General features: G+C 36.5%; 1 protein-coding gene across 1 annotated transcript; it reads left to right on the forward strand.

Annotated features, from left to right (window-relative positions):
- Positions 1-541: 541 nt before the first annotated feature.
- LOC119075887 (calcitonin gene-related peptide type 1 receptor) lies at positions 542-43,979 on the forward strand. The gene is made up of 11 exons (XM_037182456.1): positions 542-723; positions 24,723-24,913; positions 24,988-25,211; positions 25,777-25,868; positions 27,512-27,638; positions 37,209-37,310; positions 37,393-37,511; positions 37,788-37,861; positions 38,856-38,962; positions 39,237-39,344; positions 41,842-43,979. Exons 2-11 carry the CDS (start codon positions 24,760-24,762, stop codon positions 41,998-42,000), a joined length of 1,266 nt encoding a protein of 421 aa, XP_037038351.1. The 5' UTR covers positions 542-723; positions 24,723-24,759; the 3' UTR covers positions 42,001-43,979.
- Positions 43,980-51,429: the final 7,450 nt, after the last annotated feature.

Below are 51,429 nucleotides of genomic sequence, written 5' to 3' on the forward strand. Positions count from 1 at the left end.
TAAATTGACAGTTCGTGTATGAAATGCTATAAGAACTGTCAAGTTACGAATTCCTAAAGTTACGAACGTATGAGAATTGAGGCCCAGACTGGCCCTGCTGGGCGATCATTGGGCAAATTCATAACAAAACTTTCTGATTCTATAAGCACATTGCTTGTAGCGTCACACTGTCCCCTGTTTGTTTTGCATTGTAAACAGAGTTTCATTTCTTAGAACTTCTTATATCAATCTTGATGCTCAATTTACCATATCCAATGCTATTCATCACACATTCGTCTTTGAATTAACCTGGTGTGATGTCACCACTAAAGTCATAAAGTCATTCCAACAAATTTTCTAATTTCTCTCTCCTCCCTTTTACTCTTTTATTTCATATCCCATCGGGAGATTAACCGAATTATTCTCATTTTCAGTATGAAAATTGTGTTTTTGATGGCACAATGTAGGTAGCTAGGTATAGTGTATAGAGACATTTCGAATGTGATGCTGGCGGCATATCTTCCAGTAACATACATTTCGTGTTCAGTTTCACTTTGAACGTCGAGCGTGAAGCATTAAATCTGGAATACGGTTTTCAATTGTTTGTCGTTCGACTCACGTGAATGTGAAAACGTAAACGCGGATTTGAATAGAAGAATTCAGTGAAATTCAGCGTGTGAAATTTAATCGGTTCGCATTACTGGACAGTCGTAGAGGTACATTTTGGTACACCTAAAGGAATAGGTCAGTTCATATACTCGTGATACTCGTCCAATATTTTTTTTTGATTTTTATCAATGATTCAGTAAGTGGAAATCAGCGTCCAGGCCAGATTTACTGTTCTCTTTACGGCCTTACAAAAATGGGCAACGATCTGAAATATTCACAAACAAAAAGACGTTGAAATTGCACTCATATATGGTCATGTAGCTTCATTCTTAATTCATCCTCATTTCAACGGTACGTCGACTGTTACAAGCCAAATTTTTATTCAAATCCGGTAGAACGGAATAACCGACAAACTGAAATGTTTTTCGAGATCTGATTGCTCACATGGTAGTTGAATATTTACCTCAGCACGGAAGGTATTCGTATAAGCTCTGTACCACCCTCCAAATGAGAACGGTAGCACTATAAATGTTCTGGTTATTCGGTGTAAGTGAAAATGAAAGTCAGGCCCTTTGTCATTAAAATAAATTAAAAATTTACCATCCGAATTTTGGGCATATAATTTTCCGCCTGTACATATGTGGTGCCAGTGGTATTGCATATTTTGAAAGTCTATTACAGTAATCCACCCAACCATCAGACATTTTGATGAAAAAAGACTTTGTCCTTTCGGCAAAAAATATTTGCTGCAGGCTTTCCAATGTGTTGGATAGAAAGCATTTACGAAATTACCGAATCTCCTACTTCATTAGTTTAAGCTTACATTTTTGCTGTGGAAGGAACCTCATTCAAACTTATTGTTATAGCAAAATTGACTCGATAAGAGTAGAGTAGAGAGACAAGTTTGATTTGAAGATATAGATCACTTCGCGAACTCTTAACTTCTCGGACACTCGGTATATTTATGGGAAAAATCTAAGACTTGATTTCCACTTACCAAAAACGTTCTCCGTGTGAGAGACAAAATTGATTTTTTTCAATTTTTGCTTTGTTTACTTGACAGTTTGCTCTCACACGGAGGACTTTTTGTTGAGTGGAAACCATACTTAACTTGACAAAAACGAAAAACTTTCGTCAAGCTAGACTTTCTTGTAAAAAATCAAGTGTCAGGGATCAGATCAAGGTCGTCAGCGGGGTGTCGGGGAATCTCGCACACGCGATCATAGTATGCGTCCTTTTACGACATGTAACGAAAAGTCATGACTGTGCGAGATTCACCACTTAGAGGTGAATCTCGCACACCATGAATTTGTGTGGTGTGCGAGATTACCCTACCCCGTCAGCGGTCTTCTGATAAAAGTAAATCTCAATTTTCGGGTGAATATGAGCGCAGCGTCACATTTCGTTCAGTTTATCGCTAACGATTTCTATAGATATTCCCCAATTGATGGGGTGTGGTGAATATGGTGGAATGAATGTTGGAAAAGTGCTACAATGAAGTGAACTGCGCTGCACTCGAATTCAACTGAAACTTGACTTTCTTATGTTGAAAACAGAGAATCGGTTTCGATCAAACTTTTCGTTGTTTTAATTTCATTAAGCTTCAAAAGTTTCGTCAAAAGTGACTTTAAAACAATTAAAAATTTGATTGAAACCAACGCACTTCAAGCATTACTGGTACTCTTAATAGAGTACTGAAATGGGACAGTAAATAAATTTGGCAGCGTAAAAAAATCTGAAAACATTTTCCATACAAAATTTGACAGCTGTCACTCGAAGCACTTTTGCTTGAAGTGCGTTGTTGAAACAGATTCCCAATGCTTCGTCTGATTTCTGTTTTTGTGGATTTAGAAACCACTGACTGGCCACGAGTTAGCAAGTTTGATTATGAGTTGCAATGTCATTTTGACCATGATTCGCTAGACTAGTTCGTGCGCAAATCGGTATAGTGTTCTCAGAGCATTATATTGAGTACCACTGTCGACCACTGACTATGGTCTGATGAGAAATGGTATTTTTGAACTGCCTATTAATGCAAAACGTCGAAAGACGAAACAGTGGTCGAATATTTATGTTACATTACCTTCATTGGTTTGTCTGGACTTCGTGTATAGACGTCTTAAGCAGTGAACCGAACGCACCCAAGATTCAATAATTACCAATCATCCAAGTCGATTGGCTGTCAGACTGAACCTGAATTTGGTTTGTTTATAAACATAAATTCGAATGTCTACGGTTCTCATTAAATGTGCAACAGTGCAGCCAATACGTAGCCTTCAAATCATTCCAAAATGCAATTTACTTTCTATGATTTAATTGAACTAATTTTGTGTGACCCTTTTGGTGTGACCTTAATTTGACCTGTTCCTAAATTGTCGGAATCTTAGACATACGTGGAGAGCATGATGATGTTACGCATCAAAACACCCCAAGCTGACATAATAATGGGTTTAGTCGTGTAGTGAAATCGTCAATGTGTTTATGATTGCGTGTATTCAAATGGAATGGAATAAGTTGAATGGATTTGTTGACGCGTTAACTTAAAATTGGGATCGTAAAAATCTCTGAGTCTATGTTTATCGACAGACATAAAGTAATGATGCAACATACCATTAAGCACAAAGTTACACAGTAGAATTAGGACGAAACAAATGAGTCACATACGGCTATTCATCTGTTATCGATAACGACGATAAAAATAATGACAAACTCTGGATAGTGTGGTCCTTTTATATAGTAAAATTCATGTTAAAAAATTGAAGTACAAGATTTGAAATCAACATATTGGTTATACTTTGTTCGATGGAAGTAATAGACCCGATAAGAACACCGGTCATATGTTTGAGGTCTGTAACGGGTTAATCTTACTGAACCCACACATTTTGAAGTGTGAAGTGTGAAATAAAGTTTTCGAGAGCTTTAAGCTTCTTTTGCATTTCAATTTTCTAATGGAATCCCAAAGAAGTTGAAAGCAGCCGAAAGCTCTCTAGAGCACACTCTCTTTTGGCTGACTAACGACTTTGTTGGTATAATTATCATCTCTCTGAAAATTCGAAATAAATTGCCTAATGGATGGAAGAACCCTCAATGACTTTGTAAAACTTCGATACGTCTTTCCTTTTCAATCCCCTCTTTAAAAAGCACAACAACATATATGATACGAACTAGCAGATTGTTTGTGTCTCGGCCGTGCGGTTCACTTCAACATACTTAATAGATGTTATTGGTCAAATGAATAATCAGGTCACACGTATAATCAAGTCACGTTCACAGTGTAATTAAGCCTTACCCCACTTTTACCATCTGACACGTATAACTGAAACTGCAGCAGAGATTTATCTGTACCGGTTGCATTCGCCACTTCCGTTTTCCTGCTGATGAAGACAAACCGCATAACTCATTTCCCTCATTGTTGATTTAACTGTTCTGCAATTTTTGCTTAGTTTTTCGTCTCTACCTCACCACACCGCATCAGCAAAACAGTTTAGCAAATAAATATTTATCCACAATTAGCACATCGAAATGAAACCATGGAAAACTACACAGGACTGCTCCTAGCATGAACATTCGGAGTGGTCACCACATCTATATTGTGAAGATACATCACTCATTTTCGTTGTATGAGTTAAAACAATCCCAAGCGGCAGCTCTTATCACTGAAGCCTCAAAATCTAACAAATGTCAATCGAGTGTTTGTGCTAGGAGCAGTGCTGTGCTAACTGAACATTTATCATGCCCGCACATTAGAAAGCGGGCGTGACGCAAGTCCACTACCAAAAAAGTTTAAACATCCACTAGGTTGGTTCCTAAATTTTCGGATGAGAGATGATTCCTCTGGCACTACCTAACTTCCGTCTGTCTTTTCGATGGATTTAAGTTATTTTCGACATGAGTGAGGTGTTCCAAGGCTGACACTGTTGCTTATAATCTAATCGTAGCACCCGTTCATATGATTCAGTTCTCTACTGATCTAAGCAATTTGTTCATTCGCAATTCTACTATTGTAATAAACGCATCTTTTCTTAAAACCTTTTGCCTAATCTACTTATTCAGTAACTAAGAGGCACTTCCTAACTTCCATCGGATTTTTTGATGGATTTGGGTTATTTTCGATATAAGTGAGGTGTTCCAAGGATGGTTCCTAAATTTTGGGATGACAGATGATTCCTCTGGCACTTTCTAACTTCCGTCGGATTTTTTGATGGATTTGGGTTATTTTCGATATAAGTGAGGTGTTCCAAGGATGGTTCCTAAATTTTGGGATGACAGATGATTCCTCTGGCACTTTCTAACTTCCATCGGATTTTTTGATGGATTTGGGTTATTTTCGATATAAGTGAGGTGTTCCAAGGATGGTTCCTAAATTTTGGGATGACAGATGATTACTCTTGCACTTCCTAACTTCCATCGGATTTTTTGATGGATTTGGGTTATTTTCGATGTAAGTGAGGTGTTCCAAGGATGGTTCCTAAATTTTGGGATGACAGATGATTCCTCTGGCACTTTCTAACTTCCATCGGATTTTTTGATGGATTTGGGTCATTTTCGATATAAGTGAGGTGTTCCAAGGCTGGTTCCTAAATTTTGGGATGACAGATGATTCCTCTGGCACTTTCTAACTTCCATCGGATTTTTTGATGTATTTGGGTTATTTTCGATATAAGTGAGGTGTTCCAAGGATGGTTCCTAAATTTTGGGATGACAGATGATTCCTCTGAATGTTCGGTGTTTCTTGGACTATAGCGGCGTAAGGCAATTAAAACGACGTTTGTTTATAATATTTCGAGCTTTGAATTGGCTCTTCTTCAGGCTGAAGTGGCTGAAGTGGCAGATGTTGAGGAATCTATTGTTAGGAAAATGGTTAAAAAATGTACTGAAAAATTTAATCGGAAGAAAACTGAATCATCTGCCACTTTTGACGCAATTTTTTTTTTGTCAAATTTTCTTTCACAAATTTTTGGCTCAATTTTTTGTTGATAAAACTTTTGCGTATGGCGCACAATGCGTCACCCTCATCGATATCAGTTATTTTGTAAGTAAGGTAAAGAACTTGCGTCACATTTACCTGAGATCATGCTCCTCGCTGTCAGAATTTAATTATTTTTCAGTGAATCTGTCAAACTTACCCTTTCCGTTAACGTTTCCGTTGTCTTCGTTTGGATTTTCTGCTCAGAAAATCTGACGGTTCCTAATATTGCTCCAGTTATCCAGGAAAGGCATTTCATAAAATTCGAAACAAATTCATTTGTTAAGCCGCCGGGATTCAAATGTTGATTCAAAATGCATTTTATGTTCATTCGATTAACGCCTCACCGAATCTATAAACCGTTTATAATGCAGTGGGTGTTGTTACACCTTTCGTATACAAATTGAAGTAGTCGACTGATCGATATATAAATACACTTTACCATGGTTGCTTGCCATTATAGCATAAACACTTGTTGTGTACGGTATGATGGTGAACGAAATGAGTTTTTCCAACTCCTCGAATGTAATAAAGTCTTAGCTGAACGACCGGTTTTTCTCGTCGTTATTATTTATACTCCATTTGATGCATATATAGCATCATGCACCAACCAGTGAGTGTGCAGTAAGCTACACTTTTATATATTAATTCCCGTTGAGCCACTAACTTATTGCTAGCTATACGAGTGGGAGTAAAATGTTTAGTGTGTGTACCCGAACCCACCCAAGCGGTAGATGTTTCTTCTTTTATATTTCTGTGGAAGCTCCATTTATTTCCCAACTTCTGTTTTAATTCAATGAGACAGTGACACGAAAAGAATTTCCCAAATTAAACAACAAAAAATTGATTTAGTTTTGAACAAATACCCAGAGATGCCAGAGCAAAATCCATTTTTTTTTCTCATTTAGGTAATATACAACTTTTGATTGACTAAGCATCAAAATGAAAGATTCATCTGATTAACACTGTCCGTTCTCGCAAATTTAATAAAATCAAGCGATGGTAAAGTGCTTCTATCCATAAAGCTTTGCTAATTGGATTACAACGATGAACGTCAGACTGTTATAACATTCGTGATTACCGGCATTGATTATACGAAGTTTTAGAGGGGTAATCCACTGCGGGAAAATTGTGAACATAATAGCAGATTAATCGCCAATTGTTCGAATATCCTACTTTCCTTCGAGGGTTTTTTCGCTCTTCCAAAAGAGAGGATAGATGAGTGAAGAGAGCCGTCATTGAAACTCAATATTCTCACCTCACGTGTGATGTCAAAACAACAATTTTATCAATGCAATAGTTTGTTCTGCAACTGAACTGCTAGAAGTGACGAAAAGAAGTTATTGGTAACTGGAGGTTACCAATGAATTCCAGTTGCTTTTTGTAACAAAAAGCAGGTTCTTTTTGTAAATAGCAAAGAAATGATTGGTTGGTATGCCTGTTGCGAGACAGAAGGAACATTGGAATGACAGTTGGATTCTATGGGAGAGAATGTGAGAGAGTTACATACAAATTCTCCCACATTCTTAACCATAGAAGCCAACTGTCATTCCAATGTTCCTTCCATCTCGCCACAGACGTACCAACTTATCATTACTCTGGTAACTAGTGACGAAAAGTGCAGCCTCTACTGGAACAGTGAAAAACGATCATTCATACGTCACCCGAATGATGCATCAAAAAGTTCACTTTTCGTGGTTCAGTTGCAGATTAGTTATTTATGACATCGAGTGCGAAGTATTTTATTAGGCCGTGTAATACACATCGTGAGCCTAATCAATTACTTCGCACCGATATTCCTACAATGTTGTATGCAACAGAGCGATCTAAAGTTTCGTAATTTTTGAACATTATGATCTCGAGTTGCATAAACGTCATTTTCTCAACTCAGTGCCGAAAGGTGATTTTTGGTGTCTTTGTTGACAAAACGTTGTGTATTGTCACGCTTGATCTGTGGCTTCGAGTGACAATCTAGACATCTAGTGCCTAAAAAAGCATTTTCTGCAATTATGCGGCGAAAACTGAACTGGATGGCGATCGAATGGTCTTTTTCCTCTGTTTTTCTATATTTTACTTTTTGTAACAAGTGACGAAAAGTAGGAACGTTCGTTGCCTTTATTGCAAAAAAAGTTGTATACAACTCGATGATAAATGATTTTTTAGGCACACGATGTGTATTGTCACACTCAACCTGCGCTAGGTTGTATAAATAACTATTTTGCCACTAGTGGTGGAATGGATTTACTTTTGGCGATGTGGCATCACATCTAGTGACAAAAACTATAGCTTTTCGCAACTAGTTGCATGAATAACTATTTCACTGTGGCGTAAATAACTACTAAAAAGTTGAGTTTTCGAGTGAATTTCGAGGTGAATTTTGTTGATCTGAGACGAAGCCGAGGTAAATAAAAATCGACTCCAGATAAAAGCTGCAGGTACAATGGCTGTGAGGGATGCTACAGCTACACGTTCAATGAAGGCAGTTTACCATTTATTTTAGAAACTGCTTAAATTTAACCTGTATTTCGTAGATCATGAGAACCGTGTTTGTGACGAAGCTCATTCATCTAAAGTAAGTGTAAGATCTATAAAAATCTACATAAAATGCAAACAGATTGACGAGCCATATGTATAACAAGCTAGCTCTGTCAATTTACTTTATTGCCTACGCCACGGAAAAGTTTACCATTACATGACAGTTTGTCCCCTCCGGAAATGAACCATTACACGAAGAAATATTTTCTGTTCATTTTACGGAAATTTCTTTGAGATTTTGTTTATCAACTTTCGCTTGGGACAGGCAACAAAATAGAACATATTGCGTGCGTAGTTCATTAATCCGGAAACAAGTTTGTAATATTCGGTAACTGATAGCTCCGACAAGTATACCTCGCCTTCGCCTCGGATATGTAAACTTGTCGAAAAGACTTGGTGAAAAGACATCCGAATGAGTCTGTTTTTATCACAGCACTGTTATCTCATGTATTGAATTACTTCCGCAGCATCCAACACATAATCGACCATTTTTATATTCACAACAACATCACTTTCGTCCCGTCGTATCTGAGAAAGTGAATTTGCCAGCTACATTAGCTCTACATTATTACGTCGATATAACGATAACGTGCTGGAAATTCAATTATCAAGATAATATAGATGTGAAAGAACCTTGACGTGCTTTCAATTTAATGCCTATACACATTCTGGTTTTAAGAACACAAGCTTCTGCATATTATGTGTACGAGTATGTGATGCAGCATATCCATCTCAAGCATATCTGATAATAATGTCGCCCATTCATTACCACATTTCCTATTTCAATTTTTATTGCGACCGTAAAATTGTTTATTAAATAATGTCTTACGCGCTTCTTTTGCTTGCCGTTTTACATGCCTCATATGGATTATACAGAGAGTAAACGGAGATGCAACAGACATTCGTCAGTTTTATATGAGAATTAATGGTTGGCTATCGTCTACGAATATTGTGCTACACAAAAACTGTCCATACAATTCACAGAAACACATATAATGCAAACCGAGATATTGTCCAAAATAATTCAATCGAAAATGATTAATATGTCGCTGATAAACATGATGTTTAGGCTCGTACGCAGAGAGGTATTACGAGATTTACACAATTTATTTCTCATTTGTACGGTGTGATCAACCGTAATTTTGCTTGATGACAGTTTAGGGGGGGAAATGTCTATTTTCTTGCCTCTACCTTTGACAGGGAAGGAAATAGAAATTTTCTACCCCGAACTGTCACCTTTGTTTTTGTTTTAAAAATTGCGAAATAAACTGATGTTTTCGTGTCTTGGACAAAATGGATAATCACAACTTGCACAATTGAAAAATGTTGTGTTCACGTCTGAACGAAAAACTTCGCTCTTGTTGGAAATTCCCATTTTTTCCCTCGGTAAAAAGCTATCCGAATATTCAAAATATTGACTTGTCAGGGTCGACAGACCTACAAATGATTTTTTTTTTCATTGCATTCGTCATCTAGGTATTACAATAATTCGGCAAAGTGACATGGGACACTGGTCTAGTACTTCATTTAATTAATGTTTCGTATTTGATTCAAAATACTTCGTCTGTGTTAGCATACATTTGGCATCTCATTTTGCGATATAACAAGACACTAGATAGAGTTCATCGTTTATTTCTATCATTGTTGTTCAGAAGAGATGCCTAGTCGTTCATAAAAGTTTTTAGTGAGAGTCAAGCGTGGAGAGCTCAACTACAATTTGCGTGAACGCAAACTCTGCATTGCAGAGTGTTAAAAAACTCATAACTCTCCATTTGGAACACTAATTAGAGGAGGTTATGACTGCTCAGCTCACAAAACTCAAGTGAAAATGTAGAGTGAAAGTGTAAAATGAAAGTGAAAAGCAAAAGTGTAGAGTGAAAGAGTAAAGAGCGCAGGGTGGAAGTGTAGGAGCTCGTTCAGCAACTCTTCGTTAAGTTTCACTGGTGACGATTTTGACACTTCTTTCATATAAAGTATGTCAAAATCTTCACTTTGGGTAACGAATTTTTAGTTCCTGAACGAGCTCTAGAATGAAAGGTGTAGAGTGAAAACTGTGGAGTGGAAGTGTATAGTGAAAGTGTAGAGTGAAAGAGTGAAGAGCGTAGGGTGGGAGTGTAGAATGAAAGGCGTAGAGTGAAAGGTGGAAGTGTAGAATGAAAGTGAAGAGCTAAAGTGAAAGAGTGAAGAGCGTAGGGTCGAAGTGTAGAATGAAAGCTGTATAGTGGAAGTGTATAGAGAAAGTGTGTGTAGAGTTAAAGTGTAGAATGAAAGAGTGTAATGTGGAAGTGCAGAGTGAAAGTGTAGAGTGAAGAGTCAAGAGCGTAGGGTGGGAGTGTAGATAGAAAGGTGTAGAGTGAAAGGTGTGGAGTGGAAGTGTATAGAGAAAGTGTAGAGCCAAAGTGTAGAGTGAAAGAATAGGTAATAAACCTCACGTTGCTGAGTAAATAAGCCACATAATGAAAATGTTTTCATGAAAATTCGAACAAAAACTGGAGAAAATTGACGAAACGATTTTCATGAATTTGCCCGAACATTACGGTTATTGTTATGGGTTACAGGAGTTGGTAGATTCCAGTCTTTGGTTGAGCCGAGTCGTACGAGTCTTCCCGAAATTCCGCTCTGAGGCAATTAACATCGCGAAGATTTTTGTTTTTCTCGAATTCAATGCTGAACCGTTGGGCGTCTACACACAGTTCAATCAAATGTTTTGGAGCTATTTACCCAAATATAGTTCATCATTGAAAATATTTACCCAGATAACATGCGTAAATACGAATATGCCAGTAATAGCGCTTATTATATCTTGTGTTGTTTGTAATTCGAGTCGAGTACTTTCCAAACAAAGAACATATACTCTGACAATGAGGCTGATTTGACCGAATCATTTTTGCTTTTTCTTCTTTATTCACTTGAAATGATTGTGTTTGGAAAAACGAACAGACATAACACAAAATTGACTCTCATTGCCATTCGATCCATTTCGTCCGATATTGGAGTTATTAGCGTTTATACATGACGAGCGAAGACAAAAATTAGTGTAACATATTGGGGGTAGTGCCCGCATTAAATTCGATTTTAAATTTCTAATTTTGACCTTTAGAAGTAGTAGATTGGATGCTGCGACAAGTGTACATTTTGTATGTCAGAACACTATACAGAAACACTTGTCAAACAGACATTTACAGAAGCAAGTTACTCAAAAACACCGAAAATGAGGTTGTGAGCATCTCAAGGTTCTTTGAATTACGAAGCAGCATTCAATGTATTCTGGCTTATTGTCTGCCCCCTATACGAATGTCGATTGTGACAAGGAAATTCACGTAAAAAAATAGTCAAAAATGTCCTTAATGTCAATTTTCGCATGGGACACGCAATAAAATCTTGTACTTCATTTGTTCAACTGTTGTCGTTGCTATATTATGCTTAACTTAAAAGGTTAATTCAAACGGTTTTACATGTAGAGTTATACTAGATACTGGTATGGTATGGTATGACACCTTTAGTGCTGTCGATAAAGGTAAATATGAGAATCAGGTATCGTTTCCATATTTTCACATTTGTCATTTAAGTTGAACATTTATTGAAAATGACAAAAGATCACCACCGCAAAACGATTAGATGACCACCGTGAAATCAGTTTCTATTTCCATCTGACGCATTCGAGATCAATTTTTATTAAAAATGAAAATGTTGTGCCCGTTTTTCACTGTAACGAACGATGTTACTTCATTTCGGTTCAAAATGTGAAACTTTCGTAATAACCGTTGCTGTCACCCCACTTGTCTGTTAACAAGGAGACCAATAAGTTATGGGTAGAGTGAAATTTTTATTTAGACATAGAATGACATAGTTGAACGAACGAACATATATCAATCCAGGTAACTAATAATAGTCGTCGGGGAATATGTTTTAAATACTTCGGTTGTAAGAGATTCCAAACTTGACTCTGTTTTAGTAGTATGAGTGGTAAAAAAACGAGATCTCTCTTTTTTTATTAGTTAGGTAGGGGAATGAATGTGTAGTAAATACCAACCTGATGATTAACCTGGTGCCTATGTCATGTGAGTGATGTTGGTTTTTCAGTTTCGTGATCAAAGTAACATTAATCGAATTTTGATTACGTCTCAGCCTCCTAAGAAAATAGAAGTTCATTCGTATAAAGTCAATCGTAGAATAAAGACGTTTTATTACTCTACATTAAGCTAACAGGTTATGGGCCCACGTGTGGAATATTGAGAAAACCCATAAGGAAATATGCGGAAATGCGGCAGGGATATCGAAGTTGAAGATAATGCATAGAACTAGAATGTGGGGGTGCCACGGCTGCGACATCAAACACGACATCCTTGGAAAATGTTAGGATAATCCTTGAAAATTCTCAGAGGTTTGTCTTTTTGAAAATCCTTTTTCAACGAAACTTACAAATATCTGCCCCTTAATATAGAGTCGATCTTTGCCTGCCAGACACATATGTAAATAATTCAGATCAATAAAAATCACTTCAGTGGCCCTATTTTCAATTATGGGAGATGAATCTACCTGGAAAATGTCGTCACTATCGTACCAAAATAACATTATTTTCCAAGTCAGATTTAACTATGATCACCCATAACTTAAAATGGGGACCATGCAGCAAGATAAATGCAATTTCATTTTTCTTATAATTCGCTAATGCAACACGTTCCGTTTCTGCATTTAACTATTCGTAGAAGGAAGCGTTAAAAATAATTTTTTGATTCATTTGTTCAACCAATCGTTTACTTAAAATTCAAATTCTAAGGCTTGATTTCCACTTACAAAAGAACCACTACGTTAAGTGAAGCCACGCCCCTTTCCTATTGTTTAAAGTGTAGACCGAGTGTAGAGAAAACTGACTGCTTTTTTCATAAGTGGAAATCAAGACTAAGTTGCACTTACAGCATCAACATGTAAACTCATTACAGCTTACTTAATATTCGGACTTGGACTTTCATTCAAACTTAAGTAATCTGAATAGTAGCTTTCAATCCATTCGAATAACACAGACAACCGATGATGGATGACAGCAAATCGTAGACTCATTCACCACATCGTATCCATCAATAATAGTTCTTCAATCTACTGTTAGACACCTTTTTTTTCGGATGTCAGGTGACATTTCGGAGATATTTCCGGTACGATTGTTTTGTGCCCATATATAAGCCCCGCAATTTTTCACGTAATCCGCATAAAAATTCACTTCAAAATCTGAGGGTGGGATGCGATCTCCAATAAATCATGGGGAAAAAAATGTCGGTTTGACGTTGATGAATAAAAGAATATAAAATGAAAATTGGTTCGCATGTACGTATCCATCATACGCACCAAAAAAATTTTTTAGTGAAAAACGTATTGCGATAACATAATTCAAAAAAGGGAAGAAAAAAATTATGAAAATGTCTCCATTGGATGGTAAAATGCAAAATACTAAAATTCTGAACACTTCTTCTTTATACAGATCTATACAGCATACACAGCGTTTCATTGCGTCGATACATTATTCACCTTCGGAATCAATCAAATTATATGTTTACGTATTCATATCGTATATACAGCTGGAACGTGCTTGTACATCATCTAAACAAAATTTTTGTTTTCTTCCATATCTCCTTTCATTAATTTCCATTTTATTTATTTCACATCATTTTCCACTTTACAAGATGACATACTCCGAAATGTGCCTGTTGATTTTCGGAATACATCAAGGCTAACACGGCGAATAAATGTTATAATGTTCTATACTCGAACATGTTCTATAATTACCATCCAGAAAGAAAACTTTCTCGAAAAAAATCTATTTCTTAAAATAGTCTCAGTGAATTTAGATACGTGTCTAAATCACGCATCTGGTAATTAGGTAATTTTCGTTTTCTTTTTTTTTTCACTGATCCACCTCAATTAAGATAATTAATTTGTTTGCACATCACATTGAACACACAAGTCATTATAATCTTTAATCTTCAAAAAGTATGACATTATTTTCGACAAAGAAACGACGACTCGTCGACTTCATTTGTAAATTATTATCAAGCAAGCAAAAAAAAAACAAAACAAAACAAATAGATACGAGGAGAGACCCTTCCGATACCATGTACATAATACATAATACGTCACCGGTCAAATAATGTGTTTCCGTTTTAATAACGTCGATTATAGTGAAAAGTACAGGCTCTCACAACTCTCCCTCTCATCAGAACCGGGGTCATGGTGACACACAGGACATATATTTGTGAAATTTGCAAAATTTATGAAATCTTGTTAAATTTGTCAATATTTAGTTATACTTCTTAATTTCGTTAAATTTCATAAATTTCGTTAAATTTCGTTAAACTTCGTTAAATTCACAAATTTCGTTAAATTTCACTTTTGTCAAAGTCAAAATTGACTTTCCTTCAATTTCACTTTTATTCACAAATTCACAAATTCAACAGATTTAGTCAAATTTCACTTTCGTTCAATTCCACTTTTGTTAAATTTCACGTTCGTCAAATACTCAAATTTCGTTAAATTTTACAAATTTCGTTAAATTTAACTTTCGTTAAAATTAATTTTCGTTAAATTCCACTTTAGTTAAAATTCGCCGAAATTTACTTTAGTTAAAATTCATTTTCGTTAAATTTCACTATAGTCAAAATTTAATGAATTTTTTGTGAATGGAGCCTAACCGATGAATGAAAATATACTTATCAAGAAGAGTAGCGTGAGCGAAGCGAGAGTAAATGTCCAGACGTTTGTTTTCTGTTCCTCTGAAATGAGACTAGTACAGAGGAAAAGTATATTGACTAAAGCTCCTAGTTTAACGTGTCCGGAATGAAGAAAATTGATTACCGATTTTTAAAAGCTGAAACCGCGACCAAAAATCTTCGTTTAATCGTTATTACAGTTTAATGACAAGACGTTTGTCCTATTTCCCTACAAAACATCTCGATTCGCTTCCCGTATACTCATCTAATCATTTTAATTCCTGATCCCTGTTTCTCGCTGATCTAGCTGTTTTTACCAAGGACCCTCTCAATAGGACAAACTGACAAATTAAAATGAAAAATCATATATTTAAATGTTTGTGTGACATCTCCGTGTGCAGACAGTAAAAAGGGACTCTTAATGTCAAAAGTAAAGGGACTCATAACGTCAAAAGCAAAGCAAAGTTGATGTTTTCGTGTTAAAGGTGTGTGTGATATAATTTTTCAATGAACTTCGGGTCGTAATTCCCCTAGGTAGTCTACCTCTATGGTTTTTACGATTTTCTGGTTTTTCTGAGCAATTTTCGAGCTCGATTGCAAGGACCGATTTTATGTTTCTTTCTCGATTTCAGTAAACGTACAATTGTTAAAAGTTTCCTATGTGCAGAATATCATCAGCTGATCTACTAACACACACTTACCGTATGATAAACAATCACAACACATTCTGAACAATTTGTTTACTTCAATCATACGTGTTATGTGCGCGCATAGATGACGTTAACGTAGAAATGCACTATGTGTGGTTGGCTTTGAATTGGTTACAATACAAAGTGTTTTTGTTTGAACACCAGCTGGTGATATTCAGCTGGAGCTTATTCTGCACATACGAAACTTTTAACAATTGTATTTCACAGATTTCGTTAAATTTAACTTTCGTTCTTGCTTTCGTTTAAATTCACGTTCGTTAAACTAGCAAATTTCGTTAAATTTCACTTTCATTGAAATTTACAATTTTTTTTAACTTCCACAGATTCGTCAAATTTCACTTTTGTTAAATTTCACATATTTCGTTAAATTTTACAAATTTCGTTAAATTTTACAAATTTCGTTAAATTTTACAAATTTCGTTAAATTTTACAAATTTCGTTAAATTTTACAAATTTCGTTAAATTTTACAAATTTCGTTAAATTTTACAAATTTCGTTAAATTTTACAAATTTCGTTAAATTTTACAAATTTCGTTAAATTTTACAAATTTCGTTAAATTTTACAAATTTCGTTAAATTTTACAAATTTCGTTAAATTTTACAAATTTCGTTAAATTTTACAAATTTCGTTAAATTTTACAAATTTCGTTAAATTTTACAAATTTCGTTAAATTTTACAAATTTCGTTAAATTTTACAGATTTCGTTAAAGTCCACTTTAGTTAAAATTCGCCAAAATTTACTTTAGTTAAATTTCACTTATGTTCAATTTCACTTTCATTAAAATACACAAATTCTGTTAAATTCCACAGATTTCGTCAAATTTCACTTTCGTTAAATTCCACTTATGTCAAATTTTACTTTCGTTGAAATTCCCTTTCGTTATATAGTGAACGACATCTCAAATTTGTGAATTTGCAATGACACAAAAAAATTCTCAGAAAAATTTGACATAAAGACATTTGAGATGTCGTTCACCGTATTTCACAAAAGTTACGAAAGTTTAATGTCACAAATAATAGACCATTAGTGACAGTGATGGAAAAAGGACGACAAACGTAGAAAGGTTGTCATACTTAACTGATCAACCGCTTAACTGATCAATTCAATCGTCCAGAGTTGACATTTTTGAAAATGTACAAAAACTATCATTTCCGCTAATGATTCGTGTACATGCAAAAATGGTATGACAACCTCGTACTGGTGGGTTCACAGTCGAAATTCAATTGTGAAAATTTAGCTTGTGTTGTCGACTGTTATGATTAGAGCGAAGACAATACCGACGACCAGTTAATTATAACTTTCCTTGAGGTCCTTGAATATTTTTAAAAAAATTTTGACGAATTTTTCATAATAATTGGTCGGATTGATCACTTAGCAGTTGATAGTTATCAACTTCTAGGACTCTCGGTATTTCAGTGATAGAACTGACTTGACGAAAACACAAAATTTTCGTCAAGTTGGATTTTCTTGTAAAAAATAAACCAACTGCCCCAGAAGTTGACGGTTCCGCGAAGTGTGCCCTATAATCCATTTATTTAACATTGTTCAATAATTGATTCATTCTCAACAAAAATGGAAAAAGTATAAAAGCCGGAAACGAAATTAATTCAGATTTTTTCATCCGCTCACAGTGGACTAATAGAGTGGAATTGTGACGGGATGAAATATCGATTACTTGTTACCTCTGGATGGATTTTAAGCTTTACGTTTGGAAATTAAAATATTTTGCTGTGACGCACTCCAAGTTGATTGGTTCTGGGTATTTGTTTTTCCCAATTTAATAATTTCCAAAAAACGTTCGGCTTTGTATTATAATTTTGAGGATTAATAATGAGAAACAAATATCGAGTTCATGTCCAGTATCGTAATGGATGTTTTGTTAGTTTCGTCGCATAAACACTTTTGTTATTAGTATGACATGAAGCGGAAATAATTATTTATTCAATTATCATAGGCAAACATTCTGAGCACACACATTTAAATGAAATTGTAATGGAATTTAAGTGCAAATTGCTACGTTCCACGTATATAATAATCCATAATATTTACTCGATTTTATGCGGTTATAACGCACAGAACGACAGAACCATCACTGGAGAACATTATGTAACAATAATTAACCGATTCAATAATCCTCTTGCCATGATTGATTAGGCTGGAACTAGAATTCAATGAAACGACCAGATTATGAGATCTGTTGTTATGTGGTAGATGAAACATTATTTTCTGTATTTTGAGCGCAGCGAGTGCAACACATATTCAATCGGGTAACAAATTTAAGTGTGGCTCGATAAAATGTTCAGGTAAAGTCAACCAAATTTATGTTGGAATTTGCTTCAGCTGTTTTACCAACTTGTCCACTCAGTCAAGCACCCAGTTTATACGAATGTTATGCATTGCATGTTATTTATAAAACCATTTGCAATGTTAACGGAGAGAAATTTCGGCTCACTTAAATTTAAGTGATCTCGAAAGCAATGTCAAAACTACAGAATTTCGATTTATTTTCATTCTTTTGCTCTTAAAGTTCGAATTTTCGAAGTATGAATTATGTCTCATTTTGGCATTGCTCTCGAAGCCTGTTAGGTTGAACTGAACCGATATCACTTTCTGGTCCGCCTTAAACTGTATACAACCTATGTGATTGAATGAGTGAACTAGCCATAAAAAAAGCTGAAGCAAACGCATTGAGTGTTACAAGATCGTAAAAAGAAAGAAGAAAGACCACTGATTCAACTGGTCTCGATGGGTCATATGTCAAAATTTGTATGTAAAAGTCCAGTTAACTAGGAACAAAGCAGTTATACAACTGATCTCAATGGGTTATGTGTCAAAATTTGTGTGTAAAAGTCCAGTTAACTAGGAACAAAGCAGTTATTTAACTGGTATCGATGGGTCATATGTCAAAATTTGTATGAAAAAGTCCAGTTAACTAGGAACAAAGCAGTTAATTTAACTGGTCTGTGTAGGTGATATGTCAAAATTTGTATGTAAAAGTCCAGTTAACTGGGGACAAAGCAGTTATTTAACTGGTCTCAATGGGTTATGTGTCAAAATTTGTGTGTAAAGGTCCAGTTAACTAGGAACAAACCAGGTAATTCTGAGCTCGATGGATTAATACTCTATTTGACATTCTTTTTTAACAATAAAAGCAAATTCAGTTGATTTTGACTAGATTGTCTTAAATTTTAAAATGATTCGATGCCTCTGAAAGACGATTTTCCGCTGCAAAATTCAATTATTTTCATAAGAAAAAGATGTTACTTCGGTAGAAAAGCGTTGTATACCTACCAGCAATAAATCGAAATTAATTTTCAACATTTCCATGATGGAAAATGGCAAAATATTATGAACGAAAACACATATTGCAGACGTCAAATTCATTTTCTCTTCTCATTTTTTTTTCTTCATTTATTTATTGAATTTTCGACATTTTCATTTTAATGATTTCTGGATCATTAAATGTTATTTTTATTCGACAGAAAAAAGCCGATGAAACGCTTTTTATTGACAACAGATTTATGGATATTGGTTTTATATCAATCACGGCTCTTTTTTCGTTGTTGTGGCATTTTTCATTATAAAATGATATGACTTGATGGTCGTTTAATGTCTCACCTTAAAGAATTATTTAAATAATTGAAGAAGAAGAAGAAATTGAGAAATAATTTTTCATCTTTGAATATTTTGAATACGAAGAGGGCGGGTAATCATCGGGTAGTATTATAACATCGAAATGGGTTGGTTTTCGTTATATTTCGAAGTCCATGATTGTAAACGTTGAAAAGGTCTGAGAGGACACACAGACCACTGATTTATTAGATGCGCGTGAACACACCACAAAGAAATTCACCAAAATCAAATTTGTATGGCGAGGTGAATTTTTAGTAGGGAAAGTGGTGTGACATTCAAAGTATATTAACAACTGAAGGTAATGCAAATCTTCAGAAAATCACAAAAATTAGGGAACCCTTCTATCGGGTGTTTTTGAGCGCAGCGTCAATATTTTGTTTAGTGTAGCACTAACTATTTCTGTAAGACTATTATGATGATGGGGAAGGAAATATAATTCGGACCACTTATTTGAACTTGATTTGCGGTGTGTGTCCAAAAAATAAATGTTAAAATGCAATGAGAAGTACTGCAAGGCGAGTCACATATAATTAACTGGTCTTCGGGCTTCTCGCTCTGGTCATAACACTGTATAAAGTGTTAAAAGAGAATGTCAAAAAGAGTGTTCATCCATCGAGCTCAACTCGTTTAGTTCCTCGTTAACTGGACTTTTACATACAAAATGTCCGATTTTGGATTTTTAAGCAGTTATTCATCACTGCGACACTGATGAAATCGTAAGTGTTTCAATGAAGTGAGCTTGCTCTGCTCTCGAATTCACGTGAAACTTGGGTTCAGTGTATAGATCATTGTCAATGTCGTTTGAGATGTCAAATGAACTGACAGCTACATATAAATTTTTGTAACATTGTGGTTAGCTTTGTGAAATTGACAACTCATTTGACACTATTTTGAGACAAGAAACCGTTATTTGACATTGATCTATTTCTGCGAGGATTTCAGTGGTTTGCATACTTTGGACTTTGGTGTCACCCACGAGTCCAAATCTACTGGAAAATGTTTACTTCCATGTCGACATGCGTAAGTCATTTAACCCGAAAGGCAATGTTCTATCGGAAACCTTGATGTGACCTACCTTTCGAAAGTCGATATGGACGTTGTGTCAATGGCTTAAGAAACTTTACAACCAGCAAAAGTGTATCGTAACAAAATCATTAATTCTCCTACTTCATTTGATCAAAGAATCCCATTCTGTTTGATGCGAATCTATCATTTCAATATTTCTGTCTTACATTCTGCTATAAAAGAGGCAAAAACAAGAGCTCATCGCTTATTCTTGTTATAGTTAGCGATGGTGGTTGACTGACCGTTTATATAAGCTTAACATCCAATTCTTTCTTTCCTCTGGCATGATTCTCCGGCAAGTGAATTATCAGTTGTGTAACTGTAAACGAAAACGTTTCTAATACTAAGACAGATCTGTAATAGTAGATTACATATTAGATGCTGCGAAAGTAATTGATTACGCGAGGTAACCGTTTTGTGACAATGCAACAAGCTAACTAACGGTAACTGTCTATCCGACAAGTGTGGTCTGTATCTTCGAGCCGACGCTGTAATATCTAATAGGTGTAAGCCATAATGGCTCGCAAAGTTCGTAAGCATGGTAATTGCGTGAGCTCTTGGCATTTCTGTCATATGTCAAAAGTCTACGAAATCGCTACAGACCATAATGGCTTACCCCCAATGGATTCTGGTTTCTTGCCTGCCCCACGCCAAAGTTGACACAAAGGAATTTACATAAAATCAACCGAAAATATTCGTCATGCAATGGTCAGCTTTCGAACGGGGCAAATTGCAACGTAATATTCAACGTTCGCATGGGCCAGGCAATTAAATAATTACGCAACCTCGACCCAGTTAAGTTGATCAATTAACATTTTCTCACTTTAGATGTAGTCAATATAACCAATGACAACTGGTATACAACATCGTTCAAACCAGAAATTTCTATATCTGTGTATACCATTAATGAACAGCCCCCGGGGGAAGATCACCGATATGTTGAATTAATTTGTCACCATTATCACCATATTGTCATTCCAATAAACTTGCAAATGCTTTGGGTTTCAGAAAAGGTTACTAAATGCCAAGGGGGGTTTTTCTGTTTACCTTTGACACGTTCGTTCCCGTTCATGCTTAACCTATTTTCCATTACGATTAAACACTATAGATTGCGCTTCAACAAGTTAATTCTGCAGAAAACGAAGAAAATGCGTATCTATATGTGGTGAGGTATGGATGGTGCAGAGCAACAACGGGACGTGTGTTTATGTATTTAATTATATTTCCATACAATAAACAGACGCGTCATCAACACAAAATGATGTTAATTGAAAAAGATTGGAGAAATAATGTTTACGAGAGACGGGACTCAGCAATTTTTCGTACGGTTGGAAGGGGGCAAAACCAATAAAACAGATGTGCCAAGTATGTTTATGTTATCCATATGCCCGTGTTTTGATCGGTTATTTTAATTAGAATTTTATTTAAAACCAGAAACAATAATTGAATGGGAGAGAGATAGAGACTTTGCACTTTTTAATTGGATCTCGGAACAGAGTCGTTAAATGAATTTCTTTTTTGTTTGAATTCAGTGTACACACAAAATGCAATTAATTCGTTGAAATGAATTTGCTGATTTGCATTGATTTCACTTTAAATTTACAAATATAATTCAGTTCAAATAATCCAGAGAAATGATTAACGGCGCCTCTCGGCTGGGATCGAATCAGGTAAATGATAAGTTGGTACGCCTGTCGCCAGATAGAAGGAACATTGGAATGACAATTGGTTCCTATGGGAGACGATGTTAGAGAATTTTTATGTAACTCTCTCACATTATCTCCCATCATGTCCGGAGCGATAGCGGAAAAAAACTTCCAAAAAAAAGAACGAAGAAATTTTTTTGAGACAACTATACCTATATAGGCGAGAATTTAAGTTTCTTTCCTTTGGCCTGTATCACCACAAATCCTATTCTATCTTATTCGCGCTTCAAATACGAGCAAAACGAGCTATCACTCGACTATGTAACTTTAAAATTGCCGGAGATACATCGTTTTGAAGTTGGTCATTTTGATAGAAAATGCACCAAATTAACGTTTTCCAAACAATCAAAATCTTTCAACTTACTCTGTATGTTTCTATCTGTCTGTCTATCTGTCTTTTTCGTCAAATTTTCGAATTTCGTCAATGTTTCGAATTTCGTCAAATTTCGTCAAATTTTCGAATTTCGTCAAATTTTCAAATTTCGTCAAATTTTCGAATTTCGTCAAATTTTCAAATTTCGTCAAATTTTCAAATTTCGTCAAATTTTCGAATTTCGTCAAATTTTCGATTTTTGTCAAATTTTCGATTTTCGTAAAATTTTTGAATTGTAAACTGTTATAAAAAGCAGTGTTGACTACACTTCTAAAACGACTGATATCCCAACAAAAATCTCTTCGAGAAAAGTGTGACGCAGTCTTTGAAATACAATTTCTAAAATGAATGATATCGCTAGAGTTGACGCTTTCAGCTTCGTTACGCAAAAATTAAATGTTACACCCAATTAGTTCAAACAAGCTGGCTTAGTTTTTCTCATCATCTGCCAAATAATTTTTACAAAAAAAAATTTGACTGGAAACAACCAAAATTTTTCCAAAAAAATCTGCGTCGCATGTGGCAGATAAATTTTCTTGCTGGTCTGTTCCTGAACATTTGCCACTTTCCGACGCAGATTTTTTTGGAAAAATTTTGGTTGTTTCAAGTCAAATTTTTTTTTGTAAAAATTATTTGGAAGATGATGAGAAAAACTAAGCCAGCTTGTTTGAACTAATTGGGTGTAACATTTAATTTTTGCGTAACGAAGCTGTCGTATCCTTCATCCTTCGCAGGAATAAAATACGATGGTGTGCGGTTGACAAATTTATTTTATTTAAGATGAACAATTATACTATAAACGGTTCAGTTATACCGGAAATCACTTATTCACTGTTGCAATTTCAACACTTTGTATGGTCACAAAGATTTTACTTTTCAAATTTGAACCTATCCGTTCGGTGGTCAATACAATTCTATTTCTCTTCCACATTTTCAATCGACCGTTCGGTTCAATTGTCATTTCATACTTTTCACGCTTTTGCATGATCATCAAATTGATGCGAGTGCATTTGCACTTCACATCCGTCCAACCTTGACTTTACATCAATTTCGTGGACGACACCTGCATTTCACACATTTTGCATGATCTGCATTTTCGTGATACCGCCGATTCATGCACTCCATGAAATGTATTTTCCACAATTCGGCATGAGGGGTACCACAAAGCTGAAAGCGTCAACTCTAGCGATATCATTCATTTTAGAAATTGTATTTCAAAGACTGCGTCACACTTTTCTCGAAGAGATTTTTGTTGGGATATGAGCTAACTATCATTCACATGATCCTTCTATCTCGCCACAGGCGAGACTTAAGTGTCCATTCCACTCAACAAAAAGTACTCCGTGAGAGAGCCGTGAGAGAGCAAGCTGTCAAATAAACAAAGGAAAAATTGAAAAAAATCAATTTTGTCTCTCACTCCGTGTGTCTTTTTTGGTAAGAGGAAACCAAGCATTAGTATCATGAAGCATAACGCTCTATCCGATGACAGTTCAGATGATAAAATTTTTTTCCTCTCTTTCCAACTGTCACTTTGTTTTGGCTTTAAAAATGCTGAAACAAATTGATGTGTTTGTTTCGTGAATAAACGAATGTTTTACTGAATAGAATCGGTTATTCACGTCACGAAAGTATTTGTTCACCTCGTGGAGAAAATAGGAAATTCCAACTTAAGCTCGAAACGTTTTCCTATTTCCTCCCCTTGGTAAACAAATAACCATTACTAACGTATGCATGTATTGCCGTCACACTTAATCAGGAAATTCATGTGTTCGCTCCATGTGATGTATCATTCCACAGCACACCGCTCCTAGCATGAACACTGAATTGACAAGTGTCACATTAGAAGGATTTAGTGATAAGAGCTACCGCTTAGGATTACTTATATTGTATGTTTTAGCTCATACAATGAAAACAAGCCAGCTGTCTTTGCAACTGCTCATGCTAGGAGCAGTGCTGTGATGATTTACTAGGAAAACCGTTACATGACAGAAGTAACTGATGAAAACCTTTCTAAAATGTTAAATGAGTTTAGCTTCCGCTAGGTTCGGATAGCTTCTGGAAGCTTTAATAAGTTTTTGTAAAGCTTTAAGCTTCTTATGAATTCTTCAGTAAGAGATGCAAAAACTGGGAAGCAATTTACTGATAGCAAAAATCGCTGACCGAGAAAACAATAACGAATAAGATGGAACGCGTGACTTTTATCATCAAATAATATCAACATCAAATGGAACACTCAGACTGTATTATTCCAGCGATTAAACATTCCATCGATTTTGTTCAATATTACCATTCACATCAAAAGATGATTTATGGATTTTTCGGGAAAAGGAATTGCAAACGAAAAAAAAAATTGAAAAGAATTTTCTCGACGTCACATTATTCGAAGCTCATTTCCATTTGCCTGTTGTTAACATTTCATACCATTCCTTGTCCATTCGAATAGAAAATCGCACCGCAGTCAAAGCACTCAGTGTGTGTGGATGGTGGCTGGTTATATTGGCTTAAAACAAACAGAACAAAAAACTCATAACAAAATGAGCGACGACGAGATATCTGCAGATGTAAAGGATCTGATGAGACGACTGTACACAGAGTGTGACGACACACACCGGACTTCACACATCAATGACAAAGGTGACAAATTGACTTGTTTGTTGGATATGAAAAATGAAAATGAAAATCCGAACTTTGACATCACTCAACCGTAGAAAATCAATTGTACTGTCCCCATCGTTTCGATGGATATGTGTGCTGGCCGAGAACAATAGCTGGCACAACAGTATATCAGCAATGTCCAAATTTTGTAACTGGCTTCAACGACCGATTGTTGGCTTATAAGGAATGCCATCAGAATGGTACGTGGTATACGCATCCGAAGACTGGCGCAGAGTGGTCCAACTACACGACATGTGTTGACCTTGGGGATCTCGAGGTAATATTACGAACAGTTTGGCCCGTACGTTGATTGCGAAAGTTTTCTTTTCGTGCGTGCGTTGTGTGTTGCTCTATTTTCTCCCCTCAATAGGCCATGAGAAAATTGTGTTTTCACAACGCAGGCGAGAAAATAGTCATTTTCTTTCCTCCGCTGAATCTTCAGAAGAATTGGTTGCGAAAAGTGTCGTGTTTAACTCTGTAAAAGAGTTGGAAATTGCATTTTCTCGGTCGAATGGCATTTATAGTGAGAAAAGTTCAGCAATTTCTCTCACGTAGGTTGAAATTAGAACTTTTCTCATTCGAACTGTCACCTCGACTGTCATTTTGTTTACGTTTTCGAAAATGGCATGGTTAACCGATGTTTTCGTTTCGTGCAGAAAAACAGCAAAACACAACATTCACGCATGAAAAACGTTGTGTTGCTCTCTGAGAAAAATAGGAAATGCCAACTCGAGCAAAATTACGACACTCGCTTCGCTCTGGCCACAAACATCGCTCTTGTTGGAATTTCCAATTTTCCACCCTCGCTAAACAAAAAACTATTTCTTTTCTTTCGTTTGCAGTTTCGTCAGTTCGTTAACGAATTCTATGTTATCGGATACGCTCTTTCATTGGTTACGCTGGTTGTATCACTGATTGTGTTTTTGAGCTTCAGGTAAATTAACTGTAAATACAGACAGCAACGCGAGTTTGGCATTCTCTTCCTCTCACACCTCTTTCAATTACTTTGCAATGTCACTTTTGCGGAAGCTCATCAAAGTTGCGTAGCTTTCGCAAGTCTGACATTTCAAAACAATTGTAAAAGGCCTGAAAACAAGAGACTTTTGTGGCCAACTCGCGTTGCTTAGTGTGAAGAGTGTGTAACTGCTGAATAGACCGATAAAAAGAGAGTTATTGAAAGAGAGAAATATGTCAGTGTCTTCTGATGAGCTGTCACGTTAAGCCAAAACACCGAATCGCATTTGTGTCTATGCTTTTAAGGAGCTTTCGAGACCTTTAAGCTTATTTTGTATTCCAATGAAATACTTTGCTTTTCCAGTGGAATCCACAAAAAACTTAAAGCTTTCGAGGAGATGTGAGGAGCTAAAAATTCTCTTAGCAAATCCACTACCACATCTCCGCACATATGAGATCTCACTTATTCGTTTTGAACAATGAAAGTGTAAAACAGGTATGGTCTGTTGTCCGCCCGGAGGACATAAAAATTTGATTTTCGTACTTAAACGCACTCATTTTCATATTACTTTGACATAAAATGTGAGTGCGTTCAAGACGAATTCGGCGATCGACCATACCTGTTCTCTACTTTCATTGGTTTTGAAAGGGTACGGAAATGTTAACTAACGTCAAATATTCAGCGGAACTGAGCGAATCCTCTCTTTCAATCGATCTATTACATAATGTGCTTTCCAACACAACTGCTTATAAGATTTGTACCGATTGTCAGATTGGTTCGCTTTGAATCGGCTTAACGCTTACTGTGCCTACACACAACAACGCGAAAGTGACAGATGCGAAATTTTTCTTTTGTCCTAATGTCAAAGAACAAAAGAAAAATTTCGCAGCTGTCACTTTCGCGTCGTTGTGTGTAGGCACAGTTAGTTTTTGACATTTATTATATGACATAACGTTATATTTTGTGCAACTGTCAGTTTGAAAATGTTTACATTTTTGACGCGCTTATGACGTGAATTGAAAGCCTAATGCGGACTGGCTGGCTTTTCATTCAAATTTGGATTTCAAGTTAGGTTTGTCTAAGATTGCCAGATTCCCTTGCAATTTTAGTTCGCGATTAAACAGCCCTGCAAAGGTGTACCGAACGTCTATATGACGAGATAAGCGAATAAATTGCGAAGCAGCGTTTTCGGTTACAATCTCAAGGGAGCAACAAAGTGTTTTCATGTAAGCGGAATTGTTTATGAAAAACAAACGAGGAAGATTACTCAATTTTGTTGCTCATTCAATGAATCTTATTGGTATAATGGACTCAGCTGCTATATTTTATATGAAACAAAGCAATGATACGATACACACACAGCCTGTACTTATGCGATACGATTTTCTGGTGAATCATGCTTCATTTTCCCTTCGCTTATCGCATTTTCAGTTCTTTGCAAATTAACAATAAAATACCGCCAGTAAATTAGATATATGAAACAACAAACCCCTAAGCGTTTTATGTTCAGCTTTTGTTCCACATATACCTTGTTATATATGGAGAAAGATCAACAATTTATGTAAAACGGGGATAGAGGATTCGGTTAAGAAACAGAAAGATATTTAAATAAATATTTACAGAAGCCTCAAATGTACCAGAATTCGCATTCACATCCAATTGTTCACATCGTTGGCACTGAGCTGTATCGCATGGCTTCTGTGGTACAAAGTGGTCATCGAAAGTCCCATTATCGTCCAACAAAATTCGGTAAGTTATTTTCACATTTTTTTTTGCGAAGTGACGTTTATCAAAAAAATGAGGCCTCCACTCATAAGATCTTGTTTCGGACTTGTACCTAAACTTTAATGTTGCGAATACATTATCGCCCAAAACCACTTGTGAACGTCAGTGTCTATTTTCGCGAAAATATTTTCACGAGTTTTCTCAAAATTTCGCGATTTTCACAAATTTTCTTGAATTTTTGCAAAAAGTTTTTTGTGAAAATTTGTGAAAATATTTTCGCTAATATAGGCACTGGTGAACGGACTTGCAATGACGATGTTTATCTAGCTGCGAAAAAGCATCATCCAAGAATGGTGAATTTATTACGGATCATAAACCGTGGATTGAGGGGGATAAAGACGGATCTGAACAAGAATAAAGAGGCCGAAAAAGCAGCACTTTTTGGCAATGATTCGGATATTGGAATAGATGATTTAGAGAAAGGAGGGGAGAAAAATCAGTCGTTCCAACTGTTCGAACATTTGCTAAACTTGTTGCCTCCCGCTTGCGATCACAATGAATTTCTGAAGGCTATGGTAGGTGCTGCAACTGAGTGGAAAAATGGACCGGAGTACAAGAAAAGAAAAGAAGAGATGAATGAAGAAACGAATGAGAAAGAATGAGGCCAATGCTGAAAAGAGGAAGAAAACGAGATGGGATGATTGTCCGGAGAAACTGAAGAAGCCTCGTGATGCTTAAGTAATGGTTTGGCTGTGTCTGAAGCGATTTGAATTAAAAGTCTTGCAGCCATAATGCTCTTCTGTTTGTTTTGATTACCTCTGTAGCTTCTGCCTTTCCCTTGCTTTTGATGTTAATGTAGTTAGTGTAGTTGTGTCGATTTTATTTCAGCTTTGCTTTATAGGTTTTCATTTAGAGCTTTTCGACGAATAGGCATTTCAGAGTTTATGTCGGTGACTAGCAGACGAATTGTGAAGAAACAGAATTTTCTTTAAAAACAGTTTCCAGTTTTTTGTGTTTGTTCCCGCAGAGATTTCGTGTACTTGGAGCTGTTGACGTTATGGAAGTGAACGAGGTAGTTACTTCACAGTTAATAGTTTTGCAGAAATAGTTTTTTCAGCCGTTTTTAAATCTCAGAAGTGGAGCTGATGTAGTTAGACATGTTTTCTTATTTTGCCTGACTGTGATAATTTACTTGTCTTTGGGGCTGTGCTTGAGTGCCATGAATGATTCCAGATGTAGGCCTTTCTTGATTACTCATGAAAGCTTTTTCGAATTAATGAAAATCCTACCACTAGTTCAAGTGTGATGTTTCATTACTGTCTTGTGAAGGGATACTACGAAGCGACTGATGATGGCCGCTGTAGTATCCTGAGGCCGAAACAGTCTCTCCGTTTCGATAGTTTATACTATCATAATTCACTAAACGTGACAAAAAGTGAGGGAAAGGGAAGAGCAACGATTAGCTCTGTTTTTTCGAAATGTAACTTTTGTCAAGAATTTTATTGCTGTTTTCGTTAGGCATTCCAGGTTTTTGTTTTTCTCTGTAATTATTCTTTGGGTAAGCATGATATGTTCGAACAGTCCGTTGCTAAAGCGCAACGTTAAAAAACTCGTCTGATTTAATGATATTGCCAATCTCGGCGTCGCCTCGCATTAACAGTTTTCATAATTATTGCGCAAAAATTCCATTTTAGTAACATTCTTCGAAAATAGCTATTTGAAACTCAACAATCACACGTACCGTTGGTGAATGCCAATTTATCTGTAAATCTATTACTTCTATTGTTTACCAAAAAAAATTTGAATCCTTACGTTTGTGGCACTTCTTTGTTCTAGACACTAGACATTTCTTACGTTTTTGTCCACTAAAAATAAGTGACATTTTCATGGTCTACTGTCGTCCCAATGCTAGAACTATAGAACTGCAGGGAATTCTGACGATTTTTCTGGTTCCTGTCTGAATTCTCTCGATGGTTAAGGTTGGCATAAAGAAAAACCAGTGGGAACCAGATAAATCGTCAGAATTTCCAGCAGTTCTATAGTTGTATGATTGGGAAGACAGTGGCAAGAAGTCACTCAATTTTAGGAAATGACCTCTGGTGCGAGCACACAGTGGACAAAACCAACAAGGTCCTAATTTTACTTCTATATGTCCAATGAAGGACATAACCTGAAGTGAATTGTGAATTCAGGCCGGAGGAATGAAAACCCTAGGACAGTCGTTAATTCGTATTGGTCGCTTAGTCAATATTTCAACGAAAATGTCCCAATCATCAAAAACAAACAAAGCGAAGTTGCTCTTCCCTTACCCATGGGTCGTGTGTAGCGAAAGTGAAGATAAAATGCCGTTTCGACCTCCGGAGCCAGTGGCGGTCAGATGTTAAATATCTTCACTAGAGACTCCCAATTATCACAAGAGAATCCCAATGGAATCTCAATAATCACACTGAACGTACTCATAAACCATTTCCAAGATTCATTCCAAGATTCCAAGATTTTAAAGTGAGATTCCTCTCAGTGAATACCCCCTCGCTCTGGTGACTTCAAACTTGTTAAAAGTCCAAATGTTAGCCGAAAAAAGGGTCAAGAAATTTCTAGTGTCTAAAACAAAGGAGTGATAGGAACGGAAGCATTCGACTTTATTTTGGATGGTTTACTCCGTAAACAGTCACAAAAACAATTTCATCCTGGAACGGGACCAATAAAATAGTGATGTCACACGAAAAAGATTTCTAAAAAATAAATTGAATTCTTTATAGGGAAAATTGTCAATAACATCCCAAATATGGAACCTTTTACAATCCTTGATCTGAAATCAAGGAGAGGGAAAGTAGTGACGAAATGTATGTGCAAGAAACACTGGAATTAGTATCTCAAATTATAGTCTACGTATCTCTTACTGATCTAGCAATAACTTAAAAAAATCCTTAAAGAACCATCCTTAAAAGGCCGGCTGAAATCAGAAGTACTTGAATGTAGCTTTCGAATGACAACACTTTTATGAAAAATAAATTGGAAATGGCCAGGGAAAATGGCCTCAAAGTTGATGAATTTTCCGGGAAACTTTTTGATGAAACCCTTATAACGACTCCATTCCGCAACTTTTTATGGCAAACAAGTTGAGACAAAGAACATTTATTTATAACGTAAATCGCACGGAATTACATATCACCTGCACTAGTAGCAGCCATGCTGCTGAACTATCCAATTTATTTTGACTTTATTGCCTAACCACTGCGAAGGTTGATTATCAAAAAGAAAGTCACGTAAAAGTGACTCGTGTAATGGATCATTTTCGCATGGGGCAAACTGCCATGTAATGATCAACTTTCGTTTGAGGCATGCAATAAAATCTTTTACTTCGTTAGTTTGACGGCAAGTTTTGATATACATAAAAGACAACCTCACTGTCCTTAACGTCCATTTCATATCTTAAACGTCCATTTCATATCTTAAACGTCCATTTCATATCTTAAACGTCCATTTCAGATTCAATGAATTTTTGGCGCTTCTGGAGGGTTAACTATGATGGGCCGTTTCTGGAGGGTTAACTATCGAATCAAATTCCAATCATAAATGCAGCTGTAGGCATAATTCAACTATCGTTTTACTATCATCTAACAACATAAACGACTCGTATTTGAATCGTTTCATATTTACATAATATGTGCGTGTGTACGAGATTAAGTTCGCTCTATATTGACTCACCCTTTCTTTTCTCACCACACGAGAGACTGCTTTACTCATCCCTCTGCATATAAGCAGTAAACGGCAAACATGATCATCTTAACGAAACAAATTAAAACTTTGCTCGGAGATATAACTTATGACTGTGCTTACGCTGTACATTTACAAACGTAAATGAATTTAAATTAAAGTTCGCTTTTTGCATTTGAGACTGGTTTACAGTCGTTTGTGGAACGAATTACTCCCTTCATTTATCATCGGTACATGACGCATATTAATAACATTTTATGTTGAACATCAAATGAAATATCGTGCGAGGTTGATCAGTTGTATACGGACGCGGCCGCACAGGTCGTCACATTGATGTATCAGTTTCTTAAACTACCAACTTTTTGAATTACCTATCGTATACGATACCGATTTACTGTGCTTGTCATGCATGGAACGTGGAAGTTCAGAAAGTTCTTGATTTCTTTTCCAAGGCCTTGACCCTTCTCAAACGGCAGGCGTATTTCCATGCAATGATTTCATCTGTTGCTTGTATTGCTTACATTGTCGCCTCGATTCATTACATCAGGTAACAATTTAGTGATAAGGCCAACTGACAACCGTGTTTCTTGAGTCGGCAACTGTCTTTCCGGCAGTATGGAGCTGTCTGCCGAGTCAAGCTGTTCAAAAACACATTAGTAAGTTTCCGATTTAATGAATTACTTTCGCAGCCATACAATGTAATGGATCATTTTGACAGGGTTTTCACTGCTATGTAATGGTCAACTTTCGCATGGGGTAGGTAGTAAAATCTATTACTGTGTCAGCTGTACCGCAACGTTTTACACAGTCAATTGCGTTAAAAATTACGTAAAATTTTTGGTTCCGACATGAACTACGTAACATTTGACAGTGTGAGTTTACCCCCTCCAAAATTGGTGTGCAAATTAGCGCAAAAAATTTAAATGTGCCTAGAACTCTACGTAAAATTATAAGAAATGTGTATCTTATACGAACTGCTGTCCGAACCACATTTTATCGTACGAAATACCAGTCTATGTATGATTAGTCTAAGGAGTTAACCGATAGCGGATGAGTAGCCGTTTCCAAGTCTAGATTTTTTGTCTCTGTCAACCAATTTCGTGAGGTGACCCACATCTATCAGTGTAACATTGATAAAACAACATACCTGAGCAAAGGTTTGCACATATGTTTGAACGTGCACAAATGAAAGTTTTGTCAAAGCTTCATAAGCCACAAATATGCGACTTGGATTGATTCTTCTATTCTTCTGCAATGTATCTACATTTGTTGAATTCTGAACCACCAGATGACTAAGTCATCAATTTATATGTGGTTGAATCTAATGCTAAGCATTCAGCACATCAGCAACGAATCCGTGCCATTAAACACAATGTCGAATCGAACATAACACATACGTTCAAACATATGTGCAAACCTTTGCTTGGATTCGCTCAAGTGGTGGCTTTTGGTAAAAGAAACCACGGACTGGCCACGAGTTAGCAAATTTGGTGATGAGTTGAAATGACATTTCGACTATGATTCGCTAGACTTGTTCGTGTGCAAATCGGTATAGTGTTGTATCGAGCACTACTGTCGCCATGGCCTGATGAGAAATGGTAATTTTGAACTGCATATTAAAGCAAAACGTCGAAAGCCGTATTTAAACTCTCAGATCGAAACAGTGGTCGAATGTCTTATGTTTAACATACCTGACGTATGTAAAAAATATGCATCTACTGGATTACTTCGGACGCGTATGCTGTTAACGCATGTCATGTACGTCGTACATATCCGACGTATAATCATACGGACTGCTCATAACTATTCGTGTCGCTCGTATGTTTACACGTCGTAAATGTACGACATAAATGCAGTACGTTAGCAGCATACGCGTCCGAAGTAAGACAGAGGTGAAACTGTCTGCCAGCCATTTTATACATACCTGACGCAAGTTGTTTCATCAAGGTAGACTAGTATTTCGTACGATTTAATGTGGTCCCGACACCAGTTCGTATAAGATACACATTTCGTACAATTTTACGTAGAGTTTTTCACCAACACATGTAGCCAGTAGCCTACATGATTTAGGCGTTGAAAATTTCGGTCATTCTACAAGGAACAGTTCAATTTTGTGCGCTAATTTGTCCACCAATTTTGGAGGGGGTCGAGATCAAAATTGTTTTTTTACGTAATTCTGTTCGCAATTTCCTGTCTAGATATGATTAGTCTGAGACATACATTAATCCGGTCGAAAGTATCGTTTGTAGCTTGTTTATTACCTTCATAACGACTATGCACCAAAAAAACCCTTTCGAGATCATATTAAGGGATTCGCTGAAATGTAGCGACATTTAGTGTTTCTGGAAAGTATACATTCCTGTCCGGAACAACCGTTTCTAGCATGTTATATCACAATTATACAAATTTTTGCCTCATCCCTTTTCCTTTTCGTCATATTATAACAAGACAGCAACCGTATTCGACGAAAATGTTATAACTTTTTACGGTATTGCATATACAAGTCCCCCGACACATGTTCCTTGTTTTCGACCTTCAGTTGCTTAGAGACATGAAATTGGAAGAACGACACTGTTCTTCTGACTGCTTTTGTTTCGTATGCAAACAGTACGAGAAATATGTTTGTCAATTTAGCTCGGGCACTGTATTGGTTGATACGGTTCGGATAGATGCGCTCATACAATGCAATGCAATTCAGTGTACAATGTACATGGAATGATTTATTCAAAAGACTTTGTATGCAGTTACGTTACTTATGTACACAATAAATTAAATAACTTTTCTGTCTCTTATCGTTCATTTGAAATTTTAACCAGCAATTGCATTGGAATTGATGTTTATTGAGTTGGATTGACTTGTAAAATCTAAAGAAAAGGAAAAATAAATTCGCTCATTCGATGCACATACCATTTCGTGTACGTTATGCAGGGAATAACATGCATACGGTTTGTTGATCTAACCAATTTCCGATGAAGAAAACATTGAATTTGATAATTGGAAACTTTCTTGATGTTCTTGTTTCCTCTGACGAACAGTCTCTGGTCCAATATGTTCGATAAAATGCATTTGATAAGGAGGCAAATAATTCTGCAGATATCGAAAGAAATAGAGCAGAAAAGTCGTTCGCTTATCGCATCGCACAAGGTTTTTGTTGTTTAGAATAGATGAGAGTAAAAATAACTTTTTGAAAAGACTTGATGGTCTTTTGTTCTTTTAACTGAGAAACTGTGGGATAGAAACGGCAAGCGTGTCACCGTTCAATCATTGAATCTGCTACTTCTTTTGTTCAAGTATCGCCTGGTGTTTACATACGCAATCTTTTACTTCATTTGTTTGAACATACATTTCACTATATTAGTTCATGTTAACCTGAGATTATCGCATCATGCCCGCACGTTAGTAAGCGGGCGTGACGCAGGTCCACTACTAAAAAAGTTTTTTGGGACGGCGGAGCATTTTTATTAGATATTAAATATTAAATATTAAATATTAAATATTAGATATTTGGAATCCTGACATCCATACGAGTTCAAAGAGCTATCGGACGTGACAAGCGGTTACGATTTGGCCGAGAAAATTTCCTATTTTTAGTTAGCTCAAAAATACTACTTTAGTTAGGTGGTTCCTATGGAACAGTGGATCCAGCAACTCCTAAACGTTTCTATAGATTTTCCTGAAATTTTGGCTATAGGTTAATAATGGCCCAAAAATAAGAATTTTCAAACGTTGGATACAACCCATATCTTGGGAGCTGGAGCTCTTCACGTCATACAAATGCTATATAAAGGCCAATTTGTATGTGTGTGTGTGTGTGTGTGTGTATTTTGATGTATGATAATGTGGTGAAAGGTGTGTGTTGTTTTTGGATGTTTTTCTTGTTAGAAATTACTTGGACTATTAAATTTTGGGATGACAGATGATTCCTCTGGCATTTCCTAACTTCCATCGGATTTTTTGATGGATTTGGGTTATTTTCGACATGAGTGAGGTGTTCCAAGGTTGGTTCCTAAATTTTGGGATGAGAGATGATTCCTCTGGCAGTTCCTAACTTCCATCGGATTTTTCGATGGATTTGGGTTATTTTCGACATGAGTAAGGTGTTCAAAGGTTGGTTCCTAAATTTTGGGATGACAGATGATTCCTCTGGCACTTCCTAACTTCCATCGGATTTTTCGATGATTTGGGTTATTTTCGACATGAGTAAGGTGTTCAAAGGTTGGTTCCTAAATTTTGGGATGACAGATGATTCCTCTGGCACTTCCTAACTTCCATCGGATTTTTCGATGGATTTGGGTTATTTTCGACATGAGTGAGGTGTTCCAAGGTTGGTTCCTAAATTTTGGGATGAGAGATGATTCCTCTGGCAGTTCCTAACTTCCATCGGATTTTTGACTGATTTTGGTTATTTTCGACATGAGTGAGGTGTTCGGAGGTTGGTTCCTAAATTTTGGGATAACAGATGATTCCTGTGGCACTTCCTTACTTCCATCGGATTTGTAAAGTTTTCTTTCAAAAATTTTTTGTTGATAAAACTTTTGCGTACGACGCACAATGCGTCATTTTTACTTTCTTAGGACTTGCGTCACGTTTACCATTTAAGGGTTTTTTGACTAATATTATTTCCGTCAATGTTGTAACAGATTTCTGTACATGACATTTCTGCCATGAAACAGACATGTTGTTTTGCGGTACAGCCACTTTTAACAGCCACTTTAACAGAAATGTGTGGCTGTCACCTTTGTTGGGTGACAAGTTGTAAAAATCTGTTTAATATGTAGAAGTACCACTTAGGTGACAGTGACCGTGATGACTTAGGCGGAGGCTCAGACTAAGATCTTAAAATAAATATTTTGTATTTTTGGTTAAACGTCGTATTTCGTCCAGCCTCTAGGAACTGATATCTCACACTTTCTCTTGATCCAGAAAATATCTCAAAAAGATGGAGTACTCGTCATCCTTAGGTTCTGAAACTAAGAAGATAATTGAGCTTTAGAAGTGATTCAATTCTAGCAACTGACCTCTGGACATCTCAATCTTTCACTAAGTCTAGGAGATAGTTAAAAAAAAACGAAGTAAGCCTTTCTCATGTAGTTCTAGCATTGGGAAGAAGATGAACTCTTTGCAGTGACGGAATTCTAGGAACTGACTTCTAGACATCTCAGTTTTTCCCTAAGTCCAGAAAGGAAGTTCAAAAAATACCGAGGGAAGCCTTTCTCATCCTAGAGTTCCAACACTGAGAAGGAGATGGACCAATTGAAGTGACGGAATTCTAGGAACTGACTTCTAGACATCTCACTTTTTCCCTAAGTCCAGAAAGGAAGTTCAAAAAAACCAAAGGAAGCCTTTCTCATCTTAGAGTTCTAGCATTGGGAAGCATTGGACCCTTTGGAGTGACGGAATTCTAGCAACTGACCTATAAATTGATTCAAGTCTTCGCGATATCAGCCTAAACACTCTACCAATATCCAGTACAAATTTTGCACCGCAGGTCAATGTACGTAACATGTGTCTTGTTGTTCTTCATAATGGTAGAGAGAGTGCCATACATTGGCTACATTTCATCTCTACGAAATCAGACCGTAATCCAACTGATGACCATCAAAGCGCTCTGTGCTTGAGGCATCCTCTTTCTATCGATTTTTCCTAAATTTAAGGTCCGCACATGCAACGGATAAAAGATAATACAAGCCAGCAGTAAGGTTTCGGAACGGAAAGCAATTTTGAATTATTGTCTGTGTTGTTTTGCAAAACTGCTCTTTTCGTTTATGTCCCCGAGCTATTTTACAATTTTACCATTCTAAATGACTGCGGACGCAAAAAAAAGGAAAATGGAAAAACATTAATCGAAATAAAACCGAAATTTATTTTCCATTTCAGAACTGGTGTATTCTCTTGCATCTGGTGATACACTATTTGATGTTGGCAAATTATTTCTGGATGTTCTGCGAAGGACTTCATCTGCATCTTGTGTTGGTTGTGGTATGATTTTTATATGCTTTATCCCACCGCAGACCGGCTCTCAAACGTTCGGTTAACGTAATTGTTTGTTCTATGTAATTAGGTGTTCGTTAAGGATTCCGTTGCAATGAAATGGTTTATTTTCATTGGCTGGTTTGCACCGATAATTGTGGTTGCCATTTATGCATTCGCTCGGGAGTATTATTCGTCGCTCACCACACAGTACGTCTATATTCTCAGCTGCAAGCAGGGCCTATTTTCGCGAATTCTCGTTCTTGAAAATTATCGAAATCTCTAAAATTTTTAGAGTTTCTTGAAAATCATAAAATATCTCACGCAAAGCGAAGGATGTAGTTGAAATCGTCATAGAACGAGTTAGAAATAGACGTCATGCGTGACATACTTTATGAACGATGTCTTGTGAAAATACCTGAAAATAGGCCCTTGCTGCACCATACAATTGAGCTGGAGTTAATGGTCCTATTTTTTGTTCAATAGTTGTTGGATGGATGAAGGCAGTTTTATGTGGATATTGAAAGTTCCTGTGCTCATATCACTGTTGGCATCAATCGGTAATTACCTTGACATACATTAATAGCTTGTTTTTCTCCACGACTCTTCATTGTGAGAGACATGGGAGATTACACTGGACGCTGCGAAAGTAGGTCATTACACGAGGTAACAATGTTGTGATAAAAGCGTACTCACTCGTGTGTTTTTTGAACAACAAACTTCGGAAACTGAATTTATGACAGGTGTAGAGTTTGCATGTCCGAGCCGAAGCCGAGTGGTTCAACTACATTTGTCGAAAAACAGCTACCGAAGGAAGTTGCTCGAAAAAACATTAGGGTGGGTTTTCGAGTATCACAAAGTGGTTTTCCAATTAATGACGGGCCTAGCAGACATCAAAAATGTCCATTGGTCAAAGTGACGTTTTAAACGTCAAACCAAAGTTTGTATTTGACAAAATCATTTATTTCTCTTTAACTCTATTTCACTGATGCAATTGAGGAAAAACAAGCGATTTTGTGATTATTTAGCATGAAAATTTTGATTTGACGTTTAAAACGTCACTTTGACAAATGTAATATGCAGACTTTTGATACCAACTGTCACAAATGTATTTTGGTCAGAGAAATGATAAGTTGGTACGCCTGTGGCGAGGTAGAAGGAACATGTAAATGACAGTTGACTACTATGGAAGAGAATTGAACCAATTTTGTATGTAATTCTCTCACATTCTCTACCATAGTAGTCAACTGTTGGTCACATGTTCCTTATATCTCGCCACAGGCGTACCAACTTATCATTTCTCTGATTCCGGTTTATTTCCGGCCTCATGCGAAAGTGAACGAACGAAAACGAACCGAAAACATTCCGTTATGAAATGGTTCGTTTTCGCATGTGGCAAAGTGCTGCGTAATGGTCATCTTTCGCATGTGACAGGAAGTAAAATTGGTTTTGTCGATGTTTGCACATCGATACAAATACTTAGCGGTGACTGTTTGCGAAGACCAATTTTTTTAACTGTTAAACGTCACGCAAACAATTTCATTCCTTATTTAGTGTTCCTTGTGAATGTTGTACGAGTATTGTGCAACAAACTACATCCCGGCACCGCACAACTAGCTCCAATGGCCTTGCAGAAAGCACTGCGAGCTACACTAATTTTGGTAAGTTCATTGAATTTTATGGCGATAATCAAAAACGACGTCCATGCTTTTCACTCCCGTCCACCTCCACCTTTTTCCAATTTACTTCACATGAAGTGTTCATTCTCCCAAAACCTCACCAAAAGTTGAAAGTCCTTTGTGAAAATTCCCTCCTCTCCATCTCTCACAACTTTTAATTCCACATCCCATGTTATGTGTGTAAACCGCACCAACCGCCCGACGAAAATATAACAATAAAACCGTGGACCGTATAACATTCAAACACTTTTAACAGGTACCGCTGTTCGGGCTCCATTACATTCTACTTCCTTTTCGACCGGAGGCTGGTAGTTCATTAGATAAAATTTATCAAATAACATCGGCAGCCCTCATAAGTTTACAGGTTGGTTGGTTATTTGATTGTTACATTCATCCCACAAAATGTTCATTGCGTTTCATGGTTTAAACAAACACACTTCACACATAGTAGAGAGTGGAAGGGTCTATCACTTTTGCGGTGGAATAAAAAAAAAATATTTTTTGTGACTTAGGTTGATATGAAGGGTCTATGCGTCTGGGAATAAAGGTTATAGATGAAAGAATGGACAGAATAACCTTTTATGAACGGCTAATCATCTGTTATTGACAGTGACGGGAACAATGAACGATGATCTCTAGCTGGGGAGGGATTACGGCGTCAATTCTCTTTTCTCAATTCTGCCTGATAGAGTGCGAGTGCGATTCACTATTTCACTGAAAGATGTCGCTGCAACAAGTCCAATGTCAACAGAAAAGTAATAAGTTTTTTACTCGATGGTCAAATAACTGTTCCGGAGTCCTGATATCCTGATGTCCTGATGTGCTACACGAAGGCATTTCTATCAGGGAGAATTGAGAAAAGATAATTGATGCCGTAACCTTCTCCTGGGTCATTCCTATTGTTTGTTGATTTGTTAAAAATCTGTTTATTACACTTTCAAGGTCATCGGTCGATTTACCATACCTAGTAATCTCTAGTTTCATTGTGAACCGGTGGACATTGCCTACCATTTACAGAAATAAAAACGATGGAAATTGCTCTCTCTCTCTCTATCTCTCTCTCTTTCATTGTTGTAGCGTAAACGATGAGTAAACGAAATGAAGTGCGGGTAAAGCTTTACAGACCTTTTAAGTTCGAAAAAGACTAGATTGTCTGCAGGGATGAGTTGACAGCTGACATCTGTAATCCGTTCGCTTTTGATCATTTTTCACTTTTTATAGGTCTGTTCCAAGCCCATTACGAATTGTCAAATTACTGCCAAGTTACATCCATACTATGGATTCCATAGAGACATAACCTCAACAATATTTATACGAAAACCGATCTATGTAAATGAAACAGTGTTAATAATTAAAAGCGAACCGATTACAGCTGTCAGCTGACAATTCATTCCTCCAGAATATATAGTCTCTTTTCGAACTTAAAAGGTCTGTAAAGCCTCGGCACACTTAAGCTGCTCAGCTCTCTGTTCACGTGACAGCAATGAAACTGTAAAGCAGGTATGGTCTATTGTCCGCCCGAAGGACATAAAAATTTGATTTTCGTACTTAGACGCACTCATTTTCATATTATTTTGACATAAAATGTGAGTGCGTTTAAGATGAAATCGCCGATCGACCATACCTGTTCTAGACTTTCATTGCGTGACAGTTCGTTCAAGCAATAGAAAAGAGGCAGAGTTTTCATTGTTTAAATAAACTGTCGGATAATCGGATAATTAAGTGTCCACTTCAGAGAGATGCTAATATGACGACTGGGTCGTTTCGACGGATACAGGGAATATGTCGAATGACAGTTGGGTTTTTGAGAGAGAATTCAATACATTTTCTCTCAACCAATTTCAAAAACATTCGACATATTCCCTCTATCCGTCGAAACGACCCAGCCGTCATATTAGCATCTCTCTGGTCCACTCCACTCAACAAAAAGTACCCCGTGAGAGAGCAAGCTGTCAAATAAACAAAGACAAAAATTGAAAAAATTCAATTTTGTCTCTCACACGGACTTCTTTTTTCGTAAGAGGAAACTAAGCATTAAACGGCGTAAGTGTGCCGAGCCATTTATGTTTGATTTCCTTTTACGCCGTTTACGCTGCGGTTGCACTCCGTTTACTCTTTAAGCAATAAAAAAGAGGCGTGGTTTAAAAAAACGGAGCGTAAACGGCGTAAGAGGAAATCAATCATTAAGTTTGGTTTCCACTCAACAAGTAAGTAAGTAATTGGTAAGTGGAAATCAAGCCTTAGCTCTAGACACGATAATGCTTGATTCACACTTACAACGTTTTGCCTCCGTTTGGCTAAGCCACGCCTCTTTTTATTTGTTTAAACAGTAAACGGCGAGAAAACGGAGTAAGTGGAAATCAAGGCTCAAGCGTTAATCGCACTACACTCCGTTTACTCACCGTTTTCAAAACAACAATGACATTGTCATTGTTGTAGCGTAAACGGTGAGTATAGTTCGATTTACCCTTTAAAGTTCACTTTGCTAAACTGTCAACTTCTGGGCCACTTGGATTTGAAGAGAAAATTTGGCAATTTTAACAAATTAGATTTTCCTTGTAAAATGTCTTTAAGCGGTCCAGAAGTTGTCAGTTCCGCGGAGCGGTCCATCAATTGGGCAATTCCCTTGTCATGAATAGAACGAGAATACAGAAGACCAGTGAATACAATAATGTCCACCACCAATGTTTTGTTACTGCCAATTAAAGTCAAGTTACATTGAAATACATTTTCCGCTCGTTGAAGTCGACAAACATTAAGTTAACATTCACAACCATTATCTCTCTCTCATATTTCATTGTCATCATTCCTGCAATACAAAAATTTTCCATTTTTTCATATTTTCCCATTTGTTCGAACAGGGAGTGTGTGTATCGTGCTTGTTTTGCTTTGTAAATCACGATGTAATGTACGAGATACGGAACTGTTGTGTGCGATTGTTTCCGAGACTATTGAAACCGATTCATGTTACCAAACATGACGCGCCACCTGGATCACAGACAAGGGATATTATTGTGTAATTAAGATGAGTCGGCACACAGATGCGAATTTAAGCGATGGATGCGGTGGTTATTCAATTTTGGAGACTGTGTTTTGTTCGAATATGCATTGTAATTGTGTAAGCCATAATATAGATAAACTCCTACTCTCGGTGGTAATATTGATGGTTTAGAGATATAAATGTTCGAGCGGAGGGTAAATATAATGTTTGAATACGTGATGTGGTTATTGGGATTTAATTTCCAAATTTTATGCAAGCTTCATGTTAACACAAACGGGCTGTACGAATCAATGTAACATTCACATTTTTTATGTTTATCTGTACGTACTACACACACAAATTATACTAAATTTAAGGGTATACAGCCGAGTGTCACAAATATCAGCTTTTGCGTGACATACTGTTTGAACATTATTTCCTAATTAAAAAATAGCTTTTCATTCGACGTATGCCTTCTCTTCTCTTAAGAACTTACTACAAAGCATTTACATTCTCATAACTATCTTAGTCAATAGGCAAAACAAAGGTTTTTATTGCCCACCCTATGCGAAAGTGGATCATTACATGGTACTATTCCCGCTTTGAAAATGATCCATTACATGAAGGATTTACTTTGTCGGTTTACTTTACGTGAATTTCGTTGTGATAATCCACTTCCGCATGGGCAACAAACCAGAATACATTGGATAGCTGCTACGCTATTCATTAATTGGAAAACAAATGTGTGTTCATCGTAAACTCTTTTTCGACAACTGTAGTTGAATAACTCGCCTTCGGCTCGGAAATACAAATTCTTCACGTCTCGAGAAGACCAGGGTGACGATTCTCGTATTTTCGTAATTTTAAATATTCGAAATTTGACAGTTCCGTCTGTAAAATCCCATCACAACTGTCAAGTTACGACCGGCATGAGAATCTACGCTCAGGAACCGAACCTTGATGCGCAAAAAATTGACCAAGTACAATGAATAAACAGTACAAAAAACCCTTTAACGGTAAACGTGACGCAAGTCCTTTATCTTACTTGCAAAATAACTGATATCGCTGAGGGTGACGCATTGTGCACCAGTCGGCAACATCAAAAATCCGTTGGTAAGTTAGGAAGTGCCAGAGGAATCATCTGTCATCCCAAAATCTAGAAACCAAATAACTCAAATCCATCAAACAATCCGATGGAAGTTAGGAAGTGCCAAAGGAATCATCAGTCATCCCAAAACTTAGGAACCAACATTTGAACACCTCACTTATTTCGAAAATAACTTAAATCCATCGAAAAATCCGATGGAAATAAGGAAGTCCCAGAGGAATCATCTCTCATCTCACAATTTGGAGAGCTCCAGTTCCCAAGATATGGGTTTTTCCAACTTTTGAAAATTCCATTGTTTCTTTTGGGCCATTATTAGCATATAGCCAAAATTTAAGGAAAAATCTATTGAATCGTTTAAGAGTTGCTGGATCCACTTCTCCATAGGAACTGACTAACTAACGTAGCCAATTTGAGTTATCTGAAAATACGAAATTTTGCTTATTTTCATACAAAACCCAAGATTTCGAAATTCAATATCTCAGCCAAACCGTAATCCACTTTTACGTGTGGTAGCTCGTTCTACTCGTATGGATGCCTAGATTCCAAGTGAAAGTTTTTTTTTTTCAAATATATTGTGGAGGAAACGCCATCGATACAAACACCATATCCTTTCTTCGTTGAAAACACAAATAAATTATAGGATAGGATAAGATGGGCAGGAAAGCTGATGCTTTCCAAGCACCTAAGCCGCCAATGGACCTGTTGTGCATTTTCCATATTTTCGAGAGATTTTACAATTGTGAATTATAAATCGTATGATTCATCTATTAGAACATAGGTGTCGCTAGTAGTTGACATTTTAAAATCACGATTGTGACTTACGCATGACGTAACAAGAACTGTGTTCAGCTTTTTTGGTGTTTGGTCGATAGAGCTGACTAGTGATAACTAACAGCATAGTCTAATCATTTACGATTAGGAACCCTATGAATTATGTCTGACACGGGAGTCGAACTCGCGACATATAGGGCGTGAGGCCATCGCTCTACCGATTGAGCTACTGGGACGGTTCTGGAAGTAAATTATAGTCAACCATTTCAACAAAGGTGTCATTAGCATCGAACTTGTGTGCTCGGCCTCCACAGTATATTTACCTTGTTTTTTTTTTCAAACCTTCATAGATCCAAGCTCTCATTTGCGACTTGAGTTTTGACTCTTCTATAGATACGAAGTGCAATGTACCAATATATCTGTTGAATTATTAACCAACAGATGACTAAGCCATCATTATAGTTCATTATAGTTCAACATCAACAACGAATCCGTGCTATTAAGACAGGCACATTGTCTTGGACTTGTCTGGGAATGCTTGAACTTATGAAGGTTTGAAAAAACTTTCAAATGTCCACATATATACGTATGTGCAAATCCTTGCTTTGATCGCTATGTGGTAGCTTTACCGTAGGAATGCGAATGGCCACGAGTTGGCAAGTTTGGTGATGAGTTCAAATTACATTTCAACTATGATTCGCTAGACTTTCTCGTGAGTGAATCGGTATAGTGTTCGATAGAGCACTGTATCGAGTACCCAAGTCGCCATGGCCTGATGATAAATGGTATTTTTGAACTGCATATTAATGCAAAACATCCAACGACGAACTTCATTTTCTCTCAGATCGAAACAGTGGTCGAATAAGACATCAGCAACAAAAAATTTAATTTCTTTCTGCGTTACTTACAACCCTTTTCTTGATAGCACCTGACTGAAACAACTTTTTCTCAACACTTCAATTACCGAACGTCTTCTCATTTTTTACCAAAAGCCAAGCGAAGTATCAATATTCATTGAACGGGACTACCTATCTATATAGATACCGGATTATTTAATTTTAAAACAAAAACTGCAAATTTAAGCGAGCTTTCAGTTTTCCTTTCGTTTTACCATTTTTGATGCAGTAACGTTTCCTTGCATTGAGAGTTTACCATAAAGTTAAAATTTCCACTGGAAAATTTATGCAAGAAAAACAGTGAATCATAATAGCAACAATTCGAGTGGAAAATGGGTTTTTCGCATTATTTCCACAAAGAATGCATTTTACATTTTAATGAGTAGTTGATTAACGAACAGAGAATTTTACACATTCACAAGGCGCTACGACGTGCTTCCCATTCCAAACATTGAACTTAAAATTATACAAAAGTTGGGTAGCCATAAGTCATTTGAAGATATGCTTGAGATATAACATTTTCCTGGAATGTTTCTGAATAAAAGAAGAAACATCACAAAAGATACACCAGCTGCACTGTAAATGCAATGTTTTACGACGGTGGAATTGCAATAATTCATGAAATTCAATCTGAGATTAACTATCGTAACAGACGTGGACCGTAATTTAATATCTCGAATCCATACTTGAACTTAGCGTTGAAAAAACCAAACAAATAGTTTTGATTCGGCTTTCGTCCGTTTCAATTCCATTCTTTCAGGACATAAACTGATCTCATCATAAGAATACGATTTTGGTGGGTTTCCAATTCCACACGTACATGTAAGTGAAACGACACTCTTTCTTTACGCTTGTTTTGTTGACAACATTTAGAACGATGTGGAACTTTCGAGTGGTCATTTGAAGGCTGTATTTTTTACGTTGCAATTCACGCCGTAAGTGTGCCTAAAATTTGAATTTAAAGTGAACGATTTGATGAAAAAGTGAACCGAAAAATACATTTCAACGCTTCATTGTATGAAAATGACGCAATTTCCATTTTGTATTTCGACCGCACTTATGATGTGAATTAAAACTGTAGAATGCAAACCAATTGCAAATTTAAATTGAGTTGAGTCCATTTTCTTGCTAGCATTTTTTGGTCAATTTTTTGTTGATAAAACTTTTGCGTACAGAATGTGTCACCCTCAGCGATATCAGTTGTTTTGTAAGTGGGACTGGTGTCACTTTCACCCTTTAGGGTTTTTTGATTGCTACGATGATTTATCGAAATCGAAAAATTTTGACAGACAGATTTGTATGAAAATTCAACACAGCAACGAGAAAACAGTTGGATTCTCAATCGCCTAAAACCACTTACAGTGGAGGTGTGAAGCAAGTTCTTTTATCCACTTACAAAAGAACTGATATCGGTGGGGGTGACGCTTACAGCTTGGATGATTCGGCTATTTTCCGTTTTTCCTTTGTTTCAGGACGCATTTTTCACTATTTTAACAATTTTCTTAACAGTACCTCAACATCTGCCACTTGTGACGCAATTATTTTTTGTACAATTTTTTCGGAAAAACTTTTGCTTTTCTTTTTGCGAGTCGAAGCTGTAAGCGTCACCCACACCGATATCAGTTCTTTTGTAAGTGGATAAAAGGACTTGCGTCACACCTCCACTGTAAGTGGTTTTGGGCGATGTCAGTTCTTTTTGTAAGAAGATTTTTTTAAGAATTTGCAAAGCAGCGACTTTTTTTGGAAAACACTCAAACGCACGTCGACTAGAATGTGAAACTCCATAACTTTGTCTTTTCTATCATAGCTCAAAAATTATAAGCTTTTATGAAAATTCCTTCAAATCAGTTTCTGACAATTACGTCCTTAACATACCCTGAATCCACCGGTCAAAAGTTTCGTTGTAACAAAGTGACAAAGGTTGGTAAAATTCATCAATTTCAAAACGTATGAAATTTTATTTCTTCAAACCAATTTCCAAGTTTTGAAATTTAATATCTCTGCCAAATCTTAACCTTATGCGGCGTGTGATAGCTCGTTGAACTCGTATGGACGAAGATTGCGAATAAAATACTTTGGGAGTGGTAAGAGCAAAGGGGGAAGGTCAAAATGTTCCTCAGTACTGCGGAAAAAATTTGTTTCAAATTTTTTAGTGTGAACGGACTTGCGTCACGGCCCTTCACTAACGTAGGGCCATGAACAGTCCTGTCGTCTGTCAGAATTTTCTCCATAAATTTTTTCGACTGTACTTAAGTAAGACTAATTAGTCTAGATATCTAGACAGGAATTTCAAGTTTCTTCCAAAAAGAAAGAAGATTCTCTGGACCATCCTGAATGCAGTCGGGGGTCCAACGTTTTAAAATAACATGTTTTTTCATTCACAAAATTTAATTCTTCAACCTATTTCCACTTTTTTAGCCATCCATGTCCGTGTCCGTGGTTTTACTTTTAAAAAAAATTAGATTAAAATTTAAGAAATTTTTATGTGAAAGTTATTGATGTAGAATAGATCTAATAAGCAGCATTCACGAACTCTGGTAAACTTTAAGAAAAACACTCTAAATGTGGATATGAATTTGGTGAATATTGATTTGCAACAACACTCTAGATGTTAAGTGATGACTTAGTGGTTAACGAAAAATTTTAACAAAACTTTTCTTATAAATGTTAATCTCTGAGATATTTGAATAAAATGAATGTTAATGAAGATGACAAAATGCAAAATGGATTCGTTTCATTTAGAATGAGCTGTAGACGCATGACATATGAGTTTGTCTTTGACTGATTTATCGTTAGGACAATAACATCGAATCTAGTACTTTGATTTAATTATTTTGGACAGGTTCAAATAACAGTACATTACTACTGTGAAGTATATATGTGGAACGTCTACATATACGAGTGCTTGTTCGAGTATTAGTGAGAGTCTATGATATTTTCTTATATCAGGTATTTTATCCTAAATCGACATTAGAGGTGTGCGATGGATAAAGGATCGAGACTGATCGGTCCACAAAAATTGTTAATATCCCTAGATGTCAAAAATAGAATTTTAAAATTTTAAAAAATTCATTTACAACTTGCGACAAATCATAGAAGCTAAATCAGTCAAAACACTCAAAGAGTAAAAGTGACGCAAGTCCTTGGACATACTTCCAAAACAACTGATATCGCTGTAGGTGACGCAATCTGCGCTTGTACGCAAAAATTGTCAAAGCAAAAATTTAACCAAAAAAATTCTAGAAAAAAAAATTTAACACAAATTTTTGCGACACAAGCGCAGAATGCGTCATCTACAGCGATATCAGTTGTTTTGGAAGTATGCCCAAGGACTTGCGTCACTTTTACTCTTTGAGTGTTTTTGACTGATTTAGCCATTCGACAAAATTTTTCAGAATTTTTTTTTCTGTTGCATTGGACTTCAATTAGTAGAATAGGACTGATACAGCTAACAGAAATCTCAAAGACATTTTTTGGTAGATGTCGAAATAGGTTAGAGGCCGAAAACTCGAAAATTTAGCTTCTATGATTTGTCGAAAGTGAATTTTCCTAAATTTTTAAAATCGATTTTTGACATCTAGGGACTTTGCTAGGGACGATAACAATTTTTTGTGGACTACGCCAGTCTCGATCCTTTATCCATCGAACACCCCTGTTGTCTTACATAAGACCATGTCTAGCGTTTTCCTATTGGAATGAGGAAAAAACGACTGTAAAAAAACCAAAGAGACATTTTACCCGTCCTTGCAAAACTAGAAATTTCGTCCATTGGTTTCTTCCAAGGTAAAATGAAATGTCAAACCGTCATCCATAGAGCCATAACCTCAACTATTAACAATTGTCAAAATAACAAAAGAAAAATAAGTTGTGGTTATGGTCCTATGTCGGCTTAACAGTTGCTTGGAAGAAACCTATTATGCCTGCGATGTAAATTTAATGGCTTAAAATACGTAAGCCCAAACGCGCTGAATTAACTTAAAACGACTGTAAACAGAAGCAAAACCATCAACGGCATAGATTAAGAGATAATACAACAGAAAATAGTCAAACATCTGCATTATGCAATATACCTTCTTCATTATGAATGCCGATGGCGACAAGTTACCAGGCGAATATACTCTTCAGAGACGTATAAACACCTGTTATCGACGCAAACGACAAAAACAAACTCATCGAATCAACAAAGAAAGAAAAAGATTCTGTGGAAAGAGCCAAACCAAATCAAAACTATCTGCCGTGAAGTAACAGTTTTCACGTTGACATTTTTGATGTTGTCATTCTTGACGTTGTCATTTTTGACATCTACAAAATTTCGTTATAACTTCAATTGAAAACGTGAACTTTACACAAAACTTGTCTTCAAACAATTAATTTTGAACAATATTACAGTGTTATTGCAAATATTACAATAAGGCTACTATAACACTGAAAGTTTTGTGTGAAGTTCACGTTTTCAAATAAGGTTATGACGAAATTTTTCAGATGTCAAAAATGGCAACGTCAAAAATGTCAATGTCAAAACTGTCACTTCACGGCAGAAAGTTTTGATGTGGTTTGGTTCTTAGAGCAAGTAAGCAAGTAAGTCACACTTTAACAAAAGAAGTAAGAGATTTTCGGCTGATATAAAGCCATACGCTTGACATTTCTAAATTGTTTGAAGTGAAGTGCTTTATCTTCTGTTCATGGAAAGTTGTGTAAAGGTATTATCGTTACTCGTTGCTAACACTGTCATTTTGTCATTGGAACATTAACGCCAGGTATACACATAATTCATCAAGTCGGATTTTTTCTTCGCTTGTTTCCAAGAAAGATACCAAGAGTCTCCTTTAAAATGCAAAATAAATTTCAGTCAAAGTGAACCAAAAAAATGGTTTTTCCTGTTTTTATTGCTCCACAGGCTTTTCAAATAAAATACATTTTCTGGAGGCCTGCAAGTAATTTACGAACAAAAAAAATATATACCAGAGGAAATCAATATCAGGCTAATATAAAATTGATAGTCAATTTAATCTCAGCAACATTGTGATGATGTGTAATAGCTGGGGTCGACCGGTCGGCAGATGGAAGTTAAAAATGTGTTTGAAATATTTTTTTTTTCTTGTTTTTTTACAAAGAAAAAATGCGAAAATAATGTTGTTATTGGTTCCGTTTTAATATAGTTATGCGTCAATATAACATGGCGACAACCCATGTTCACGTCCCACATCAATCAACCTCAGTCAATACTTTGTTCGCATTTTGTTTTGTATTTATTTTATTTCCCCCTTTCATTAAATTTTTGCGTTTTTTTTATGAAAATATTTTCATGCTTGTTTGAGTGGTAGCATCAGCAAAAGCTCTGTGGTTTCAGTATTTAATAAAAATAAATTAATTTTAAGTGGTCGTCATGTTGTGAAGTGAACTTATTTTTAGTCACAATTAAATTCCACAGGCTGCAGGTCGATAAAAAGCATCAAGTTCAATTAAAGTTATTTGTTCACCGAGGGGAGAAAATAGGAAATTCCAACAAGAGCGATGTTCTATATCTACCAGGGGCGAACACAACGTTTTTCATGCGTGCATGTTGTGTTTTCCAGTTTTTCTCCACGAAACGAAAACATCGATTCGCCATACCATTTTCAAAAACACAAACAAAGTGACAGTTTGAATGAGAAAAGTTCCATTTTCTCCCCACGGTCGTGAGGGAGAGAAAGTGCTGCAATTTTCTTACTGGAAATGTCATACGACCATGTCGTCAAGAAAACGCAATTTTCTCATGGAGAAAATTAAGAAAAACACAATGCGCCAATGCGCGCATGACATAGTACATTTTCCAAGACATTTTGTTACGAGTGATGAAGAGTTGCGGAGCCAAGAAGGACAAGCTTACGACGTGTACTTGAAAACTGAAATGAGACAAATCCACAACAACGCAAGCCAGAAATCACTATACACTGACTACAGCGTCTTCAGCCGTTTCAACAACAAAACATGCACACTTGATCGCGGCCGGAAATAGTCATTTGTGTACCTGTTTTGGACGATTGATTTTAGGCAATTTCGCGGATTGTAGGCCGAACGAAGTGAGGTCTACAAGCGAAAGTGCCTTAAATCAACCGTCCCAAACAGGTGCACATGTGAGTTTTCATGCAGAGGGCCGGAAACCCGAGAAAATTCGAAAAATTGCCCTCATTTTCGGCCCCGAAGCATGAAAAATATATATGAAAATCAATGTTCTGTGGTGGACGGATGAAAAAGCAGAAAAAGCTCGAACATTGAATCAGCGTAAAAACTACGAATTGTGATGTGGTCTTCATGAACTAATAGTACATTACTGCTATAAGGCTGTATGTAAGAGACGTGTACGTATACGAGCGCTTTCGCTTGCTAAGTATCGCGCACGTGCTAAAACTGATGTAAGTTTTTTTTCCAAAACTTCATAAGTCGCACGTATACATGTAACGTGGGTGATTCTTTTATAGAAAGTGGTGCAATCGTGCAATGTATCCACATCGCTGAATTTGTTTCATTTCAATTATGATTCGCTAGACTTATTCGTGTGCAAATCGGTATAGTGTTCGATAGAGCACTGTATCGAGTACCACTCTCGCCATGGCCTGATGAGAAATGGTATTTCTGAACTGCATTTTAATGCAAAACGTTGAAAGACGTATTCAATTTTCTCATAGATCGAAACAGTCAGTGTTCGAAATGT

This window comes from Bradysia coprophila, unplaced genomic scaffold, assembly GCF_014529535.1.
Source record: "Bradysia coprophila strain Holo2 unplaced genomic scaffold, BU_Bcop_v1 contig_232, whole genome shotgun sequence".
NCBI classification, from domain to species: domain Eukaryota; kingdom Metazoa; phylum Arthropoda; class Insecta; order Diptera; family Sciaridae; genus Bradysia; species Bradysia coprophila.

Bases quoted from the DNA above. Each gene is read 5' to 3' on its own strand.
- LOC119075887 (XM_037182456.1), top strand. From the start codon at position 24,760: ATGGTGGCTGGTTATATTGGCTTAAAACAAACAGAACAAAAAACTCAT. The intron at 37,311-37,392 runs GTATGATTTTTA...CTATGTAATTAG, and splicing joins TGCATCTTGTGTTGGTTGTG to GTGTTCGTTAAGGATTCCGT. The intron at 39,345-41,841 runs GTTGGTTGGTTA...TTGTTCGAACAG, and splicing joins CAGCCCTCATAAGTTTACAG to GGAGTGTGTGTATCGTGCTT.